This window comes from Molothrus aeneus, chromosome Z (genome assembly GCF_037042795.1).
Source record: "Molothrus aeneus isolate 106 chromosome Z, BPBGC_Maene_1.0, whole genome shotgun sequence".
Classification (NCBI taxonomy): Eukaryota; Metazoa; Chordata; class Aves; order Passeriformes; family Icteridae; genus Molothrus; species Molothrus aeneus.
In genome coordinates this window covers 24670875-24742963 of record NC_089680.1, presented here as the reverse complement: position 1 = coordinate 24742963, position 72089 = coordinate 24670875, and the positions used below count along the sequence as shown (strand labels likewise).

At 37.0% G+C, this 72089-nt stretch overlaps 1 protein-coding gene across 1 annotated transcript; it reads left to right on the top strand.

Moving 5' to 3' along the window:
- Positions 1–38709: 38709 nt before the first annotated feature.
- Positions 38710–48560, top strand: TYRP1 (tyrosinase related protein 1). The gene is made up of 7 exons (XM_066569346.1): positions 38710–39091; positions 41901–42223; positions 43509–43713; positions 44577–44744; positions 46130–46309; positions 47672–47818; positions 48355–48560. Exons 1-7 carry the CDS (start codon positions 38710–38712, stop codon positions 48558–48560), a joined length of 1611 nt encoding a protein of 536 aa, XP_066425443.1.
- The last annotated feature ends 23529 nt before the right edge of the window (positions 48561–72089 follow it).

Here is a 72089-nt window from a genome sequence, read left to right as displayed (position 1 = left end):
CTAGATAAGAGATCAATAAACCTGGAAAATCATCACAGTGCAAAAATGCAGGACAGTCTCTCATCTTCTAACATGTCTCTTGGGGGCTAATATTCCTCTTCCTTGCCAATCTGTATTCCAGTGTATGTAAATGGAATCTGGTTCATCCACATTGTGCTAAACTCTTTGGTATATATTCCCATAAAATTCTATTTTTCATTGCGTTTGTGGTGTGGATGTGAGACAAGAGCAGTTCTATGCATCAAAGCTAAAACTTTCTTTACAGTGTACTGAAGTGCAGCTCATTGCCAAGTAGATATACTGAACTATACTTCCTCCATTTCCTAATACATACATTTCAACAAAATGTGATATTGAAATAAATCTAAAATAAAGGCCTTGGTAAAACTACGTAAAAGCACCAAATCTGGTGTTAATTTCCCATTTATTCTACTCCCTTTCCCATATGATAGGAGTGCTCGAATACTAATTCAACAGCTAAACAGCTAAATCCAGACTAATTGTACACTTTTGCACAGTTGGACAGTCAAGTGGAAGGAAATAAATTAGCAAAATGAAGAACTGCTGTAGTTCTTAATTTACGTTGAGAAAATTCTATTAGAGAGATATGGCTAAAGAGAGTGTAAGAGTAAGATGTGCAAGAAAAGAGGGAGCATTTCTCATCTGGAGGCAATAGCAGTTCTGAGAAAATTCTTATTCCCTTGGGAGGAGTGTGACTGAAGCCCAGAAGGGCCTACATTGTTGCACCAAGTTTGCAGAAAAAGTATAGACAACTTCATTTCTAAGCTTTAACTGTGCTTTAAACAGCTTTTTCTGCCTCCATTACTTTTTGGGTGTGCTCAGGTTTTTTTTCTAACTGTTATTTTTCAGTACAAGCTGAAATGAATTCAGCTAAAATTATCTTGTGTAAGGTCTAAATCTTATTAGGAAGGCAGAAAGTGTATGAAACACAGTAGCACAGAGCCAAAAGAAGAATAGCTGTGACCTTGAGAAAAGAAGCAACTCCAATAAAAAAATAGAGATAACAAAGATCCACATCTAAGAGGATACAGGAGTCTCTAGGGAGCGAGGAAAGTGAATGCAGAAAAAGTAGAGCCTCCCAGAAGCCCTCCCCAACACCAGCTAGAAGAATTGGTCACAGGCAAAAATGGGTCATGAAAGAAAGCTCTTTAATATCTCACAGCTGTGCACAATTGCAACAAAATACAGAAGGTACTGACTCTGAAGAGAAGATACCTAGCTACAGTTTTTGTCTTTCCTTGTATAAGCAGAGGACAAGGAAAATATTGAGACACTTAGCAACGAAATAGTTGTGGGTTTCCTACTGTCTTTCTGAGGGATTTATGGTAGTGCAAACTAGGAAAGAAATATTAGTGAAATATTAGATGTAAAGTCTATACGTAAATAGATGCAATTTATATGTGAAAAGAATTATGTAAATAAATGGCTGTTTGGAAAATGACTAGGGGGAAAACCTACTAAAAAATCAACAAAATTTTTTTAAAAAGCCTTACAAAAACCACACCCTCAACTAGAGAAATACTGTGTGGGGAAAAGACACACTGTGTAGAAGCAGAGCACTGAAGAAGCTAGAGGACAAAACTTCCTGTATCTGTTATTGTAATTGATTGCCTCTAAGATTTCATAGGCAGCAAATAGCAGCTACAAAACAAAATATTTTAAGTAGAATTCAGGCTTTATTCATCAGTAAACCACAAAATTTTATCTTAATTTTTATCTGTAATTAAAGTCTAACAGTTGCAATGCAATTATAATTGCTACTGTGCGAGGAAGTTTTGCTCTGCCCTGCACTGGTGTGGCCTCACCTTGAATACTGTGTGCAGCTTTGTATCAGGGAATTGAGAGGGATAAAAATTAAGTGACTTGCATGGGTTTGGGGGTTTTTTAGAGAGGTCAATTTCATTATTTGCTGTGGACTTCAGCCCCACAAACAATCATCTCAGCACAAATGATGAGAGAGCAGGAATAAGTCTCCACGACAGAAATATGGTTTCAAAATGTTTAAACATGCCCTACTGCTGTGACAGTGAACATAGAAACACAGTAATATTCTCTCACATTCTCTGTAGGTATCTAAGGAAGACAATGTAATGCTAGCTTTCAAATGTATAAGATAAAAATACTTATTACTTATTATTACTTATTACTTATTATAAGATAAAAATACTAGATTACTATTACTTAAAGTCTTAAGTGTATAAGATAAAAATATTTAGATTACTATTACTTAAAGTACTTAAAATTACTTTATGCCCAGTTTAGCTGAAGTAGATTGTTTTTGAAGTACTGTATTTTAGATATAGAATGGTATAATGATAACAAATACAATAATATTTTTTCTTACTTTAGAAAGCAATATCTACTGGGAAAGTACCCTAAGGCCTTAAGAACATTCATAATCCATTTCATATGATACAAAATAGCCCTAATTTTATCAAAACTGTACAGAGATGTAAATGAAATACTTATACAAAAGGCTACATTTAATCTATAGCCTTTATTATCTAAAATCAGATCCTTAGATGACACCATTTTTCATTTTCAACACTGAACATGATTTTAACTCTGGAACTGTTATTCCTACACTAAACATCAGGCATTTGACCGCAGATATAGTCAGGGAAACTATCTGTTGGTTATATTGCAATGACATGATACACAAATTGATGCGTAGCAAAAAAGAAAGTGAATTTAGAAATAGCATCTTGGGAGATACTGAAGAGTCAGTGCAGTTACAAGCATTCGCTACCACAGTTGTCAGTGCGAGGCAAGAGTAATGCCTCTTCAGCTCTCTCATCGGGCTCACATGTTTTGCTTTAACATGCTTTGAGAATGCGTGAGGCTTGTTAGTCTCTGTTGTGGCTTAACCCTGTCTCACACCACAGAACCCTGTGCTTATCCCCACCTCTGGCTCCCATTATGGGATGGAGGAAGAACACAAAGAGTAAAAATGAAAAATTAATTCATGGATTGAGATAACACTTTAATAATTAAAAATAAGTAAAAAATAAACTTTAAAATGTAGAGAAAAGAGAAAGAATAAATAACGAAGAGAGAGGAAAATAAAACCTTCATCAGAGAATTTGCTGCAATCCATGAACCACCACAGAGATAAATTACTGTCTATTTTTCTCTTTCAGAAGGGCCTAGAGACACTTGCGTTGCTTTCACCTCTGCACACTGACTAGGTTCAACTTCTCCTTCTGAAGTTTCTTCTACATCTTGGGAGACCCCACAAAGGCACTTTCCACTTTTGATGCTTTTCCACAATACAACAGGATCCATCTTTAAAGGTATTGCTTTTCAGTTCCTGGTAATTTACTACACAGTATGGCCTCCTCAGTACCAGTTACCTCCTCTACCAATTCTCTAAAGTTTCAGTCCTCTGGAGAGTCCATGATCACTTCAAGGGTTTCTGTGCAGTCAGATTTTCAAATTTGAGCCTGTTGCATTATCAGTGCAATCCATTTACTCCATGCAGCATCACAGGCATGATGTGTCAAACAGACCCTCCTATTTTTACATCCAGCCCAGCACAGGCAAAGATAACAAAAGAAGTTGTGCTTCTATATCAGCTACTTCTGAAGAAGTTCCAACAGCTTCAAATACTGCCAATATTTCCTTTTCTTTTGGAGTGCAACAGTTTTCACATCCATTATATTCTCGGCTCCAAAGACTTAGATGTTAATCTTTGCCTCTCCAGGTGCTTTCTGACAGAAGATCCACCTAGGACATTATCCCTGGCTCAGGCATAAGGCATTTTTTTCACATCTTGTCATTTCTGGACTGGTCAAAGGGCTACAGCACAAACTATGTCCCATTTAATTTGCTCAAACTCTTGCTGCTCCTTAAAGCCCCACTCAAAATCATTCACCTTCCAGGCCATTCAATAGAGAGGGCTCAAAGAATAATTAGAAAAACAAGAATATAGCCCAGAATATGCATTCTTCAAAAGTCCACAACGTAAGAAAGCTTGTGCTTCTTCTTCAATAGTTGGTGGTGACAAAGCTGTTATTTTATTGATCACATCCTCTGGGATATCATAGCATCCACCTTGCTATTTTATCCCTAAAAACTGAATCTCTTGTGCACGCCCTTTGACCTTACTTTGCTTTATAGCAAAACCAGCTTTGATAAGAATTTAGATTACTTTTCTTCCTTCTCACACAATTCTGTTGTGCTGTCTCCCACACTGATGCCATCAATATGCTGCGAGTGCTCAGGAGCTTCACCTAGTTCCACTGTAGCCTGTACCAATCCATGACAAAGAGTAGGACTGTCTTTCCACCAGAGAGCCAGTCAGTTTCAGGTGTACTCCTCCACGTGGCATCAAGCTGTCACTTGCACTCTGCTGCCAAAGGGATAGAGTTACCTACCTCAATAGTTGCATAGCATTTGGCAGCCTTTGGCTCAGCTTCACACTCGAGCTCTAGTGTGTCAAGGTTGTCTGGTACAGCAGCACTCTGTGGTGCTGTGACTCAGTGGTTACTGTACTTCACTCTAAGTCTGCAACAGCTGGATTTTTGCAGTGGCCATCAGGGATTAAAGAAAAGATTGCTCTCCAGTCACCAGAATAGTTTTTGGAAGATAGCCAAGGAGTCTTAGCTGATGTGATATTGTTACCTGTGTCAGAGTTGCAATTAGAAACTGTTTTTCTTTGGACTACATCAAGCCCTCAACAGAAGGATATTCTGAGAGACCAAACAACCCAGACAGCTGTTCAGCCTATTCTCAAGGCAACTATACCATCCCAAAGCGCACCTTGGTTCTCTTAAGTAACTCTCTCCTGAGGTAGTCTCTGCCAAGGATATATGGAGACCAGTCACAATAGATGTTTTCACCACTCATTCCCAGTTAGGCATACCACAGTCTCCAATGCCCACCATTGCTGGGATACTCCATCACTCCAGAAATACAGAGGGTTCTTCCCTATTGTCCCTATTATCCTAATACAGTACACTGTAGAGCAGTTTTTCCCAGAGGTTTATACTAATGTGGGGCTGATATGTTAGGCCATGTCAGGTCACTGTGACAGATCCAGGTCTGTGTTAAATAGACAGACTTTGACAGAGGCTTTTCTGGATGCTGCAAATCCTTGATGCTGCTTTTCCAGTCAGAGTGAGGGGCAGGGTGTTTTATGCAGTTCAGTTCTGTGCTTTGCAGAGTCACGATGGAATCCAGGTCTGCAGCTGTGACAGCCCTACAAGCAAAGCCCTGCAGGCCTTGCAGGGGTTTTGCAGTTTAGTTGTGCTGGCTTGTGTTACGAAGGAAGAGGTCTCTGACTGTGGAGTTTCCTGCCCTCATGTCAGTATGGGCGGCAAGTTACTTGTATAATTGGACTCTGTTACACTGGGGTGCCCTCTTTCACCTGAGTGTTGCAGCTTCTCTCTAGTGATGTGTAAGGTCTCAGGCTGTGTAGATTCAGGCCCACCTGACAGATCTGGGAAGAGACCTTTAACTTAAATGCCTATCATTGAGCTCCCTTGTGAATCCCCTAAATGTTGTAGATCATGTTGTGTGTCTTTTAAGTTGAAGTGAGGATTTTTTTTGTTGACATGAAGTGTTTTCTTCATGAAGTGTTTCTGTTGGTCTGTGCAGCACTGTGAAAATGCCTGATTTCTTAAGGGCCTTTGCTTTTCTACTAGTTTTCTGGAGTTTGTTAATGACTGACCTGGGGATAGTAGGTGCCTGGAGTCCACTTCCTCTCCTCTTCCTTGCTGCTTCTAATCTTGCTGCTGAAGTTTTAACATCCTCCCACCACTTAAATTCCTTTGCTTGATTGCAAATAGACCATGCACAGTCAAGGGCATGAACTGATGAAAATTAATTCTTTGAGCAAATTAGTTATTAATTGATGGATGGATTGTTGCTGGTCATTCTCTTTGGGAGGTGTAGTGTACTCTTTTGTTTCAGATGCCCTGTACCATTTCAGTGCTGATTTTACAATATCAATTTTTGTTCTATTCTGAGACATTTTTTTGAGGAGCAGAGGAACATGAAATTAGAAATATTCAAACAGAAATAGTTTTAAAGGTTTTCTGTATTTATTTTGGAGAAGGATTTTAGATGTGATATTCAGTGGTGAATTGCACAGAATTATTTTAAGAATGCCTGTATATTTTTCTTTTCATTGGGTAATTTTTTTGTTTCATCTTTATTTTTTTCTATGTCTTACCTTTCAAAAGTCACCCAAACAGAAATTGTGAATTCAGGGCACATTGAAACTAAAGCAAAAAAATCCCTGGTTAAAAGGAAGGAAAGTATATACATGGGAGAAATTTTGGTAGGTGCCAGAAAGATGTTGGATGGAATAGATAAGTACAAAAATCATAAAATTAAAATCATGCAAAGCTTAAATCTTTCACTTGAAACAAAATTTTGCATACCCTTTATTTTATTTCTTTCTCCAGTATCTGTTGGTCGTTGCTTAGAAGTGGAGTTTCATTGAAAATAAAGCTTTTCTCTTTGGAATTAAAATGTATTCTTTGTGATGAGGAAAATGTGGTTAGAATTTGTCATCTCTTAAATGCTAGCTGTAAATGAAACATATGCAATTCCTTTAACCTCTGTAAGGTGTGAAACTCCAGAAAACTCCATTTAACAAGAAATGGACATTAACAGCTTTCTTTAGAGTTTGTTATTAAAAACTTTAAAACAAATTTGAAGTTAAATTAAGCATTTGTACATTTCATGTTCTGGCATACCTTAAACGATCACAACAAACCTGCACTAAGTATTAAATTTGTATTTTTTACACCCTTTATGTTGTAGCAATTTGCCAGTGCTTCTGTTCAATTTTAATCTAAATATTGAAAATAAATATTTTAACTCTAGGAAACAGTTGCAGCTCTATAGTGATATATAATCAAAGGTGTATTATTTTCTTATTGGTGATAAGGACTTAAGTCTTGTGTATTATAAAATAATATTATCTTAAACCACCCAATAAAAAATCTGCAGTAAAAGAACATCTTGACTCTTTTTTTTATGTTATAGCTGTCTTCATTGAAAGCCAGAGAATCAAAGATAATACTATAATATGAAATCAAATGTAATTCAGTGTAACACTGAATACAACATATATTTATTTAATTACTGTGATGTAGATGGGCTTGTTGATTTTAAAATACATTCTGGTTTCCCAGCAATAAGAAATTATACAGATATTAAAAATTCTACAGAGTAAACATCCATGGTACAAAAAATTCTTACTCATTTTAAAATAGTACTTTTTTATTTCTGTCATATCTTCTTGCTACAAGTCTTTAATAAAATTTATAGCCAGTAAATAATAAAACATTGTAATTTCCCCATGAACAATATAATATATCTTAGATGACTACCAACCCACAGAGTACTAAAATAATTCTAGATAACTTATTCTGTACTGCATTGCTTTCAAGATGGGTGATGTGTCACAGTGTTAAGATCTGATTTTTTGTTTTGTGTAGTTTTTAACTTTTATTACACATTTTTTTAAAGAGCAAATACATTTCTTTTTTAAACTGCTATTCTAGGCCCTTCAGTTATCTGTCAGACATATTTTTATTGGTATCAATTGCACTAATTTTCATACCCTATTTTGTTTACTTGCATGGCACATGAATATTTGTGACATTTAGGTTCCTAAGGAGAGTTTTATTTGTCATCTTATATTTGGCATCTTGCAATTCATGTTCATATTAAGTCCTCTTCATTACATTTATCTATCCATCTACTCTGCTATACTTGCCTTTTAGATTGTAGGTCTGGGACATAAATCCATGTGTGCATTTAAAATTTATTTCTTAATTAAGTGTAGTTGCCGAAACCTGTGACTTCATTTCTCACTTTTACCTTTCCAGTTAATCCCCTTATCCTGCTGGGGTGGGGAGGAGTGGGTGAGCACCTCTGTGGTGCTTAGCTGTCAGCCAGGATTAAACTGCACTTATTTTGGTGCCCAGTACAGGGCATGGAGGGTTTGAGATAATAACACATTTTACTAGAGTGAGTGAGAGGGGATTTATATCTGTAAATACTTGTTTGTAATGACATTGATTCATCTGTCCTTGATATTAGCCTGTCTGGTTTGTCATACTCTTTTTTTTTTTTTTTTTTTTTTTTTTTTAATATAAAAAGATTTTAATTTGCAGTTTCCTGTGCACTATGGAGCCTAGTGATGTTATGCCTGGAAGATTTATTGCTAAAACTCTGGTTTTGAGTTTACCTGGTATTTTGGCTCTATACTGAAGTCATTACTGCATTTCAATGATAATCTGATGAATACCATTTACAACACTCATTACAATAAATTCTCAGCATCCAGAAAATCCTTGGGTAGTGAAAATACTTTTATTGGCATTTCTTAGGAATATTGGTTTGGATTTTTAAAGGTTAACATGCTACTTTGGAATATGACCTACTTCCCCTGGCAGTGTGGGTATGGGTGGGAGGACATCTCAGAGAATATTGGCAGATATCTGGAAAGTTCCCCCCCACAGTTATTTGGATCTTCATTCCTGAAGAAGTGCAGAATCCTGACATAATATGTTTGAAAAGAGATGCCCTGGCTGTTTCAAAGAAGCACATTTTACTTCACTGTGCTGAGGCCTGACTAGCACCTACCAAACATTGATCAATACTGTTCAGCACCTTCAAGAGTGAATCTGAAGAATTTCAACAGACACTGTGGCTGAATAGAGACCCAGCCCTCCACTCTATCAGTTATACCTATAATTAAAAAGAAACAGCACAAGTGAGGTCAGCTTGTTTAAGAAGGGATGAGGAGGCTTCTTTGAAGAGAGAGCAGATTAAACAAGAAGACACAGTTCTGCAGCAGAGAAGTCACAAGAAGAGGAGGAGGAAGTAACTGAAATATTAAGTGAGGAATCATCCAATCCCTGTTCTTAGGTGAACTTTGAAACATGAGAAAATATTTAAGCTGTGAACTAGGCAAGCAAATTCTGAACTGACTATTCCAAAGCTGTGATATTGGGCTCAATAGTCGAGAATTAAAGGGTAAAAAAGCCTGGCAGCTGGAATCCCTCACTAGGGATAAAGACATTGACAAAGAGATTGGGAAAAGAGAATGAGTTCTCATCTATTTGTCAAGTGTGAAGGACAGGTATCCCTCCAAGGAAGATCCTGCAAATTCCTAAAGTAAATGAACTAATATTGGGGAAGGTATCCAGTACTTGAGGGAATTACTCGAGGTGGAGGTCTCTATTATACTCCCAATGACACCAGGTATCCAAAAGCCTGGACAAAGCCTGGGCCGTGTGGCAAAAGTTTATAAGAACTTTGGTGGTGTCATATGCCAACAGACTGCTAAGGATGAGCTGGATAGACACAAAAGGTATGGATAGATTGGTCAAACAACTCCAAGAATACGAGGAGAATCTCACCTCCTTACAATGACCTTGCACCTTGACTGTAGAGAAACTGATCCAAATGTTGTCTGAGCAGTTCAAAGAGAGGTGTTCGCCATTAACATTAGCCAAGGTCTCAACTATCGAGAGTCAGCTTTCTCTACTCAGGGGAGAGGCTACTGATGACACACACTGTGTGTAACCCCCTGATTCTTCCTGTGTGACTGAGGGATGACATGAAGAAGAAAGGTGGTCAACCTAGCTGGACATTAGAAGCTTGGATACAGGAACTGTAAGTTAAAAAACAGCTTGGAGGCATCCATCCAGGAAAATTGCTGCTCCAGTATCAGTTGAGCAGGAGGAAAAGGAGAACTGGATTTACTGGAAAATGCAAACACCATGTAAACACTTATCAAAGATGTGAAACTCCTCATGCAAAACCAATTGAAGAGCATGATGTCTCTAGGCTAGTCTGTGTTGCAAGCTTTTCATTCTCACATTCTGTATGATAAAACCACACAAGCAGGGACTTGTAGAGCCTCATCAAGAGGCTGAATTATTTGCTACAAATTTTAAAAGGTGATGCACCCCCACCAACAAAGCAAGCCATCCTCAGTTTCTCTCTGATGACAACGTAGAGCCTTTGAGACAATAAAAGACACAAACAACATAGGAATAAGGCTGAGAACCTGGAATATGGGTAAACCATGATGATCACAGAACAAAAAAGGAGGAAAAAGAGGCTACATTTCATGAAGAGCAGGCACTAAAGGGACAGTCTACTAAGTTTCTTATATTCTATTTATCAACAGATAGTCTTCGCTCTCCAGTGTATCTCTAAATCAGAGAGATACGAGTTTGATGGGTGGACTGTTCAGTGGATGACGGTTTGGTTGGATGGTGGCATACAGAGCTCAATGGCTCAATGTACAGATGTGGATCAGTGACAAGTGATGTCCCTCACAGGTGTGTACTGAAACCTGTATTATTTAATATCTTCATCAGTGACACATACAAAGGGATTGAATCCACCCAAAGCAAGATCACAGTGGACACCAAGTGAGTGGTGCCATTGAGAAGCCTCAAGGATAGGATGCCATGCAAAGGGACCTTGATAAACTCCAGAAGCAGGCCCATGGGAACTTTATGACGTTCCAAGCCAAGACAATTGCAAGGTGCTGACCTGGATCAGGGCCATCCCCAGTATCAGCACAGGCTGCAGGATGAATGGATTAAGAGCAATCCTGCCAAGGAGGACATGGGGTTGCTGGGGGAGGAGAGGCTGGACATGACCCAGCCATGGGCACTCACAGCCCAGAGAGCCAAACGTGTCCTGGGCTGCATCCAGAGCAGTGTGGGCAGCAGGGCCAGGGAGGGGATGCTGCCCCTCTGCTCTGCTCTGCTGAGACCCCACCTGCAGTGCTGCATCAGCTCTGGGGTCACAGCACAGGAATCACCTGTACTGAAGCCCTCTGAAGATGATCAGAGGGCTGGAGCCCCTCTCCTATGAAGACAGGCTGAGGGAGCTAGAGAGGTAGAGCCTAGAGGAGAGAAAGATCCTAGAAGATTGTGGATAACCCAGAAAGCAAGGGGATATCCTTTTCCTAAATTATTATATGAAACCTAGGAATTTTCAACTTTGGCAATTTTCAGTATTGTGTTAATTCCTACACCTTGACCATGAAAGCCTTTATTTATTTTCTTGGTTTTGGTCTACACTGCACACTTTCTTTTGCATTGTCTCAAATGCATTTTCCAAGATGATAGTGTCCTTTGCAAAGGATTTATTCAGCCTAGTTTTTTATTCAACACCTCTCCTTGTTGATCTGTTGATCTGTTTCTCCACTAAACGAAAGAGCTATTCAACATCTGGTATTTCTGTTTCCTGGGAAATTGCACTCGGTAATTAGATGCTATCAGGTTCAAGAAAGGTTGTCTGTTTTTCATTTATGGTAAATAAGTTGAACTCTTCAGTTTTTATCCTGTTAGGTACTTTACTATTTCCAAAATAACTTTTATCTCTTGTAGAACTGAATTGGAGTACAGCTTAACACATAAACTTGCTTTCCTAACAGGACTGATGGAAATGAGTTTTGTATGTGTTGCACCACACAGAGGCTGGTGAAAGAATTCAAGTAGAAAAACATTAATTATGACACAAAATTAACATGTGTGCATTTCAGTGTTAACATTAATTACATCTATTTTTTTCTCTGTTTAAATATAATGACCAAAAAAACATGTGTTCTGCTTCTGTATAAGTGTAAATAAAGGGGCATGCTAAATACAGTGACAAAATAAAGCAGACCCTGAAATATTTAGGCAATATACAATCTGGTTTTAGTTGTCCTTAGTCTGTCTTTACTTGTCTTTACTTGTCAAGTAAAGTTGTCATGAGGATGGAAAAGCACTCTGTGGCACACGCATAAGATGCTGGTTCGTTTCCAAAATTCTGCACGCTCGACAGAAAAAATATGGTTATATCCAAAGATAAAGTAGCTAATTCTTTAATAGAAGGCAGAGATAAATGTGAAAAAAAATATGAGATACAGATAGAAGAAGGGTTTCTCTATTTGTAAAAGGGTTAACAAGACTCCTCTTTTGTGACTATACAATCCTAAAGAATAAACCTTCTCTTCATATTCTCTATCACTTGGCTCAGGAGGTTGTCATCAGTTCTCTCCAGAAGCCTCCCAGCTTCCTTTCAGTCTGCTGTGCTGTCCATCCAACATGTGATATTCATCTGGTTCAATCCCCAGAGAGTACTGTGACTGTGAAACTGCTTCCAGCTGTCTGATGAAGGTCTCATCTATTTTAGTTCCTGACCAAGCAGTCTGTGGCAGACATCCCCAAGTATAATGTACTCTTCCATTCCTTTGTCCTCACCCAAAAGCTCTCATTTACTCATCATACATCCCCAGACAGTGCTCCTTGCACTCCAGCTGCTCTCTCACATAAAGGAAAATTGCCCATCCTTGTGTTTCTAGGAAGTTCTTTCTAAAATCCCTGTATGCATACATTATAGTACTCCAGTAATGGTCGTAATCCCATAACATTTCTGTGGTCCCAACAAAGTCATAGCCCTGCAACTCTACACAGATCTCTAACATCTCATGTTTATTCTCAATGTTTCAGCCGTGTACAGGACCTTCAAAAAGGCATCTCAGCATGCTGATTTACAGAGAGGCTTTGTGGGTTTCTCTGGTAATGATGCCATGAGTCACTTGTAAATATTCCATGTAAATATTTCTTGAGCTTGGCTTTGCTGACTATGTATTCCATTTTTTCACACAAGCCCAAGACCTTTGCTTGCTGAACTTGTTCATCACTCCCTCATATGGCTGCTGCTCCTTTCCATCCTTGTGTTTTGAACTCCTTCCTATCTAGGCAGACAATTTGACTATGCTCAGGAGCAGAGCAGCAGGATTCTGCCGGGGGTGACTCCTCCAGCAGAGGTCACCCTCTTTCTGTACTGCCTGAAACTTGCTGTCACCAGCATCCTGTCCCTGCAGCTGCTGGAGACCAGACGACACACCCTCAGTATAAGAGCTGCCAATAGTGAAGAGAGCAAAGAGAGAGAAACAATCATCAGGCACCAGGTTTTAGCACATATTCAGAATGTTCATCTTCATCCTCCCCTTTCCACAAGGGGCAGGAGGAGGGAGGAATGTTTGCTTTGCTTTAATTTCCATGTTTGGTCATCTTATGATGGAAGCAAAGAGACCCAGCATTCCTAATACCACACACAGAAGATTTTGTGCTTTAGGTCAGTGGAATCCAAATACCTTTATGTAATGAAAAGGAAGATCTTTAGAGATATATATAGGGAAAGGAAGAAGATGGGAAGATGGATAAATAATTTATGATGTTTGCGGCATTATTGTCTATTTCTCTTTCAAGAAGGCTGTAAAAGCCATGAGAGTCACTGCTGCTGTGTCCAGGGAGAATCCATAACTTCCTGAGACCATTGCCACTGTACAACTTAAAAGCCATTGGACTGAATAATCTATAAAAGGCTTTTGTGTGCAGTAGCCATTTTCTGAATGCTATGGTTTGCTATTAAGTAACCCATAGAGGGTCACTGCCTTGACCATGCAGCTTGCAGTCATGTTGGTGCTGCATGAACTGAAAAATCACCTATGTTCAGAGCTAAGATCAGTGCCTAGTCTTTGTTATTCTGTTCATAAAATGAAAAGAAGCTACCAACAGAGAAAACTTAATAGTCATATTTGAAGATTACTTCTTTTACATTCTTTCAATCTATCGATGCCAGAAAACAAAGTACCAATTCAAACTGTAAATCTCTTGTAAACTTGCAAAGCCATAAGGAGCTTAGTCTCTCTTGTAGACTTCTTTGCATACAATGTGTTTTTGCTTAGAATAGGAACCTTGTAAGTAATTAAAAAAAAAGAAAAAAGCAATACCCATACTAAAAATAATTTTTTAAATGACGACATAAAAGGCCATAAGAGTGACACTGAAAAAGAACAAACCCATCATTCCACTCCATAGCACTAACCCATACATAAGAACCTCTTAACAGGAAGCAAAACTTCAAGAAAAAATTTGTTGGAATAACATTTCACATGATTTACCAATACCTATTGGCAAGTTTGCCTGTACCCTTGCACTTAAGGATGCATAGGTACACATATAATCTAAGATTTTGCTTATTTTTAAATTTAGTTGTCAATAATTAACCTAAAAAGTCCAAATACTTTCAGGTTGTATTTTATTTTTCACAACCTGTTTTTACATATTAACAACCTTTCATTTGTTTGGCTTTTTTTTCATAAATTTCTATTAAAATAACAATAATTTAAATAAATTATGTTTATATCAAGGTCATAATTTATTCAAAATATAAGGTAAATTATTTTCATTATAAAAAATTATGTATAAAAATTTAAAATATTTTATGCATAAACAACATTCATAAAATTTTTAGCTTTGTGATGCCATAGTAGACCTAGTAAAGAAGGCTATTTGGCTCTCATTTTTAATTTTCTCAAATAGCTGTTTTTATTTTCTGTTACAGAATATCTTTATTGTATGAAATTGTATCTTTTATTCACTTAAAGTTGTATAAAAGCAGAACTTTATTTTCTTAAACTGATGACCTCCTTATGATTTGAGATAAGCACAGTACGCTCTTTATTCACATACTAACTCATTATTTAGTTTCACAGTGTGGTTCTGGATTACTTCGTGTCACTTGATCAGTCACTCAGCAAACTGGTCTGCTAATGTCATCATCAGAGACCTTTCACTGCTGTTTACCAGCTTCAGCTGATGTATCTCCTTTCGTGGTTCTTTCTTTCTTTCTTTCTTTCTTTCTTTCTTTCTTTCTTTCTTTCTTTCTTTCTTTCTTTCTTTCTTTCTTTCTTTCTTTCTTTCTTTCTTTCTTTCTTTCTTTCTTTCTTTCTTTCTTTCTTTCTTTCTTTCTTTCTTTCTTTCTTTCTTTCCCCTTTATCTCATTTTTCTCAGTTTTTTTTCTCTTTTTTCTCTTTTCTCTCTTTTTTTTCTCTTTTCCCTTTCCCTTTTTCTTCTATTCCCTTTTTCCTACAACCAAAAATTTCTCTAAGGTGGTGAAAATCATGTTTAAAGACAACAGGTTTTCAGTACCATGGCCTTTTACAAGACATTTTTTATTTGACATGTGTCAGTTAAGATTAGTCTCCTTTTTGTCTTTAAGCCATGTTTCATCACAGGAGCCTTTGGTCCTGCTATCCAGAGATGTGTGTCTATGATTACACCTACTTCAGAATACTTTTGTAATAGACTTTTTAAAGTGGAAATTAGTGTTATGTGGAGGTGGAAATCCTTCATACAAGACACTTCAACTTTGATTGAGGTTTTTGGCAGGATGTTTTCCCGACCAATCAGAAAGAGACAAAGGGAGACCTGAATGCAGAAATTGACTGCTTGATATGATAAGAGACTTTACAATTTTTCAACTTTTCAAAAGCAGCCAATAACTCTGGTACCTCACAGAATCTTACCCGTAACAATCTCAAAATGAGTTGTGAATTTGAACGGGTGTCTTCTATCATCAGTTGCAGGTTGAGTTGGAGGATTTATTTTACATGCTGAGAGCAAACCTCCAGTCACTGACTCAGTAACTGTGGAAAGTAAACCATTATCAGAAACATTTATATGAACGCTTAACTGAACACTTCTCTCTCCCCCATTTATAAAAGTTTCTGCAATTTGTCAGCAGGTTATGGCTGCAGCTTAGGTGGCAGGCAGCACAGGCAGTGAGTCTGTGTGTCTAAAGGCTTCTTTTACCCTTGGCCAGGGTCTCATATCCCTTTGGTCCATCAGGGGTCTCCTGGTGGAGTAAAATGGACATGGTACCTCAGAGAGGATGTATTGGAGGATTAATATTGATGTTGCCTAAACTTTTTTCCCTATTCAAACTTCATCTTCAAATTTTGGACATAGAACCATGATATCGCTTCATGTTCTAAATTAAAGAGCCTTTGTAGCTAATTTTGCATGGAGACACCTTCCAAATAAACAGTCTTGTGAAAAAAATTACAAATTAAAGTTGTTTAATTTTCAATTACAAGATGTTCTTGCTTTAACAGTATGGTTTTACAGGTTTTCCTGCTTCTTGTCGTCATAAAATCTGGCAATACTAAGGAAAATATGATTAAAAAGGAAGAGGCTTTGTGTTTTTTTTTAATATACTGCTTTCAGCTCATATTATACACTCCCTAAATTCCTTTTGTTTCTTCTGTGATTCACCAACAGGGTTTTTTGACACAAAGATGTACTCCCAGAACACTACACAGTGAAGATATCCTTAATGCCACCTTCATCAATGACATAATCTGGATTATAACAACTTCATTAAAATGCAATTTTTCCTAGCTTCATAATCAGCCATATATAACTGATCTGCTTCTATTGAAGAGCATTTCCTTGATCTTTAGATCATCCCTGTTGTCATGGAGTAGCTAATTTTCTTCCAGATATGTAGGTTTATCATCTTGGAAGATATACTCAAATAACAGGCTTGGAGGTGAAGAACAAAAGCTAGAATATCTAATAATTTGGTTAATTTTTAGGAAAGGTGTTTCACCTTCAACTCTTATCCTCAGACCTTATATTTTTAAATAAGACTGTGTGATACAAAGGTGCTCTCCCTTGTAGTAATGTTTCATACAATCTACATCATCACTGGGTGAAAATTGTCAAGCTATTAGATTATTAGACATATTTTTTTCAATCAAACACGTTTTTCAATCTGAGTAGACAGGCTAAGTAGAGTTTTTAGGAATATTTGTGTCACTTCGCTGACCTTCTGTCTGCTTAAACTCCAGTCGTAAATGCCTCTGCCAACATGTGAGGTACAGCATAACAGAAAGCTCGCCTCCTTTTCATTCACAATTTAAATGAGTTTTCATTTCAGCTCATTTCAGCTGGGTGTTGTTTCCAGGATAAAAATGGAAAACATTATCAGAAATACCTTCTCAGGCAATTAAAAAATAATTGTCAGAGTACTCTGCATTGGTTGACCTTATTCTCATCTACAAGAATGTTTGACCCATTTTGAGATTCTGCTTCTTTTTAAAGAAAATTCATATTAAAAATTAATGCCATTTTTCCATAGGAATAAAGCCAGCCTGGAAAATAATCAACAGAATCACAAACACCCCAGATCCAAGTCCTCAGGAAGTGGTGTAACTCGCTAGGTGAATAATTCAGATCAGAAAACCAGGTACTTTTACCCCAGGTAAATGAAGACTCCTAGTACCATCACATCGCACCTCTTAAAGGTGCTGTTAAAGGGTTTGGTCTCAGCTACATCTGATGTGCTTCTAGGTAAGCCTTCTGTCACTCAGATCCTGCTAGGTTCAGTGTCCTGACAGCAGCTGAAGGGAATGCATAATTCTTACCAGTATATGATTGTAATGAACCGGTGTTGTCATCCAAGCTGGTGTAAACATCAAGGTTTTGGCTTTTATGATCACACCACCTTTGAGAATCATGGACTGTCACAGAGAGATATAATAGCTCTGGCAAAGTGGGGTAAGAGAACTTTTTCAAAAGGCAGGCCAGCCTGGTTGGAAGAGTTTTACACTAGGGAAATGGAGGAATGAGATTCTAAACCACACCCAAGTAAAGAAGTAAACAGTAGAAAAGGGTGGAAAAGAGATGGTGAAGAACAATGGTAACAAGAAAGACCCAAAGAATGATGAAACAGGGTGGAAGGGAATACAGTTTTAAATACATGCTCACAAATATGTGCAACCTGGGAAAAAAACAGACATGACTAGAACTCCAGCCACAAAACAAGGATGTTCTTTGAAAATCCAAGGTATGGTAAAACAGCTAACGCAACTGCACTGAGCTATGTAGAGGTGCAAGTTCTTCAAGAGAAATAAGAGAATAAGGAAAGAAACTGCCTTACTATTAAGGAGCATCTTGAATGGCTGGCTCTTCTCTCTGACATCCACAAAAGGCAGTGAGAGCTCATATGGTCAGGTCAGTAAGGATGGCACTGTGGTAAGATGGTGTCCACTCAACCAGGGTGTGGAGGTTGACAAGCTTCTTCAAACTATGGCAGGAATCATCTGTGTCACAAATCTGCATGTCCCTGACATCTGCAGGCAGTGTAGTGCTGTGAGCTTCAAGCACTCAAGATTTGCAGATGATGTTGAGGTTCTGGAATTCACATTCATCATGATGTGGAGTGACATGCAGTCGAATCTGCTGCTCAGTAAACAAAGTCAAGGTGGTGGATGTGATAATCAGTAGCTGGTTTCTCTGTAGTAAGCATGATATAGCAGAACAGTTATGAAACATGATCTAAACTAATCTAATCTTCCAGAAAACCATGAAAACAATGCCAGAACAAATAGCGCAAAGGTATGTGTTAGTCTGTGAAAGAAGCTGACTTTTTTACTGTGAAAAATTGCCAAATTACCACATAATTAGAATGATGTGCTGAGATCATGGTTTTCAAGATGTCCTAGAATTAGGACATAGGATTTAGAAAAGTGAAATAATTAGAAAAATATACAAATAGAATAAAGTTTTATCTTGTAAGAAGGATTTCTTTCATGTACCAATTCAATCAGAATTCTGACATCCATAAGATACCAAAATAACAGGCCTCCTTTTTTGCTCTGCATGTGCACACAGTGTGTGTTGTATTTTTTAATAACAGTTATTTTAACGGCAAGGATTATTCTCTTGAGATCACATCAGAATCACATGATACGGATTTTCATTTTCTTTTAGTGCATTTAAACCTTTTTCTAAGTGAAATGAACTGTGTTGACTGCTATGTGTGAGATGTAAATTTTCCATCTTACTTTTTGCAATAGAAATAGGACATTTCATTTTGAGCCAGAGACTGTGGAAAGGGAAGAGGTATAACATGGAGGATGAAATTTAAAAAAAAAACTAAAAAAAAAAATAATTATATATATATACACCACATACAATGTTAATTCATTCATTGTCATTAAGTAAACAATTCAGTAACTGCATCAAAAAGTAAGCAAACTATTGATCCCTCATTTGACACAGCATGCTGCTTCCCAATAGAGAGAGTATTACCTGCTGTTACTAAATAAGGAAGACCACGTATAACTACAGTGATTTTGAAGGAAATATTAAAATACCAATTCAAAATACATACAAAAGAGTAAAAAAAACTTGTAAATGAAATTATTTATGTATACATATCAATACATTATACCCTATATTAAATGTTTAACTGTTTGTGGTAAAGTCTCAAAAGTGTTAAACATCTAAGGAATTGTAGAATGCTTTGGTTTGGAAGGGATCTTTAATGATCATACAGTCCAAAACCTCTGACATAGGCAAAACATCTTTCACTAAAACGTTGCCAAAAGCCCTATTTAATCTGACTTTGAACACCTCCAATGATGGGACATCCACTTTTGTGTAAGTTTGAGTAAGCTGTTTCAGTGTACCAACATCATCATAAAAATTCTCTTCCTTTTATCCAAACTAAATCCACTCTCCCCTTGTCTTGTCAGTACAGGTCCTAGTAAAAATTCTCTCTCAATATTTCCTATAAATCCCTCTTTAAATAATGAAATGTTAGAATGGGGGCCCTTAGACTTTTTTCACTGCAGAGATGTTCCAGCCCTCTTATAATTTTTGTGGTCCTCCTCTAGACTTTCTCTAAAAGGTCCACGTCATTATTGCATTGAGCTGGATGGAGCACTCCAAGTGGGGTCTCACAAGAGCAAAGCAGAGGCAGAGAATCAGCTCTCTCAATCTGCTGGCCATGCTGCTTTTGATGAAGCCCCAATACAGTTGTCCCTCTGAGCTGCAGACATTGCCATCTCATGTCCAATTTTTCATCCACCTGTACCTCCTCTGCAGAGCTGCTCTGAAGCAATGCATCCCTCTATACTGATACAGGGAATTGACTCATTCAGGAGCAGGACTTTGCACCTTGCCTTGTTGAACCTCATAAAGTCCTTGTGGGCCCACTTCCCAACCTGTCAAAGTCCCTCTGCATGCCATCTCTTCCCCTAAGCATATCAATGGCACCACTCAGCTTGGTGTGATCTGCATAATTCCACTATCTCTGTTGAGTCCCTTGGACTTGTGTATATTCACGTTCCTCACACAGCCTTGAACCTGATCTTCTCTTCCAATCTTCTTCCCCCCTGTCCCTGGACTAAAGTTAGTGGCCTTGAAAAAGAGGTGATTACCAATGAAAACAGAGGAAGAAAAGTTGTGGAGTACCTCAGTTTTCTTCATGTCATTTTCATTTGTTTTCCTGTGAACAGGAAGAATAATTTCATTTGTAAAGTCTAAATATTTACTCATGTTGACGCCCAAACAGAGCTTTAGGATAAAATTTAAACTGTTGGACACAATGTTATTCTCCGTATTCTCTCTCAGAGTACATTTACTGTCACTGGGTTGACACAGCTTCAGGTGCAGGGAAGGCTTGAGTAGGAAGCTGCTGCAACATAAGTACAAAATAGGATATGTTCATTGATAACACAACTACAGCAATTTCAGCAAATTCCTTCCTCTAAAATGCATTCAACTAAATGAGACTCGGGATTGCAAAAATATGGCTTTGATTTTTTAAGCATCCCTATTAACAAAAAAAGAAAATCCACACAGTATTTCACAATATGTATAAATTTTAGCTGCAATAATATTACAACTTTAAAAAACTTTTCCATATGATTTGAAATATATATATCAGTTATGTTTATTTCTCTTAAAAAAACACTCAGAGTCTTTTTGTTCTAACTTACCATGATTATAGACTATATATATTATTATATACTTATTATTATGTATACTACTGTATATATTAGGTAATATTTTTTGATACAAGAAACAGATAGTCATTTATTATGCAAGAATTGTTGATTTGAATAAACATTTTAGTTTAAGTCTCTTCTGATGTCTTTTTTCAGGCCACTATTAAACCCCTTATTTCTTTCTTTATCATAGTAAGCCCCAAAGAAATTAAATGCACTTTTTTGTTTTGGTATTCTTGACAAGAAATCCATTTGCTTGCATTTATGAGAGATGATGTCCTTGAGTGGAATGAGCACAGTTCATCATTTTGCTCCCCACTGAACTTATGATCTTGAAGTATTCTTGGGAACAAAGACAAATCCCACATGGTTAGATTAGAAGATAATGTATTGATAGTAATCCATTGTACGTATTCAGTCTTGATGAAGACTAATTACACCTCCACTGAAAAACAACATGTTTTTTTTGGGTTTTTTGTTTTTTTTTTTCTTTCTTGTTGTGTTATTATTAGAATTATTATATTATTCCAGGTATTTTTCCAGTATGATTACTATACTGAAAACATCAATGGAATTATTTTTGTTTTCATTTTTCTTACTTTTTTGAGCAGAGTGTGCTTGAAATCTCTTTATGTAGTTCATATATTTGACATCTTCTAAGGCTGGCATATGAGATCTTAATACATTATAAAAATAGCCCCAGGTACCTCCATTTCACAAGGAAGCAGAATCTGAGCATTTTTGGTTAATGGTTGCCTTAATATATTACTTTAATTTAATACTTACTTTAATCTTGTCTAAAACATACACAGCTCCCTTGTCATATATTTTATTATACATTGTGTCTTAAAATGCTGCTTTGGAATGACAGTGCAAAAAGAAGCTGCTAATTGAAAAAAAAGTTTGAGGTTTGAATGCTCAATATCTCTAAAAATCAGACCTTCAGGGTTGTTCAGGGAAACGAGTAGAACAACTTATGGAATGAAATTAAAGCAGACTCAGATAAAAAGCAATTGTGGTTTAGCCAGGCTCAGTTGTATCACTCAGGAAACAGTGCTCATCTTCCACCCTGGAGATGACCTCAGTGTGGATAATCATTACTGCAGAGACCTCTTTTTTGGAAAATAAGTCAGATATTATCACAGGCATAAAACAAGGATCTTTGTTACAAATGCCCTTTCATAAAAATAAAAAAATTACAATGTCTAACTTGCTTTTCAATGAAAAACTATTTCACATGTTTTCTTTCAGTATTCTGCAATAAACCTTTTCCATGAGATAAACTCATGACTGGTGTCAATGCCTGCCCATATCTGTCTTAATACCTGCAAGAATTCCAATCTCCTACTCCAGCCATCACATGACCCCAAAAAAACTCTTAATGTTTAATATCTGCAGTGAACATGTATAATGTCTGCCAGTGTTCAGGAGTTTTAGACCTGATGTGACATTTACACAAAATATTGTAATAAAAAAAGTAGTTGGCCAATCAGAAGTTTTAATTATCAGTTCTAATTTTAGGACTCTTTCAAATATTTCATGATAGAAAATGAGACAGAGCTTAAACAAGCTCCAATATATTTTCTCCAAATCAGATACAATCTAAAAGCCTTAAACCAAGATGATACCTATTTACCAGAAATTTTATCTAGCATTGGATTCTGCCTCTCTTTAGCTTAGCATGAATCACGTACACAAAAATCTCAAAATGTTAAAGAAATAAACCTCTTTTTTCCTGTCTTAGTTTACATCAGAGAATATTTTACTTACTTGCAAACTTTATTCTTCACACTTTGTTTTAACCTTTATATTCTTATTGTTTGCAATTTAATAGTTGAGTATTTCAATGTTTATAAATTCTGCTGGTTTGCCTAAATAAGGTCCCTGTTTTTCAGGCCTCATCTCTGGTAGATGGGAGTGTCTGGGAGAGGACATAACATGCAAAGTGGATGGGACAGACTGTGCTGATGACGTGCTAAAATGACACCCTTGTAATAAGTAACATCGATGAGTTTTTTGCTTACACTTGGATTTGAAAATAAATAGGGCTTCACTGTCTTCTTTCTTGGTTTCCTGATCATTTCCATCATAAACAGTTTGTGAAAGAGGGTTTGCAGACATTAATTTGTTACTGACATTTGGGCTCCTGCTACACAGGCCCTGGGCAACATGCCTGTTGGAGGAAAAAATCAGAACTTTATAGGGGGGACTGAATAGAAACAGTTATTTTTCTCTTCTTTCTCTTGTCTGGACCTACAGAGGACCAGTTTGGTCTCTCACTCAGATTTGCCTAAAGGATCTCAGACCACACCACTTCTAACCTCTCAGTGTTGACTTCATTGTGATGCTTTGATACAATACCTATTACCCCATTACATTCTTTCTGCTTATTTTTATATTCTTGTAAGACTATGGTACCTAACATCACTTTTTCTCATTTGCACATGTAGCTTGACATCAATCTCGATATGATTTATATTTTTATAGAATATATATATATATATTCAGATTACTTCTTGAGCTTATATTCTTCTTAATTTTAATCTTTGTACTTCTACAACATAGTTTAGGTGAAAATCAGATAGTTGTACAAATTTAATTCCCTTAAGATGCATAGTCATAATTCCTTCACTGAATTTTAAAAAATGTGGTAAAGAAAATCCTTTCTGGAAGCATTTGTTAAATTACAAATAATTTGACCCAAAACATTAACCTAATCTTACTGGACCTAGAACAAACAGAAATAACTTTCCTATCATTTTATTGCTGTGTAAAATATAAATTTGTACCATAAAATATAAAATTGTATCATTGCTGCGCAAAGGAACTCAGACATGCTGAAAGGAACAGTCTGAGGAATTCTTTAATGATTTAAGTCCAATGAATGACGCTGATTTTTTTCCTAGTCATTACTTTTGTATTATGCATAGAATATAAATTTTGTTTACGTCAAAAAAGTGTGGGAAAAAGACCACAGTAGTCTTCCTTTTCCTTTTAACTCAAACATTCCTAACTTTCAATATATTTCATGTGACTTTGAATAAAACTGATAAATCAAAGGATTCAAAGGATTTCCTTAAGACTAGAAGTATTTATACGGTCTTAAGGAAAGCAACTCTACCTTTATTAAAATTTCTTAAGTCAATACAGAAATTCATTATAAAAAATTATGTCTCTTCCCCAACCAGATATCCTCTTTCAGAGTGCCTGTTCCTAAATAAAAACTTGTCCCATTGCTTGCTGAGAGACAGACACAGAAAGGAGTAGTCCTTGGTGTACTAGCTGAGCAGTCGTAGTAGTGGGGACTCCTCCTACAAGCCTGACACTTGTCTGCTTTTTGAAAACTGTAGTACCGCTTTCTCCATGAGCAATACATGCAACTTGGGCCAAGAAGTGTTTGAGAAAAATCCTGCAGAGAAGGACTGGTGTTTGAGGGTTGACAAAATGCTCAACATGAGTTGGCAATGAGCACTCACAGCCCAGAAAGCCAAACATGTCCTGGGCTGCATCCAAAGCAGCGTGGGCAGCAGGGCCAGGCAGGGGATTCTGCCCCTCTGCTCTGCTCTGCTGAGAGCCCATCTGCAGGGCTGCATCCAGCTCTGGCGCCCCATCACCAGAAGGACAGGGAACCATCAGAGCAAATTGAGACGAGTCCATGAGGCTGATAAGGGGACTGAAGAACCTCCCCTACGAAGACAGGCTGAGAAATTTGGGGTTATTCTGCCTGGAGAAACGAAGGTTGCACAGCAACCTTCCACTATCTGACAGGAGCCTACGGGGATGCTGGAGGGGGACTCTTCATAAGGAACTGTAGTGATTGGACAAGTTGGAACGGCTTTAAACTGAAAGGGAATAATAAAGAAATTATTTTCAGTGAAGGTGGTGAGTGACAGAACAGCTTGTCCAGAGAAGTTGTGGATGACCCATTCCTGGCAGTATTCAAAGCCAGGCTGGATGGGGTCTTGAGTAACTTGGTTTAGTGAGAAGTGTCTCTGCCCAGGGCAAGGAGGGTTGAGTCTGGATGATCATTAAGGTCACTTCCAACCAAAAAAAAAAAGGCCAGTTATGCTCTAGAACCCCAGACAGAGAACCTTTCTGGGACCTAGAACTCATAGTTTTTACTATTCAGTAACAGTTGGGAAATGTTAGGAAAAACTCTATAATTATTAATCAATTTTAGAATTCATGAGTTGAAATACCAGAGTCTTTTCTAGCTGAAGACTGTTCCATGTGTCAAAAATAAGGCAGTGCAAAGCTCATGATCATTTCCTTCTATGTATTTGATGTTTCAAAGCCTGTCTATTTAATTTAAATTGTGGTATTTAATTTGAATCGCAGTGTTACTAGGCATTATCATTACAATTAATAAGTAAAAGTAATAAAATTAAATTGTTGTCATCTATTGATATTATTGTTTAAAAATATTTTTGGGGGCCTTTTAAAATATATTTCACAGAATCTCAGAAAGACTATTCTGAGAAGGGATTTTGCAGTTTTCTGATCCAACCCTCTGCTCAAGCAGAGTTACTTGGAGCTAATTTCCAAGACCATGTTCCCATGGCTTTTGAATATCTCCAAAGACTGATAGTCCACAATGCCTCTGGGCAATCTAATCTAGTGCTCTGTCACTCTCACTGTAGCAAAGTGATGTTTAGAAGGAACCTCTTGTGTTGATGCTTGTGCCCATTGCCTCTTGCTCTGAGACCAACCATGATGCCTCAGGTTTTATCTCTTACATTTTTCAGATTCTGTGCTGCTTTAGTGTGTGGGTCTGGGCTTCATATAAGGGGATAGTTAGCTCTCTTCACAGAATAGGTAGACAAAACATTTCCTTCTCTAGCTGGGAACCCAAGGACAGCCAATCCAGATTTCAGGTCCAAGAGTATCAACAAGGGTGGACTGAAGAGAGAAAAAGAAGAAGGATGGGACTTCATGGGCTAGAGCTGTAATTGGACAATTATCTCCAATATGCTAATGGACCAAAACTTATATGAGTGTGAGACCCCGTGACTGGTTGTCCATTCCTTGAGACCATTTTGGGTTCAGCTGGGATGTAACCCTGGCTGGGCTCTTGTGCTGCCTAAGGTGGATCCGTTGAGGCCTCCTAATACCTACTTTATTCTTTAACTCCATCTAGTCTCTGTTCTAGGTCAGCCTTCACAAGGCATCAAGCACACTGAAAACAGCCTGACTTTGTCTTTACTCACTCGCTCGTATTCCTAGGCTATGCACATATACTAATTGGATACAACTGAAGCCTTCGTTTCTTCAGGGTGAATTATCTCAGATCTCTTAACCTTTTGCTTTAGAAGAGATGCTTCAGTCCAACATCTTCAGGCTTCTCATTTGACTCTCTCCACTGTGTGTGGCCAATGTCATATTGAGGACCCCAAAACTGGACACAATACTCCATGTGTGGCCTCACCAGTGATGAACAAGGTGGGATCACCGTTCTCAGTCTGTGCTAATGTGTCCTAGAATACCATTTACCTTCCCTATGGCAAGGGGATGTTGCTGGCTTACATTCACCTTCGTGTCCATCAGGACAACCTGCTTTCCAGCTTGTTGTCACATTTACCACATTTATGATTAAACACAGTTTAATCATTGATTTGACAATGATGGCACAGACTGCCACACTGTGGTTATGAACCAAATCTTGGATGTACCACAATACTGATGGTTAATAAAGGAATCTTATATTTTAACTTTTGCAAAAATGCTGAGACTACATCTAGGTCTAAGTCTGCCAAAGTACATTGTAACTGTGGTATGGCTTAACTAAAAGAGACAAATTGATCGTCCTTAATAATTGCTTTCATTGGAGAGAAATTTATTACATCGAACATTATAGACAAAATTTGATAGAAGACAAACCCTTTAAATATCTTAAAGAATCACTTCGTATGATGATTGTAGGGTTTAACTGAAATTTTTAAAAAATATACACATGCAAATGGTTGTCAAATGTGCAGTGTAAATATCAGTAAGGTTTTTTGAGTAAACTTTTTAGTCAGAAACTCAACATTCAGCTCATGTCAGCCAAATTTTATCTTCTACACCTGAATTAGCTGTGCACAGCTGTCATTGCAGAAAATGGTGGAAAATAGGTGCTGTTAGAACACAGAATCATCCTCTGTGTTATAATATTTTTATTTTGGAATGAGACATGCTGCATTCTGAAAGTACCTGTTACTTTCTATAGACTGTAAAATGAACCAGCCATGACTAGTTCACATGCTTATTTCCACAGGCAGACATTGTAAATCCTGGCCCTGGTGCCCAATCTAAATTGGTGATCATGTTGAGCCTTAACTGTTATTTCTGTTCTCTTATGTATAGTGCATCATTTTCACTAAATTCAACACTTGAAAGTCAAAAAGACTTTGAAGAAATAGACAATCTTTGAAAAAACACACAAAATCAAAAGACTTGGATGCTTTCAAATGGAAAATTTCCTTTCTGACTTATCATACAGTGACTCAAAATTCAGGCATGCCAGTAACTCTCAATTTTCAGAGCCTTGTTGCAAAAATTGCTGATCACTGATACACAGCTACAATTGCCGAGCTTCCAGACTAATGTTGAAATGCAGCTATGAGAATTCATTGCAATTTGAAGCAATCAGAGCAATGAAGGAGAGCTTCTCTGAATGAGACTTGCACCACTTCAACAATCCTATTTCCAGTACATTTCACTGAAGAGGTCTTCACGTAGTGGAAGAGGATGCCATTCATAGATCTGACATATTTCACTTCCCTCAGCCCCACTCCCCAGAGACTCAATGTCATGGCTTTAGACAGGTGGATAACAGGCCCTGTTCTCTATCTTACTGATTAAATTGGTTTGACAATATTTCTAAATGCCTCTTCTTTCACTAAATACATTTTCCAAAAGATGATAAAAAATGTGGTTATTAATCCTTTTGCTCTCTCTCCAGTAACAGTAAAAACAGTACCTATTTAACTTATATTTGCTTATTTTCACCTTTTCTAACTATGTTTGTTTATAAAAGCAGATGTCAATATAAAGTATTTGGTGAAATATTGTGAAAAAGCCTCACTGAAGTCCATCGGATCATCCAGTCCTTTTATTTGCAGAACTAACCTCCTGGATTTGTTACATTATTCCTGCATGTGAGCAGTCTATGGTACAGGCTTTTCTGCCAAAAATCAATCACTTTAATTAGAGCATTCTGAGCCCACAAAAGTCCATGACAACTCCATCTCTTGCAAATGTCCATTGAGCACAACAACAAATCACATCACTTTTTACTTCAAAAAAGTTCTACCTTATTTTTTCCTCTGACTTGGAGGAAGTCTGAGTCTAATTCTGCTTGCATTAGCAAGAATTAATTGCAAATATATACAAAATTGTGTGTTATATTTAGTCTTAAAACAGTGTTTTTCTTGTCCCTATATGTCTTTATACTACTATCTTAGCAGTACTTTTTTCATTTGCCCATATAACTTGATATCAATCACCATTTCTATTTTTAAAGAATATATATAATCATACTACTCCTTCAGTTTATTTCTTTTTTCTTCATTTTTATCTTTCTACTATTACAACATGGTTTAGGTGAAAATCAGGTAGTTGTACATACTTCACTCCATTAAGATGCATAGTCATAATTCCTACACTTCATTATTCAAAATTAAGTAGATTTTAAAAAAACACTAATGAATTACATTCAGTATGACAATAAATTTGTATGACAGTACAATTTGTTCTGTAGGAGAAAAAAAAATCTAGCCTTCCTCAAACTCAACAAACAATTAATTTTCCTTCTGCAAATCAATTATATATTTAGTATATCTGCAGCAGATGGTATGTGACAGGATTTGCTTAAACTCTAATACAGGTTTTATTAAAACTCTCAGGTTTTACATCACTGAACAACTTTTCAAATACTTGAATATGAAGTCTGACAGATATTCTCAAATATTCAGATATTCTCAAATATTCTCATATATTTTTAAGATAAATACTACCTTCTCTACATTTGGGATAATGATATTTCCAGTGCTACACTCCCTTACGAATATTGTATTTCTCTATGACCAGGACATAATGAAATATATTCATCTGAATTAACTCAGGAGTGAGTGAATACTATGTATTCTGGGAACAACAGCTAATAATACAGCAGGCTGAGAACTAAACCTCCTTGTTCTTCATATGGACATGTTCTATATTGTTTCTAACTCCTCTAACAATCTACTCCTTCTAACAATCCACTGTTTCATAGGGCAATGGTTATGGAGAAATTTCTTTTTAACACAAGCACATGAAGACTTTAGATTGAAATGATATTCAAATGCTACGTGGCTTTTGCTAATTTCACATCAATAATTTTTCATCCTTTGCATTTATTTCTCTTCTCTATCAAATTGAAGCTAATTTTGCTCACTTGAAAGAGAGTTCCCTGCCTATTTCCCTGCCTATTTACCATATTTCATTAATTACTATGAATAACCATGCCACCTATTTTTATCTCCCACAGGATCAGACATAATTTTTCCTTTTTTGAATGCATTCTGCTTTTCCTTAGGCTGCCATTCAGACTTGGCACGATCACCTATACAGATGTATAATACTTTTTCACCTACATCCTACAAATTTTTCATATCTCTAATGTCTGAAATTGTACTAAAAGGACTATTAATAGCTATCCTGTTGTTCTGCTGAAATATACCCCTTTAACACAACAAGCATTTCCTGAGTGGGCTTTTCTTTCTGTTTCTGAAAATCTGTAGTTTCTTGTCTAATGTCAGGTTTCATTTTGCTCTGTGCTTTTTAGCATATTTGACACCATTATTTCCTAGACAAGGCTTTTAAATGCAGTAATAATAAAAATTAATTTATCATTTTATCAATGAGCCCAGAGCCACCCACACTCTGCCTTAAAAATATAATTTGAATTGTGATTGATGCACTTGCAGTCTTATAGGACGAAGAAGCATAGGTTAAACAAAAGAGGAACCAAAAGAGGAACCTTTATCTGGAAAATGAAGGAAACTGCCTCCAAAGAGCTACAATGCATTCAGAAAACCTTGGAAAATACAAAGAAACTGCAACATTTGAAAGAAATTTCATTCTTCCATTTTTCAAGTAGAAATTATTTGTTTACTACATAAATTTATCCAAGAGCTGTCTTACATTTCTTAAATTTGACAGTGTTTTTTTAGAGATTAGGTCCTTGTTTTCCTTAAATTCAAGTCTATCCTTAGATGAAAAAGAAATATTGTTTACATACCTTGAAAAGTGTGTAGAAGGCATGAAAGCAGCTCAACTCTTTGAAACAAGATATAGCTCTGGTGGTAAGAACTTTGTAAGATTCAACAACAAATTGTTATTGCTACTAAAAACAAGACCAAAAATTTTTTGAGGAATCATTTCTGCTTGAGATGCTAGTCGGCTGGAAGTGTGCTGATGGTAAAATACCATACAAAACAAAACATGGTGACAACAAGTCTGGTCAACATAATGTCAATCCCTCCTTTAAAAAAGATGGGCAATTTGATGGATTATCTATTCAAAAGACAATGTGATAGCATTAATAGAAGTCTGCATCAATAATCGTTAAAAGAGCACCTTTTCTTCCAAAGTCTATCAAAAGCATATCAACGAGTTCATCCAAAAAATGCAGAAAGACATAAGCAACCATGGCTAAATTTTCTGTCACTTTTGTCTGACAAAAATCAATACAAGAAATATTAACTGAAAAGATCCTCCTACTCTGAAAAAGCTGCACTTACAGTAATCACCTGTTTCATGAGCATTTCATTCATCAAATAGCTCAACATTTTCAATACTTATATATGTCTGTCATCATTAGACGCATTTCTCTTACATGTTTATTTGATCCTCTTGAGTTCTTTATTCATTAATTTCCTTGGTAAGTCCTCCTAGTCAATGGAAAGAATTACGAAGTCTTAAAGGATATCTACGACATGCCTGTAAATCTTTCTGCATATTGGAGCCATTAGTGCTCATGGCATTTAGAAGCAGCCTGTGATCCTTGCCTGAAATGCACACATGCAGTTTTGACTTCCACTGCTTCCACAATACTGGAATCAGATTTCATAGCTGATCTTTTTCATTTTGATATGAGATCCCCTAGGGCTTTGCATTAGTGTACCTACTCTCATTTTTAAATATTCATTCAATTAAGGATTTCTGAGCAGGAGGTGGTAGTTTTATCATCAAAAAATTTCATCATGTTGCCTTTTATTAACTACTCACAGAAGGGAAGGTTAGACAACATTTCTTTTTTGCTTGTTCAGGGAGATAATCCTCTGAAATATACCCAAAGCAGAACCCTAAATCCATCTAGACAACACTAAAAAATTAAGTGTGTTCACAAGCTGTAATTGTATTCCTTGCTCGTTAGATTTTAATGCATGGATTTCCTACTATGGTTGCAAAGGTTAATAGGGTTTGTGGGGTTTTTTGGAGAAACCAAGTTTTTTGTATGCTAATCAGCTAGCTGATAATATTCAGTAAGGGAAAATATAAATATCCTTTACACATTATCAGTTACCTCAAGGATTTTTATTTGATCTGTGACATTGAAGAGATCAAGTATTAATGAGATTTATCAGGCCTGATCAAAAATGAAATTCCCAAGAGTTATGTTCGACTCATGGGACTTAGTACTCCTTAACATCAATTTTTATACTTTTATCAACTTCATTTAAAGCTGGAATAAAACACTGTTCCATTTTCAGAATAAATGGCTCAGTAACTGTGTGATAAAACAGTCTGCATTATGAAGTGAATGGAGCTATCCTATTTGACTTAAAATACCGTGACACATTAAATGGCTTTAGTGCATTTGTTCAGAGTAATTCTGATAAAAGATTCCATCATTTTTTGCAAAAACGTGTTACTTCAACCTTCATATTAATAAATAATAAATACAAACTTTGGTTTCAAAATGTATCTGCAGATATTCCTTCCATAAGTAAAAGGTTAGCACTGTGTTTTGGCAAAGGATAGTCTTTAAAGGACAGAATGCCACAGTCATGATAATAACATCATAACTTACAGCAGCCTCCCTTGCTTTTCGTCATATCTTTTGACAGTTGTGAGACCTCACCTAAGGTAAGTATAAAAATTTAAAATAAGGCTTTGTTTCATTATATGTGGGTCATAAAAATAATAAAAATATCTTCTTTTTTCTCCCTAATCAGAAGCATTTCAGTCATGTCCTTTAGTCTTGGTATCTAATACACCAGCATTAATTTCTCCTGCTGCAAATGAAAACATTTTACAAGCTTTTACAAAAATGTCACAGATTTTCCATAGGAACAAAAAAATCTTCATCCATTTAACTCATAAATGTAATATAATTTTCATCAAATCTTTTAAGCCAACTTAGAAAGTTTGTGAGGGACTTCAACATTCTATGACTTAGAGCAAGTAATATGTGATTGCATATTAAAAATCTGTCATGATTTTTAGTGCAGTAAAGTCAAAAGAGAGAATATTGTTTATTTCAGTGGGCTCTGAGAAAAACATTGACACTGGAGACAGAAGCTATTAGTTCATTTTCTCTTGACAATAAATAGCTAAGAGGCTTTTTTTGCACTGAACTCTTTTCTATTTGCTTTGCAAAAATGTCAGTGATTACTCTTTAAAGATAATTTTAAAAACATCATATATTAGCTTGGTAGGATATCTCCCTACAAAGTATTTTCACCTATAAAACATGAGCTATTAATCTATATTACCCAGTGCACAATTTATTTGCTTCAGTCAAAACGATTTGTGTCTATCAATGGAATAATATGAATTTAAAGAAAAAATTAATCTTGTGCCAGTATTTTTTTCTTTTTTCAAGGCCTGGAAAAAAATGCCATGTGATAGTATGTATAATCCAGCAGGTCTTTTAATTCATAACACTAGAAGATAATTTTTCATGGAAACCACTTCAGCAAAGGGAAAAATAATGATTCCGTTTATTGAAACATAGAGGACTTGATTCTTACTAAATATAAGTTACTGTAACTTCTTGAACATCAACGGGCATATCCTGAACAGTATAATTTATTGGAGCTATGGCAGTTTATTCCAAACAACAATCTGACCTCTTATGTCTTCAATTTCAAGGTGTTCTATGAGGGATAAAATGTGTTAGACATACACTATCTTTGCCCTTGAAAATGATTTGATTTGAAAGGGCAGGAGAGGAGATAATATAAATGGACAGAATCATCTACCTTAATCTGGGGTTTGTTTTACTTCAGGTTTGTTTGTGTTTTATACTGCTAACTTTAAAATCAGTAGCAAAATTCCCATTTACTTTAGTAGCTTGCCCAAAGTACATCTACAATAAGAACAAAACATATATCACTTCTTGATTAGTATCTCCTTACAGCATGGTCAGAGGAGGATAAATTTCCCTAACATTTCATTGGCAGGTGGATAGATGAGAGCCTGGCATAGCATGACAGGTGCGCGGCACTGTTGGTGATGGACACCTTAATTTCTGTAAATTCTGCCTGCGCAGAGACACTCTCCACCTCCAGACCTCACTGACAGCCGTTCTAACACCATGTTAGACAATTTCCTATGCTGTAGTTCAGAGTTTTACATGGTGCAGCTGAAACTGCATTGTGGCAATCAAAGCGGTGTGCTCACTGTTTTTGCTCACAACACAAAGCTATCTCTAATACCATGGTTGCCCCTAGGATTAGAGCACACCTTAGTTCCTTCACCTTAGGCTGCTGAGAAAGTCGGATTTCATCAACAGTCACTCATAAGTAAAACTAATGATCCCACACTCAACAGCATGCTTTCTGCTTTCTGGAAGCTCTACCCAATTTTGTACCTTTGCCAGTCAACTGTTTCTCTGAAATACTGCTTTCAAACCTCACATATATTTTCAAGAGGCAAAAGTGATGTGTGCTATTTTGCAGCTATTTCAAACTCTTAGACAAGTGCTACTTATTTTCATTTTATGCCTATCTGCAACACTCTTTTAGGGCTCACTCATTTCTCTGTAGGCAGTCATTTGTCACCTCTATTACATCATTTTGAAACTGCAGATCTCTGTAGGCACTGGACTGTGTTTGGTGAAAGCAATAAAGACTCCAATTACCTATATGTTTCCCTGCTGAAGGTGAACTCTTGAACTACAAATACAGAGTAAATTTTCTGCACTTTACTTTGCAGAAGCAAGTACAGGCCAATTTCATTTCTCAGACATACTTCAGCTCATTGGTATCATTCCAGAATAAAAAAAACATGGAGGAATTGTTCAGAAATTGTTAGCATTAAAATGCACAATTCAAGTGCCTAAAACTTTAGATGAATAGAACATATTATTCTATTAATATGTTCTATTTATCTAAACATATTATGGAGTAGGTATGACTAAACATATTTCTTTTGCCTAAACTGTTTATAGCATTTGTAAAATTTACTGTAAAAATTTGATACTTTAAAGAAAAGCAGTATCAATATTTTATTTAATTTAAATTTGTTTTCTTTAATCAGGTTATCAAAACTTCTGATAAAAATCTTTTTCTCTTTATTTAGCTTTCCTATACATGGATTTATAGTTGGCCCAGCTTTCAAGAAAGGTAAACATATTCTCTCAAAATGAAAGTAAATTTAGAATTTACCTTATTGCAAGAAAAAACTAAGTACTTGATACAAATATGAGAGTATTTTTTTTATTTATTCTTACTATTTATTCTTACTTATTTTTATTTATTCTTACTAAGTAATAAATTACTCAGAGAGTAATTTAGTCCTTAGTAAGAATCATGTAGTCTGCTGGATGAAGATGAGAAAGTTATTGCCAATAAGAAAAGTGACTAACTAATATTCCTTTATTTAAAATTAATCCTTAGTTAAATCTTGCAGTACAGTACAGTACAGTATATGCCTGATTTTCTAGAAAAATGAATAATATTACTCCATGTCTGAGATATGTCTTAGATACAATGGGACTTCCCATATCTGACACAACATATGACACTAGGAAGAGACAAAAAACTTTAATGAATGTGTAAAAACCTTATGCTCACTCCAAACAAATGTAAAAAAGAAATAGTTTTATTTCTATTCATTGGAATAGTATTTTTGATTTCATAAGGTTGCACTAAGTGCAGTTTCATATTCACTACTGGTTCCGTTTTCAATTGCCTAACAAAAAGGGAGATAACATAGACTAGGACAATAGTAGAATTATCTGGGAAGTACTGCTTGTAACAGTCAGCATTATTTTTGTAGTATTCTTGTCACAAATAAGCCTGCTGATGGTTAACCTACACAAATGAGCCAAGCTGCCTCCACCTGACTGTAATTCTGTCAATGAGACCGCGTTGATTTTCATTATCTGAGGCTGGTCCACTGTCTCCCTACTACAGCAAATTGGTTATTTAACAGAGCACTGAGGTTTAGATGTCCGTAGCTGCACTCATTAATTCTAGCTCAAAGTAATTTGCTAAGACCTATGGGTTGTGGGAAAAATGAAATTATGTGCTCCTTCTGATTATATACTTCTACAGTTTGCATGATAAATATCAGTAAGAAAATCTTGTCTCAGTTTCACTGCAAGTCTTAATCTCAGTAAAAGATTTTAAGCAATAAGTTTGACATTGGTTGTTTTTCTGAATGGAAGCAGAAAATTAAAGGCTGCAGATCAATTAACATCGCTGTTGTTTGGTGCTCATTCATTTACAATTTATTTGTAAATGAATACTTTTTTGCACTCACATGCTCTGTTAATGAAACTCCAGCACCATTTCCATTGTAAAGTCTGCAGCTCTCTACTGATGCCTTGAGATAGTAGTTTTAAGTGATTATTGCTTATAGTATGCAAGAAAAACATTAAATTAGTAGGCTCTTATTTTATTTTTTCTGCTTTCTCTTCATGAAAATAGAAACAACTAGGTAAGTTATGCTCTCTTTTACAATCATCCTGCATAGTGCTGTTAGAATGTACCAGTTAAAATAGAAGAAATAGACCAAAACTCAAAATGTAGTTTACTTATTCAAATGTGTAGAACTGAATAAGCCTATGACAACTGAAGAACTACAAAGAGAGAGTCTACATAAATAGGCAATTATCTTCTGCTGTATATGCTCCATGAGTGCCATTGATAATGATCTGTTTCCTGGCACTGACCTTTAATGCTTCTTAAAGGTACTGTTTCATAGGAAGAAAAATGCATGTAGAAGTTTCATTACAATCACATGTCTTTCCATGTGTTAAAGAATGGAGCTTCTGAATGCACACTGTGTTCTTCTTATACTTTAAACAAATAGATGCCTGTATTCCAGCTCTTAGTAAAGACCACTGGGTAGCTCCAGAGAACTGTTGTTTGACTGTAGAGCTGATGGCATAGGGTGAGGCAGAATCAGTACCTCAGGTTTCATCAAGCACAAATAGAACTGGCTGGATTTTTGTAACCTTTTCCAGTAGATTAGGGTACTACCACAGCTAAACCTTGTGTGTCTGCATAGAGAGCTGTTCTCAGCATCAAGAACGGATGTTTAAAAAAAAGCACCAAGAACTAATGTTTTAAAAAAAAAAAGAGAATGGTGCAAGGTATATGGAAACATATAGCATAATAAATAACTCTCTTTTTGGGTCTTTTAGTCCACACAGGCAATTATTGAGCTAGGTGTTCACACATCGACTTCTTCCTGATTACCTTGCTTTTGTGGACAAGCTCTTTCTGAACTGAGCCACAGAAACACAGATGTGCATTTGGATAATCTCCAAGATCAGATCATTCCAGGCACAGTAGGGGAGCAGGAGTCTTTAGACGCAATATATCTCAAATGGCAAGAACATCAAAATAAAGATTATAAAAAGGACTGCATTCCACCAAACAGTTCAGCAAGATTTCCAACGGGATACCCAGGGGAACATCAGGGGGCAAATAAGGTATATGATCCTCAGCAGTGCGTCTCTGTCGTAAAACATTCATAGGTGTTTTCTGTGCAAGAAGTTTACAAAATATCTAAATCATGTACACCATTATAAGGGGAAGTTTTATGATGCCAGAAAACCCCAGTCAGTACACCTGTTTGCTCTATTTCACTGGGGCTTTGTCTAAGGAGCAGCATTTATCCCTTTAAAGCTTATTATGAATTTGCTGTATTTGCTAAATATTCATGGTGAAAACCTGTATGCTTCTTCTTTGAACTTTAAGTTCTTTTCAGATAAAATCTCAAGAGGTTTTTTACCAGCTCTGGTTTACCTTCTGATGTGAAAATAGTGAATTTGTGTCACATGTATCCCAAAAGACATGTTCAAAGAGAAAAGGTTTAAGCTTGGAAAGAAGCAGGATAAGCTAGTAAAGAAGAGAATATAGGTTAAAATGGAGAATGAAGTGGAAGTCAGAATAAAAAAGAGGTTCATTTGAGGACTAGGAAATATTACTGTCTGCAAATGGAGAATGAATTACAGAGACAGAGAAGTGTACTAAAAATCTAGGTCCTACCCTGAAGCAAGCATGTTGAGTTATACAAGGCACAGAGGGGAAGGTTCACTGCTCTGGTGCATGGCTGGTTGGCCAGAATAAAAAAACAAAAAACTTGTTTCTTTTTTCTGCCAGAATTGGGTGCATTCTCACATTATGACTTGCACATAGGGAAGCAGAAAGAGCAGGTAATCCATTTCCTGCTTGATGCCAGTTACAGTGTGATTGAACCTTTTCCCAGAAAACTTGTTCAGGTTTTGTCTTGATGCCAGTTAAGATGTTTCTTGACATATCTTCACCCTACTTGACATATCCCCACCTCACTGACATCCATCCTTATTGAAAGCTAAGAAAGAGATTAATCACTTGAATAAGGTCATTTTTGCACAGCAGAAATCATCCTTGCAGGGATTAAAGAAGCATTTTTTATTTAAGAGATTTGTCAATTTCTTTGTTTGATTTCCCTTCATAGCACCTGCTCAGAACTTAGTATTTAATGAAATTTGAATATGATAATTTTCTTTTTATTTTAGTATTAAATAAATTATTAAACTAAAACTTTAAGTTTAAAAATTGGAGTATTTAATTTTATAAATAACATTGCTTAGTCACTTACTTCTGCCTGATCTTGAAAATGCCATCTTAAGAACTTTTTCTAAGTGTCTATTAAATGTGATTTTCCCCACTGTTCTTTGTCTGCTTTCAAATGAGCCTTTCTTTGCAAGTAATTAAAAAAAAAAACAACAAACAAAAACCAACTTCACATTTGTTCTGTTTTGAATTCAAGTATTTGTCTCTGACCTTTGCTAAAGCTTGTAAAATCACAAGGAGATAAGCATGAAAGAAATCATGTGCTGTTCAAGTACTTAAAGTCCAGAGAAATGCACTGAAGTAGAAAGGGGATTAAGAGAGGAAGGAGGCTGAGGCCAAGCCATTCTGTGTTGGTACAAGAAGGATTAGCAGGCAGACTGAACCAGGAGAGAAATTAGCCGTGCTCATTTCAGGTTAGACAGTCATAGGACGTGCAGAGATAGAACAAGATCTCAGCAGTGGAGAGGTACCACGAAGAGAAAACAGGTACAATGCATGAGGAAGTATAGCTTCACTTTATGTTGGAGCTGGCACTGGAGAACAGCAAGAAAACTGAGGGAGAACAAGATATACTAGTTAAATGCAGAAAAGGCATGAACTTGGGGAGGGAAGGAGGGGCGGGAAAAAAAAGTTTCAGAAAACTGTTGCCTGAGGTTTTAGAACTTTGTGGTAGTGAAGCAAATGTGTCTGGCAAGTGTAAAATGAATGAACGTTTTGGAAGCATTTAGAAGGTAATGAGCAAATATAGATCTACTTATTTGCTATCTTTCATGCAGATAATGAGAAGAACATTAGTGCCTGTGGTCAGAGTTGTTTGCCTTTTCAGATAAGAGTGTAGAGTTAGAAGGAATTTTCTGGGGTGAAACAGGTAGCCCAGAAATTTGTATCACTTGTTTTTATTGTGCTTTCTCTCTCACTTTCTCTCTCTCTCCATAAAGGGAGCTGGGTGCTCCATCACAGGAGGGGAAATCAGCGTGTGTGGACAGCCAGCTCTGGGAGCAAGCCGGCTCTGCCTGACCCACTGTCATGCGGATCCCCACGCTGCTCCACCTTTCCCTTCTACTGCTTCTGACCATGTTGGGCCAAGCTGGAGCTCAGTTCCCTCGGCAGTGCGCAACTGTTGAGTCCCTGAGGAGCGGCATGTGCTGCCCAGACTACTTCCCTGTGTTTGGGCCCGGCACTGACCGGTGTGGCGTGTCCACAGGACGGGGCCGGTGCGTGCCGGTGACGGTCGACTCGCGGCCCCACGGCCCGCAGTACATCCACGACGGGCGGGATGACCGCGAGCAGTGGCCCATCCGCTTCTTCAACCAAACCTGCCGCTGCAACGGGAACTTCTCCGGGTACAACTGCGGGTCCTGCCGGCCTGGCTGGACTGGACCTACCTGCAGCCAACAGATCAGCATAGGTAAGAGCATCAGGAATATGACACAGAAATCGCTCTTTGTCAGTGCTTGCTTCTAAATATACCTAGTGGATTTGTTCTCTTTAAGGTACAAAATGTCCATTATATTTATTTAGCATTTTAGTATGTTGCTAAAGGGGTTAAGGCAGGTGCTAGAGGAGCTGTTCAGCATATGTATAAATTACTTATACTTACTATCCATTAAAAGGAAGAAAAGAAACTTCCAGTCAATGATCAAAGCCCATTAAAGAATAGAGCATCTATATTGGGAAAAAAAGTTACTATTTGGATTTAAGAGTAAAACAATGTAAATAGGCATGCACATGTGTTTGTGAGTGTGTTTGAGGATAATATGTACCTCAATAGGTTTAATACCTTGTGACTATTTTAGCTGCTCTTTTCATTCAAAGTCCCTTAATACAATTCTAAACTATATACCAGTCTGGTATATTTTACTGTCCTGCTGCTGTCAATATCTTTAAAAACATTAGTCATGACTGTGGACAGCTCAAATGAATCAGTCCAGGGTGTGGTAAGGCCTTCTTCAGTACTCCAGTTTCAGTTAAGTATAGCATATCACTAAACAGTTCTTTAAGTTTTTTAAAAAATTGTTATGAAATCATCGCAGGACTGGAAAAATATTGAATATTATAGGGAAATTTAAAAGACAAACAGGCCTGGGGACAGATCCTTGTTCTTATCTGAAAACCATCTGAATGGGCAAGACTTCAATCTTTATTTTTAAATTTTTACACTTTTAACTTCAAAGATGTTACTGAAATCCTGTAAAATCCATAATTCCCCCCAAAATGAGCAATAGGTTCTGTTGATATGTTAAACAAAAACTCTCTAGCACAAATATGCAGTGTTTATTTCTGCAGAAACAGAAATCAGCACTGACTTTTTTACCAGATAAGGGAACATTCCATGGATATAAGAGCATGTCCCAGAAAGGGTTAACAAAGGACCACTTACCAAAATTTTAACAACAATTCCTTAATAATGACTTATTGATGGCTATGGGAAAAATCTTTGAATTTTTTTTTTCTATTCTTTGAGCTTCAAGAACTAAGCTAGAAAGCAGGAAGTATTACTTGTGAATTGGGCATGCTAAACCACATTGCACTCTCTGATATTCTGGCCTATTCTATTTTGCAATGATAACAACTCTGAAGAATAATCAAGAGATAAATGTTACACACAAAGTTAATGTAAAACTAGAGACAGGAAAATAGCAGTTTTAGGTAATTTTCTAGAATGTACAACAGCACATTTTACTTTTCTCATATTAAATCCTTTACAATGCATTAAAACACCAAATAAATCAGATACATCATGCATGATAACATGAGTGTAAAAAGTGTAATTTAGTTTCCTATTATGCTCTAAGTTTCCACATTGAGGTCACCTCTTTTGCCCATTCACAGATCCATTGGACCCATCTGCTCAGATTTTAGAAATAAGTACTGGATTACTGTTGGTACATCCATACTAAATTGCTGTAAAATGCAGTTTGGTGTCTTCATATCTTCTCAGTTTATGACTAACTCTAATAATAGTCACAATTTTTTGCTGTGGTTCAAGCATATACTTTAAGAATGAAAATGTTAAGATGTCTATGTAAATCAAAATTAGATGGACAATTAGAGTTCTCCACTTGAAACACTACAAAAACACCACAAATCAACCAACCAACCAACCAACCAACCAAAAAAACAACAAAACTAAAAACACATCACTTCAGTGATGAGGTTCAGTTCATGTCAGTTCTGCAAAACAAAAAAACATGTTTCAGGATACGCTGTCCTTGGATGAAATTCATGTTTCAGGAAAGACTTTATTTAAATTTCTAAGAAGCTAAAATATCCCTCGCTGAAAATTCTTTTTCAGTGAAACATAATTCACTTTTATTCTTCATATAGATTCATGTTGAATATCTGTTGCTTCTTGTATCAACATAATTGATCATTAATTTGGACAATGAGTTATGGATTTTTACAGTATTTTTTATAATGATAATAAGTAAGTATTGAAAAACAATTGTGAGGACTTCTATCTTTATCTTAGTCTAAACTTAGTCAGAGATTTTCCCAGACCGGCCAAAAGAAGGACTGAGGTGATCTGAACTCAGCTCTTCATGCTAAAACACTGCTATTTCAACAAGTCAGTTTTCCTCCTTCTTTCACTCTCTATGTGTGGACAATGGCATTTTTTCATTATTTTGAGATACACTGCTAAAAAGGACTAATATGTGGCAATTGTTAATAATGTCAGGTTAAAGAGATAAAATAAGAGAGAATCTCAGATTAAAGTAATACTGTACTGTGTGAAATTCAGAATAATTCACTGGTGAATCTGCCATTTTTCCTACAAAGGTTCAAGAATGAAAAAAAAAATTCTTCATTAAATTCCCAAACAGAGGGTTTCTGATTATTATAAATTGGTTTATAGTGTTTATTTCGTAAAGTACTACCACAGGAAACTTAAATATATCGGATGAAATTCTGAAAGGTTTGTATGACAAAGAATAGTCTTAGTCTTTTGTCTAGCAGGATGGAAAGATAATCTGTAACAGTACTCTTAAAAGTATTAAAATTTCAAGGACTGGAGCTCTCTTTTAATTTATTTCAGATTTTCTCAAAATAAATAACATTATCTATTTATGCTCAGTGAATTTCCCCAATAAAAAAGGGTGAATACTTGATGAAAATGGGATTTACCCAGAATTATTAGGAACACAATAAACAAGTTCTCTGAGATCAGGCTTCAGTGTCTATTACTTTAGTAACTTGCTTCTTCTGTATTATCACAGTCAGAAGGAATCTTTTGGATCTAAGTGCAGAAGAAAGGAATCGCTTTGTGAATGCCTTACACCAAGCCAAGGTGACAGTCCATCCTGACATCGTTATTGCCACACGAAGACGTGAAGAAATCTTTGGGCCAGACGGCAACACACCTCAGTTCGAGAATATCTCCATTTATAACTACTTTGTGTGGTCCCATTATTATTCTGTCAGGAAGACTTTCCTTGGTGCGGGGCAACAGAGTTTTGGAGGAGTTGATTTCTCTCATGAGGGACCAGCTTTTGTCACGTGGCATAGATACCATCTATTGCAGCTTGAAAGAGACATGCAGGTAAAAAGTTCCTGTAAATGTTTACTGGTGTTCATGCTATGTTCTGTACAGTTAAAGAACTTCACTCCATATTAAAATAGGCAAAAATGACAGCAGGTTTCCCTACATGTTGAAGTGATTCTGCTTCAATTTCAGTAACCCATTTGGTATACAACATTTAATAGAGTGTATTTAGGCTTCAGACTGTCACTTTTATAGAGATGTTTAAATATAATATTTTAATCACAGCAATAGAAAACGTAAAATTTCCATAAAAATCTCATGGAAAAAAAGATGTATTCTAAATAGAAGACATTTTATTGGACCAACAAAGTTATTTTCAGTGGTTTTTAATCTCATGGCCATTATTCTTGAATAACATTAACCAAAGCAGCAGAAATTCTGAAGAAAGTGATAACAGAGATGGCTTAGGGATTCAGAATCACATTTAGTTTGTGTAACTGGTTAGAGAAATTAGTGCTTTGTTATACCCTGTTCCATAAATCAATGATTCTCTTTTTTATCCCTCTCTTATGTGGACCTATTCACAAAATGGGTATAGTATTTTATGAACCACCATCCTTCCTAAAAAAACCAAGAATTAAGTTTTCAAAGTCAGGACTGAATAGTGTCTGAAATCACTTCAGTGTTTCCACTAGCTTTAATTGCTCTACATCAGGCTGAGGCACAAACTCCCTTCCAAGACACACATTTGTCATCAGTGGCATTTCTAAGTGAAAGCCCTGAGAAGTTCTATCTGTCTGTGATTTAATATATATTCCTATTTATGTCAGCAGACTTGATCATTAGTCAAAGTAATTTTGCCTCATTAACTCCAGCACTGTCGAACTCTAACCCATACTAGAGCCAAACAATGCCAACTGGAAAAGCTGGTAACCCTATTCTTTATATTTCCTTCAGTTCCACAGTTGACCTAGTTATTATGTGAACTACAAAGACTGTTTTTGCTGACAGGCCATTAAAAATATTTGGAAAATGGGGTTTCAGTGTTAATTTATGTTTCTTACTGTTCACAATATTTTGTGGGAGAGGTACTGTCTTATTAGTGGGGGAAATCTATGATTCAGTTCAGTAGTACAGCTATCTGCTCTGCTAAACAAAGGTATCAATGTGAAAAACTACCAAAAGCTTCTACATGAATTTTACATAGAGTTCTTCTCTTCTATAAGGCAGGATTCTGACTTTTTACCAAGATGTATTTAGCTGTTTTTTAACATTCTTCTAGCAGTAAATATTATAGCTGTCTGTGTCAAACACATAGTAATACCGTATTTATGTGGATTAGAACATGCTACAGGACCCCACTTTTGGACTGCCCTACTGGAACTTTGCAACAGGACAAAACACATGTGATATCTGCTCAGATGACTTGATGGGAGCTAGAAGCAATTTTGATGTCTCTCTCATAAGCCAGAATTCAATCTTCTCTCAGTGGCGAGTGCTATGTGAAAATGTAGAAGATTATGAAACCTTGGGAACCATCTGTAACAGTAAGTATGAGTGATGAAGGATATCTGGAGAGAAAATTCTCTTAATAATAAATAAATATAATGCTTTACATTGCAGTTCTTTTTTCCAGCCAAAAGATCTTAAAGTGGCTTTTGAATATTCTTGATCCATGTTTCATCAGTCTGTTGAGATAATACATACTATCAGAAGCTTGTAGAAGAAGAAAGATTAAATGCTTTGTCTTCCCTTCTTATGCAGTACCAATTCATCTCTTACCCCATAAATAATTACATCTGGCAGTGTTATTTCTTAAAAAAGCTTAACATTTCTTCTGACTACTCCACTTATCTCCTTCATGCCATTCTGCTCCTAAAATGAAACATCCAACAAATCCCCATAATAACTACGTGCACCATATTTTGAATGTGAGTAATACCACATTCTAACATATCTACCCAAATTAAAATAATTTTTAAAATACCAGTAAGTTTCTTCGTATAAGCATCATCATGGAAATATGGGGCAAAAAATAAGGATCCCCCAATATTGGGTAAGTAATTTACATAATCTTTTTCCCAGCTACTCTATCAGGACATCTTCAATAATCTTGGCCTAGGTCTCACCAGGAAATCACATGAAAGTCTGGAGAAATTTTTTATAAATCACTTAGAGAACAACAAACTTCAGTAAGAAGCTTCTAGATGACTTTTTAAATCCTGGAACAGAGAATCCAGAACATAGGGCCCCATGAGGATTCTTTGCAAAACATAAGGAACTGACCAGTTCATTCAGTGTAAATGTAATTTTGAGGGAATTTTTTTCTCCATGATTCAATCATGAGAGTGATTCATTCTGTGGCCTACTGTTCAACCAACCTTGTTTTCTCTCATCTTTCCATTTCCAGGTACTGAGGGTGGTCCCATCCGAAGGAATCCTGCTGGAAATGTAGCACGACCTATGGTGCAGCGTCTCCCAGAGCCTGAGGATGTTGCTCAGTGTTTGGAAGTTGGTGTATTTGATACTCCCCCTTTTTATTCCAATTCAACAGACAGTTTCCGTAACACAGTAGAAGGTAAACATGGCAAATAAAAAGACCTGGAACAACTCCAAATAAGTCAGGGAGCAGACTTGACACTTTTTCCTGCTGGAAGTATGAGTTTTGAGACAGGCTGCTGGACAAGAACACATTGTTCTTAGCTTTAAGTATTAGCTCACTATTAAGCAGAAATAAGTTCTATGTAAATTACTTTATAGCTATAGCTTATGTCTCTTAAAATGCATAAAAGTCTCAAGAGTCTGCTGCTGGTATACTAAGTAAAAACTAACTTCAGGTCCTTGGCACATAATTACTAAGTTACCTTTGTTGAAAACACAGTCCTTTCCTGTGGATTGATGCTGCTGCATCTCTAAATGAAGGAAACAAGGGCCTCTAGCAGTTATTCTTGGATCTGAATTGAAACAAAGAAAATAAATGAAAATAAATTGAAAGCTGTGGTAGTACTTAGTGCAATAGTATTGAAATAGTAATTGAGCTCTGGGTACAGGATTTACTGCTAGACATGCTAGCCCTACTCTCTGGGACATAAAACTCTTGTTCTTCTATAAGCTCTGCATATTTAAAACTAAACTCTCCAACACCAGAACACACACATACACACACACACCCCCAACAGAAAAAAGAGCCTAAACACTTGATTTATACTGTTCAGACAGCATCCTAACAACTTCTTCTATACCTTAATAATCCAGAGCTTTTAACAGGAAAAATTACAAAGTGACAGTTCAAATTGATGCCTATCAAAACCTAGGTGTCCAAACATGGCTTTAAAAAATTAACTGTATGTATCCCTCCCTGGAACAATTGTCCGAAGCTTGAACACAGGAGGAGTTTTCATGATGCTTCAGATCCTAACATTTGACTTGAGGGTTATGAGGTTTTGGGCACAAGCAAAGCTACACTCTATCTTCACTGAAAAAATAAGCAATATCAGAGCATGTGAAGATGTCCAGTATGTGTTCCCAGTATGCATGGAAGTGATGCACGGAAACCTAACAGCTAGCTCATTAGAGTAAATGTCAAGATACATCTGCTTTAGTAAGCAGTTAGAAAACTCATGCAACTATTTTACTATGGTGAAAGATATTTAGGGCCCAAATATACACCTCTATTTTCATGCTATGATGCTGTTTTAGCGATTTTTGTGGTAGAACCCAGCAGCTTTGCAGTCCACATTCCAAGCATTCTTTCATAAAGGCTATTTTAATCTGAAAATTATGCATTCCAGGAACATTTCCCAAATGTCAGTAGGTAGAGAATTAGCTACCCATTTGTTTCAAACAAAGCAACATAACAACATGAAAGCATTTCAGAGGGAAAAAAAGTATTAATCCGAAACTGCAGCTTCCAAACAAAATCTTCACCATAATTTTTGTTTTCTTCTTTGTTTGCATATTTAGGGTACAGTGATCCTTCAGGAAAATATGACCCAGCAGTCCGAAGTCTTCATAACTTGGCTCATCTATTTTTGAATGGGACAGGAGGGCAAACTCATTTATCACCAAATGACCCCATTTTTGTCCTCCTGCACACATTTACAGATGCTCTTTTTGATGAGTGGCTGAGACGGCATTCTGCAGGTAAGATGTTCTCATGGACAGAGGCAGGATGGCTGGTTGTCAGGCTTTGTAGCCACAAAAACTCAATGCCTTCTTTTGGGACACTTGGCAAGATGCCCCTAAATTTAGGAGAGAGGATTGGAATTTAAAGAGTTAGTATTGTTAACAAAGTAGTAACAAGCAAGCTCTCCTCCTCACCCCATTGACATCCAATTGCAGACCACTCTCTGTGAAGGGACCTGGTCAGACACAGCAGCCACAATTCAAGAAAACAGTATGTGGGAATACACTGTAACCCCGGAATGATATTCCACTGTTGTGTGGAGTAAATAACTATTTTCTTCTTGTCAAAAGAAGAACAGGTGCCATACACATTCATTTTTGCCACCTTTGTTATATACTACCAGCATTCAATAACCATCTCCATACACTTCTAAAGGAAATAGTTACCATTTCTGCCCTTGCTTTTTTAATTCCAAAAAGAACAGAAAAAGGTAATACAGGACAAAGTGAAAAAGAGGGAGAAAGGAACAACAGAAGGAAGGATTTGAAAGGAATGAAAGAAAAATAAATAAAGAAGGGAGGAGACTTACATCAGTGGGCTAGGGAAAAATTCAATCTAACCCTTATGTCTATGCATCATGCAGCAACTGTATTCCTCTACACAATGCAGCAACTTTATTCTCCTAGGATAATCTATACTCTTCTTCCTTCTTCTACAGAAGGTAGCTGTTGCTGCACAACTGAGCCTTCTTTGTGTAGCTTCCACAACCTACTCACTGAATTTTCTCACATCAGCTCTCAGAGAGCAATTGTATCCCCTTGTGGTTCTTACATGATGTATTGCAAGGTTTGGCATCATCTTACCACAAAGTATTTACTTCCTGTTATGTTTTGAGTTTTGTTGGTTTTGTTGTTGCTGGTTTGATTTGTTTTGGTTTGGGGATTTTCTGTTTTGTTTTGATTTTTATTTCAGCTGACTTCCTTCTGATTTAGTATAATGTTTCAAAAAAGATCCACTGGAATTTATATCAACTGCCCTCCTGTTCATCACTGCTACAATCAGGCAAAGCAAGAATGTAGAAAAAAGTCTTTGACATATTTCTCCTTTTCCAAGTGAGAAGAAACAAAAAGCCCAACACAGGCAAAATTTTTAAAAATTTACCGGTGATTTCTGTTCAAAACCAGAGATAACACTAGTGGCCTTGGTTTTGGACAGCATAGAGACTCTTATTTTATATCTGCTACACCAAGAAACAAATCCTTCTGGAACAAGTGAAAAAGAATTCTAGGGTACTCAAAACCCTGAGTTGGAAAAAAAATGAAGTAGTGCAATTTATTTTGAATTTATTTACAGAAGTGTGATTTGACTTTCAAATATAGATATCTCAACATACCCACTGGAGAATGCCCCTATTGGACATAACCGACAGTACAACATGGTGCCTTTCTGGCCTCCAGTAACCAATAATGAAATGTTTGTTACTGCACCAGAAAACCTGGGATACAGCTATGAAGTCGAGTGGCCAGGTAAACTGTGCAGCCTAGATACTTCCTCTCCTTTTCTTCCTTCATATCTTTGTCTCTTGAAATTTATTCAAATTTCACCAACAATATTTGCTGTCTTTGTAAAGTCCTTTGTCTCCTTTCCTACCTTACTTTCCAGATGTTTGTTTGGGATTTGGTATAGCTACTGGTCAGAGACTGTTCCACCATGAAGTTGCCAGTACCCCCCCTAATTTTAGGAGAAGTTCTCATTTGGATGTTAACCTTGCAGAATGTCCTCATTCCTATGTCAAATAGATTCATTAACTCACTAGAGAGAATGCAAATCCTCACAAACAAGGTGGCAGAAGAAAGGTCCAGAACCGATTATAGACTGAGGCAAGATAGACTAAATCTTCTCATATTTTTGAACAAGAATTATCAAACAAAATTGGAATTACTTCTACTCTCCAACTCAGTGAATAATGACAAATGCTGAGTTCCAGTCTGAACTTCAGGTATTCATCCATATTATTTGACTTTGCTTTTAATATCTTTGCCTTTTGTTTTCCTTCTTTTAGGTCGGGCTCTCCGTGTCACAGAGATGATAACTATTGCAATAGTGACTGCACTGGTTCTTGTTGCAATTATCTTTGCTGCTGCTGCATGTATCGTACGTGTCAAGAAAAATAAAGATGACTTGCATCAGCCTCTTCTGACTGACCAGTATCAGCACTACTCAGATGATTATGATGGCATACCAACACCAAGCCAGTCTGTTGTTTGAAGAGATGGCACTTTTTTGCATCTGACTGAAACTGGGGATCTTTTTGCTTTATTTCATAAATGGTGGTCATCCACCTGCTTTAAAATAAAGAGCATAAACTGTCAGCTGTCTCAGTATGTTTCCTTCAGGTTTCACTTCCACTTTGATCACACCTAGGCGTCAATAAGACCTCTTTGCAATGCTAATTCTATGTTGATTATAATAGAAGCTTTCAAGGGTCACTTGCAAGCCTTTCCCATGCATATGTCTGTAAAATCTGCCAAACATTAGTTTACTTGCCAATAGCCAATGTCATCCGACTTCATCTAACTTTTATACCCAGACTTCTTTTATGAAGTACTTTTGTGAAAAGGTCAAGTCTAGAACATGACAGAAGGATAAGACAAAATACAAGTAAGCACCTTGGCCAGATGAGTAGAATGTATTTCAAAATAGTCATCATGCCAGACAGAACGTGACAATGGAATTCTGAGGACAAGGGTATATTTGAAATCCAACTTTATTCACAAAATATAGTTATGAACCAATTACTGCTTTTAAGTGGATCTGTGAAAAGATATTCATCGTCAAAGCCACTCCAGTATTTGGAAACTTCAAACAGGTGTTCAAACACAGCTGCCTGCAAGAGCATCCAGTTGAAAGGACAGATGGCAAAAGCCTTTGCTTAATTTTTATTTCTATTTTTGACACTCGCTCCCTTCCTCTCTCCCACTATCCCCACTGCAGAGCATTCTCCCCAGCAATGAAAGACCTTGCTTCAGTTGTCTCATGCTGGAACTTAAACCCACTCTTGTACTTTGAAAGAAAGCCCTAGGCATTAAGCTGTAGAAAAGACTTGGGAAAATAGCCTTAAGCAGCGGTTGTTGAATTAATTCAACATAAAACAACAGGAGAGCAACAAACTGACACCTGCCTTTACAGCCTGAGGTTGGGCTTGAGGAATCTGGCTTCAAGCCTCACCTCCTCTCTCTCATCCTAACTAGGTACCAATAAGTCATAAGATTGTCTTCCTGTGATGTGTTATTGAATCTAATTTAGCAGTCACTAACTGACAACAGGGGTGTTCCTGGTTTCAGGCTATTGAATGCACTCAACTTTAACTGAATGTTACATCAAGATGTCCTTTGTCTCTCTTCTGTCTAAGCCCAGCTTCACAGAAATGGCAAGTGACTTGGACTAAGCTCCTTCAGTCTGAGGCAGCCCTTCTGGACATAAGTTACTAGGTAGAAGTAAGGGTCACATGCCATGCTGACCTCAGGGGTTTCAGTGAGTACCAGGTGTGCTCAAGGCACATACATTCAGTTGCAAGGAGATACACTGAGAATGATGCAAATGAGAAGACAAGTACTCTTGGCTAGGCAAGTAGAAGATGGGTTATCAACTCAACCCACTTTACCAAGCATGAGTTATGGAGAGCAACAAAAATTTACACATATAACTGATACTGAGAAAGAAAAAATCCACCTCTAGTACCTATGGAACAGTTAATTAGAAACAGGAATTTTTTGTTGTACTCTTGTAATCTAACTTATAGTCTAGCCATTAAGTATTTCACATATGCAAACAACAGCTTATGTTTAAACGTAAATGTCTTTTCCTGTCATTTTTTCTTTTACTGAGTAGCAACTTAAGAAGTCATCTACTTTACTGATTTCAGTGGATTAAAGTACGGTGATCCAACATAGTTTGGACTTGGGTCAAGAGACCTCTTTTTTTTTCTTAGCTGTTACTGACCTGATGAATGTTCTTAGCTTGCACATTTTTACCTCTGTGACTCATTTGACTCATTTATTATCTGAGAAAAAATAGTTTCCTTTCTGAAGTGCTTTTACTTCAATGGATAAAAAAGCCATACAGAAGCTTGACAGGAGAAGGAAAACATCAAGGCAAAATCAGATTTTGAGAAGAGGATGCTAGCCATTAAATCTGTTCAGTCCTTAAAGTAAAAGCAAACACTCATGCTTTGAGGAGGGCACAAGTCTTGAGGGTCAGAGATTAAAACAACTGCCTGATAGTTACAGCTGCAACATCTAAGTCAAAGAAGCAAAGTCAATTTTCATGGCAGAGATAAAACAAAAGGGACAGTACGCCCAGGAATTAGAGAAGGAAGAAAAGGGGAGAACTGTGTGCTTGACCCATTCTTGCTAATAGTCTCATAAGTTCTTCCTTTGGTCACTATTTGCAGTAACTTGAACTATGTCTGGGTGTAGAGAAGTTCCTGCCATTCATTGAAGCTGCCTGGTTTTTTGTTCCTGAACAAATATGATGGGGAAAAAATAGCTTGGATTTGAAATCTGAGATGGCCAGCATATGAAAAAATTAAGAAAAAATACATAAAAAACCAGTAAATAGATTGTGTCATAATTGTAGACTTTAGCTTTTCATATGACGACAAAACAAGTAGGAAAGGTCACAAGAAGAGAGGAATGGAAAATGTGGGGAAAAAATAACTGAGAAGTCCTAGGTGCAGTAATTATGAAACACATGATGTCACTGTCCCCCACGCCTTTTCCTCTCTGTTCTTCTCCTGAAAGTTTATACATAAAAGAGTTTTATAAAGCAACTGTAAAGTGTACCTGGAAATGGTATACCTGGAAATGATGAGAACACAGAGCTAAGTTCAGCTGAACTTATGACCATGCCAAAAGGAACCGTGACATAAATAGAAAAAGTTGGCACCATTAAGGAAAAAGTGATAGGGTCTCAGATTTGGATACAAGTGCAGTTCTTCAAAGATTTGTCAGGTAGGAACTCTCACACAAGTCAGAATTGTGAAATTTATATAAAATTTGGAGATTACTGAATAAGAACTGATAATGACACTAAGGGGAAAAAAACCCAGAGATGTAATTGCTGATAGATCCTCTTTCCACAAATAATTATTGGTCTAATTATATACCATATTATTATTCTTTTGACTTATATTGCAGTGACTGTATCACAAAACAAAAGCACAAAAATCAGTCAGATACATAACAATTTAGACCTCTTAGACATCCCCTACAACAGGGGATATTATGAATTTTACGTTAATTTGCCTTCTTAGCTCCTAAGTTTGGTTTTCAAAATTTATTTCTCTTACAGAAAACCAAATTAGTAGATTAGTAGGGAACTCAAATAGTGAAACAGTAATTCGGATTCTCTGGTTTTTTGTAAGATGAACCATGCTTCTTGAACATAAAGAGTTAAAAGCTTATGGAATGACAGATAGAAACTGCCTAACAAGACAGGAACTAAACAATACATCTGCATCAAGACAGAAGGCAATTTTCATCCAAGAACCCAAAACTAATTTACAAAATTGTAAATTCATCTGTACGGTGTCTGAATAATTTTATCAGGTCACCTAGCATAGTGTGCAATTGGGAGTAGCAGTATTTTGTGAGGGATGGAAAGTAAAAACGTTCTGTGCAATTGCAATTTATTAATTAAATTCAATAGCAGACAGTCTTCAAAACAAATGATGGAAATACAATTTGGATCAAACATGACAGATTTATCAAAGTTAGACCATACTAGCCAGCTTAATACCTTTCTTTGGTAAGATAAAAATTTTATTTAGGAAATATATTTACTTTGAGAGCTTCATAAAATGCCATGTGCTAAAGCCTGAAAAATTAGGAATTGAAAGAGGAAGTGTGTGGACTGGGAAGAGAATTAGTGAGAGGAGAGGTAGAAATGTATTACTGAAAGAGGTACCAGGGCTACAGGGCTAGTTCCTTTAGCAGAATTATGAACATTGAATCATCCTCCTTTAGGTCTTTCAAGAGAAATTTGATGCACAAAAATGCACTACATGGATGGTCATCCACCTTAGGACAGTACTGGAAAAGTACATAGGCACAATGATAACCTGCAAAATACTTTGTGAACTTTAAATTTGAAGAAAGATGAGAGGGAGCAAAACAGCACAGCAATGATATCTCCTCTCTTTCCCTAGATTCCAGTAAGAAGAATTTCTATTCCCACATCCAAACTATTCCAGGAGGGAATGCAATTATTGCAAACAAGCTTGCAACAGCAAACCCAGTGCCACCAAAGTGATACTTGAGTGAAAACAGCAAAGGGTCTTGGCCCTAAGAAAGAGCATTGTTCATTCAATAAATACACTGTATATCCTGAAAGTTTAAAAGATTCTGTGAGCTTCCCACAATAAAGGCAGCATCTGGGGCAAAAAATTTCCTTACACATTGGTATTTCTACAGGAAAGAAAAGACTTTGAAAGGCAGATTAAGGAATTTAGTGAAAGCTGCTAGGTGATTAGGCTGCCCAATTAACTTCTTCTTAATGGTGGGTAGTAAAATCATAACTTTTGTAAAAATTTGCTTTGGGCACAAAGCTGAACTACTTTTGTAACTTAGAGAAACATTTCCAGAACTCTCACCTCCTCTATGTGAGGGAGGGTTAAGCAACCCTTATTAATAATAGCTTTATTTACAGATAATTAGGGTGAATCCCAAAACAAGATTTATTGCCAAAGTTTATTCTGATTGAACTTTAATATTTTTAGTGTTCAAAACATGTCTACCAGCTAAATATTTGACTATCAAAAGAATAATCTGGCAAGGGAGCCTGAGTAAAACTGAGATGTTTAGATTCAAAATGTTAATTTGAAACAAAATGTATGGATCTCCTCTATAGAAACTAAATTTTAACTCAATATCTCATTTAACCTCCAGTTCAGAATGAAAGTGGCCTTAGCAAATGCTTTGTCCAGGTAAAGTGAAAGAGAAATCACTTTCATAATATTTGCTTCTTGGTGCTCACTGGAGAGAATTAAATGAGCACAATTTCAACAAAAATAAACCTTGAATTGATTTCTGTGTAGATTATTAAACATAGAACACATTGTGCATTGTTTTGTGTCATCCTCCCAAACCCACCCTTAATACTCAGATTATGCTTAGGTAAGGCATTTCCAATTACAATTATGTGCGTCTCTGTTCCCTCTTCACCCCTCAACTGCTGGGGGCAAAGGACAGGATCTAAACAGTAATTTACAGTACGTTAAATTTTCATGCACATAGAAAATGACTCCAAGACCTTTGGCAATCAGCCAAGAATGGATTCAGATTTTATAATTCATAACAGCTCTTCGAGAAATAAGACTGGTATCTCGCTAAATCCATGCCCCTGGTTCAGTACAAGAGTGACCCATGGTTCTTGCTTGAAGCTAAAACATCTGCAAAGGAAGACATAAGCAATGCTGTAGAATCTACCAACCTTAATTTGAGGCTGACCTGGGGATAGGATTACTGCCTAAGAGAATTTTTAAGTTGACCATTCAACCTGTCTGTTTACCACTGATGTTAAGTTTTATATTGCTTCAGTTCAGAAAGTTTCAGAGAAAACTACTGATATAGATAAAAGGCCTTATGTTGAAGAGAATTTCTCCAAATAAAAAAAACCTTGAGGGAGAAGAGAGAAGATTGATAAAGTGTTAGTATCGAAACTGAAAGTTGTCTTGTAGCTGAAATGGACTCAGGGCATTAAGCCTGTAGTTTGCAGGAACACAATATTTCTCTCTAGAACAGATAATATACTACAAAAAAACCACAAAAACTCTAAACCAGAAAACCCTTCAAACCATAGCATGGCATCCAAGCCTCTAAGTAGAATTTTATGTTATTGTAAAACCTTATACAAATAAACATATAGGACTACTTCTCAGTATGAGCAGCATAGTAAATACAAATAATTAAGTAAAATTAAATAGCACTGGCTGATTGAACAATTATGTCTATAATCAAAACTATTTTTTAATTTAAATGGGGGAAAACATCACCCTTGCTAACATTTACAAAGAAATTGCATTTAATATGACCACAAAGCATATGTGTTGTATAAAATAAGGTGAATTTTACTTACCTTTTCTAGTAGTGGAGATTTGGGGTCAGAGAAAAGAGGACTTCATACTTCAGCTTCCCACACACAGAAAATGCGTATTCTGTTCAAAATTATCCCAAAACTATTTCTGACACAGAGGAAAATAGTCATAAATGCTAATTGTGGCTCTTATCCTTCAGGTGTTAGTGAAGTGACAGGAAAAATAAGACTATTCCCCTGGCTATGGAAGATACATAAGGCAAAATGACAGACAACGAAGGATAATGACATGGAAAGCAGAGTTCAAACACTGTTCTTCGTAATCAACCAATAGTGGATATCTGCAAAGAATTCTGTGAATCTTAACATCTCAGGGTCATGTCCTGTATTATCCTCAGGGGTGGTATTTTCTATGATTCTATAATTTTACATCCCATGGAGAAGGAGCCTTTTAGCTTTGACATTTGCTTGAGCCATGTAAGGCTACAGGGGCTTCCTAGGCCTGACTGTTTGGTGACCAGTAGTTCACCTGCTTTTACTGGTTTGTTTTTTTATTTTAAAGTTTTACTGCTTTTACTGAAAAGATGCCTCTTGTTCTGCCTCATTTCTCAGCCTTTATCCAGGTGCAGCTCAGCAGCACTGAAGCTAATGGGTCAGGCAACAGGAACCGCAAGGGTTTGCTTTTCAAACCTGTCCCCAGCCTGCACATCAGAAATCTGCACAAAATTACTGGTCATGAAAGTAATGGAGAGATGGACAGGTAAGGAGAACTCCCTAAACAAGGGAGAGAAGAAGACAGTAATTACTTCTGGGGGGAAATTTCCTTCAGGCAGAAATTTATCTGTACATGATGTCTGTTCACAATCTGTATCTTCAAAGGACTTGGGATAGATGGCACCTGCCTTACTGAAAGCAGGCCCTCTGAATGTGGATGAACTTCACCTATTTGGGAGGAAACTTTGTCTTCTGAAAAAAACATTTTCATCTAAAGTTTTGACTTGAAAATTTCCATCCAAAGTACAATATTAAATGTTTTGCCAACCAATGAAAAAATGTGGGAAAAAAAACCAAAAAAAACAAACCAAACCCAAAAAACCCAAAAAGAATAAAAAAAAAAAAAAAAAAAGAAAAAAAAGGAAAAAAGAAAAAAAAATACTATTAAGAAAATTTAGCTTGAGGGATGGGAAGCCACAAAGAGAAATGAGAAAGCTAAATGAGTATTGCTTGTTTTAATCAAGTTTTTGGATTATGTTTAAAAAAGGACAAATGAGTACTCTGTTGAGGAAATATTTGCCTGTATTTAAACAGCTATGGGTTTTTTCCCTCTTGCATATACCTTTCTGTTGAAGTAGCTCTTGCAATATCATTCTAGCACAGCCTTGTTTTCAGGATAGCAAATAATCCTGTTTAGTGTTTCATATCCATGTGTTTTATGCAAAAAATAATGTGCTTTGCCTTCCATTAAGTTTCTCAAAAGGTACAAATCTAAACTGAAAAACAGCCTCTTCTTATCACCCCTTTTTGCAGGCAGTAACCTCTCCTACAACCCCAGGAGAAGGCAGACAGGCAGCATGGCACTGGATGTTCAGGGGTCCTCCCCAAGTGCTGCGTGTAGCAGCCTGTGCAGCTATTTTGTCCAAGGCTGTTTTCAGGGACACAGCCTGGCACTCTCCAGGCCCTCTGAATCCTTTTGTACAGCCATTAAGAAGCAGATCACCTTCAACCCCTGTGCTCAGGCACTTCTGGGCACAGTTTCTGGTTTCTCAATCACCATATGTTGCTTTTCCAGATGACAAAGAAAATGGAGCCCTGTGATTCTGAAATAACATTGTGTTGGTGTTTCAGGTATGCAGAGTCTGAAGAGAAGAGGGAAATTTTTATCATGTACAACCAGATGTTGGTGACATTGGAAGTTCACTTGTAGGCACCTGTGGGATGCACTGGTGATAGTCCCTGAGAGATGAGCATGTGATAGACAGTGTGTGTACACATGGCTCCTCCAGCATCTGGGGGAGTGAGACACCAGATACTGCTGTGAGATCATGACTGCAGCTTAGCTTTCTTCATAGGAACCAGGGTCTGGTAAGACATCTATGACACCATAAAACTAGTCAATGAGGTACCACAATGAGGTACCACTGAATTAAGTGCAATTTCAGGATTTGCACTTAATTGAGAAAAGTCTATAGATCAAAGACTGTATTTTAAAAAATAAAACAGAATTTCAGAGTAAATTTGGGGCCTCAAAAGGCAAATACTTTCTTGACTGTTTGATTGACATCATCAAGTATTCAGTGAATAGATACTTCCCTAAAGATTTAGCTTATTTTAATTGTTTTTTCATTGTATAATAATGTCTAAGAAAAAAGACTTTCCATATGTCTAAACAAACAGCACATAAAGCCAGCCTGTATAACCTTCACATTTCTCTGCCCCAGGCCATTTATTGGCATCAACCATGTGCCTGGACCTCCTTTCAGGAAGTGCAGAGGGCAACTTCCATACAAAGGAGAAAAATAATTTAAATTCCTAAGTAGAATTTGGGCGGACACATTCTTCACCTATGGCTAAGCATGGTGTCCTTCCATCTAAAATCAGTGCTTGCAGACACCATCTTCCTAGATACAGGTTATCAGAGAAACAAATGTAAGACAAACAAAGGAGAAGATCGGCTATATGGAAGACTGCTGTCAGGAGATCCTTCAATAACTGCATTTAGGACTATCTCAAAGACAACAAAAGTAGGCTTGAAATATCTCACTTGATTTAAGACCCTTAGCCACCTGGAAAAATTTGAATCATCTGTTGCAATCTGTTGTGGTATCATCTGGCTGCAATTATCCTGAAGCCTGAACTCAAACCTGATTTTTAGGCTTAGTCACCTCCTGAAGCTGCAATTCACCACTTCTCCTCAGGCAGGTAAAGTTTAGTTAGGATCAGAAAATATCAGGTTAGGTGATTCAGGCTACAGTCTCTGCTGTCATCAGAGGCTCTTAATTTAACTAAAGCAAGCTATGGATAAACCATTTCTATTCAGTAGAAGGGTGTCAACTGGAGTTGGAAAGTTGGGCTTTGTAGGGGCTGCCCTGGAATGTAATGCTCACAGTGCCTTTTGTTAATGACATAATTTTAGGTCTAGGCCATGTAAGCACCATCAGCTAAGGCAAAGCAGATGATATCGCAGTGCCTGTGCATGTAATTGCAGATTACTGCTTATGGCCTAAATCCAGCTGGATTTAAATCTAGCTATATCTGCTCAGAGGTATGGGGGTGGACACTGGTAGGGGACTCCAGGAAATGAGGATTACTGGCTTGAGCTGTACTGGAGACTTAATGCAGACTTCAGTAATTGTGCACAGTATTATAACTGGTTTGGAAGTCTTCATCCATGTTTTACCTCATTTTATAGAAAATCAATGGGTTAATTTAGTGATAGCATTGGGATTAACACTTGTTCCAGTAGAGAAGACAGGCAGCAAGAATTACTTTTCTGAAGAGAAAAGTTTTCAAGACTAGGTGTGTGCTTTGTAGAGACCTATGTGCTAGGGTATAGGATATGGGAGGAACTGATTTGCTAACATGGATTGACTGTCCAAAGAGAAAATATTAAATCAAATTGATACAAAAATAAATAAATCAAATTATAAAAGCCTATGGCTAAACAAATGGCATGGTTTACTATGAGATTAGGTTTCAAAACATCAAGACCTGATTTGCTGTTTTGGCAGTCAGAATCAGGTTTACCAGCTGAAAACCCCCCACATGCTAAATTTACATTTTGTTTCTTTGGCTTCAGAGCAAATAACACTGCTGGACCCATATACTAAATGGCAGATAGAATGGCTGAGAGTGGTGTAGGGCTGACCATTGGGACTAGGGATCAGCCAAGGATCAAGTTTCAGATGAACCTTGCAAAACTGGTTACTGGAAGTTACTGGGGGTTATGGGAACAGATCCACAGACTATCCTGCTTGAACTTGCTGGCTGGATGGAGCAGAGCCACTGGGAGGGATGGAGCTGATGAGGCTGGAGGTGTGCTGCAAACTTACTTCTATTTGGAATAAATCCCCACTTCCTGCAAAACCAAAGAGCACCACTGACAGAGAATGATATTTGGCTTCACCTTAATCAACAGTGGTGATGGCCATTAGTTTGTTTCTACTTATAAGGGAAAACTGAGAGTATTCAGATGAATATTGTATGTAACCAAGTTTGGAATAGGCTAGTTTTGGTATGTTTTACCAATCTAGGCAGCAAATAAATCAGCCTAGAAATTTTAGAGTTTTTTACCTCTTGCTACCTATCCATAAGTGTTAGTGAAGTTATTGTTAGAAGCTCACAATAGAGAGAAAATTCATGTTGCTGTATTTATTCCATGTTAAATATTTTCCTGGTAGAACTGGGAGGGATGGAAAGCAATTCAAAACACTTAAAATAATGAGCTATTTCCTCTCCTTATATCACTTAAAATAATTGTCTTGGGGAGGGTGAAGAGTCATTTCTGGCAATAATTTACTATGTTCTCTTCATATTATTCCTTTCAATGATATCAAGGTTGTCTGTAATAAATAACTCTTCTAGAGTTGACAGCTTTGATAACACTGTTCACTTCCCATAATAAATAAGAACATCCTTCAGTGCCACTTTCATTGACATTTATCTTGTGACACTACAGGTTTTTTAATTAGCGCAAGGCCAAACACAGACCTTACTGTGCTTTTGACAGGTCCTGAGCCAGACTGTACAGCTGCTATTGTAGTGAGTAAATATCTGCCCCTTTTACCTAAAAAGCAAAGACTGGCTGACATCAAGTGGTGTGCAAACGAAAAAAGAGGGGAGAGATTGCATGAGAAACGCCTTTAAGAGGTCAAAAGTGAATCTTTCAACAGCAAGATAAAAAGTAGGACAGCAATCATGACCTGCTTTGCATGCACTTCCTGACCTCCCATGCTTTTCCACTGTCTGCCTGGGGACCATGAGAAGCTGTGTGCTTCGAATAATGAGTGTGGTATCTTTCTAGGAGAGCCCAGAAGATTCATGTCAGATCTGGGTCTGAGTTACTGTCATTTCCCTTGGAGACATTACTTGCAAAACTCATAACTGGCTGAAGAGCTATTAATAAGCTACAAACAAAAGGACTGCTCTCCAGAAGACAGAACTATTCTGCTTTTGTCTAGAATAAATAAGGTTTGCCTTTTCAGCAAGCCAAATAAGGTTTGCCTAAGATGCAAGCCATTAATAGCAGTTAATACACACTATGAAATATGTAAATCCAAGCAATTATTTTGCTTAAATACTAAAAAAAATCTACTTCAAGGCCAGATTGGATGGGGCATTGAGCAACCTGTTCTAGAGGAAAGTGTCCCTGCCTGTGGCAGGGGAATTGGAACTAGAGGTTCTTCCAGGTTACTTTCAATCCTTACCATTCTAGGAGTCTATGAATTGAAAATAAAAGGTTAAAATTCAGAGGAATTAACAAATAAAAGAATAAAAGAAATAAAAGAATAAAAGAAATAAAAGAATACAGTATCTTGCCTCAAAAATTAAACAGCTTCATTCACTTACTTACAATTTTAACATAAAAATTAAGGTCCATTATACTTGAATTAAAAACAACTTACATTCAACAAAAATTTTTTGAGACTGGACAGTAATTACATCTTTAGAAACTGTACAAATTGACCGGTGATGTCAAAAGATTTTGACCCTTCCTTCTACCACCTATCTCTCAACCCTTCCACAGCAGATGGACACAGGAACCTTTGTGTTGGAAACTGAACCTATAAATCTGTTTCTTCCTGCAGTTCAAGAAAATAGAAATTCTTCCTAGTAAAATTAAACATGAAACAGAACACACTCTCAAAGTTTTCAGCTATTATCTGGGAGCCATGGCCTCACAAGAGCAAACAAATGTTGTGAGGATGGAAGATCCAGCACAGGTTCAGAGATCCACTGAGCTCCACTGCATGGAGGCCTGCCTCCAGAGGAAGGGTTCAGCAGCAGAAGGCAGTAGTGTGCAAATGATCAGCAGCTTCCTGGGGTTGTGGGGAGAACTGACAAGAAGCAAGGGGACAACGCCTAATTTATGGAGTGCACAATTTTTTACATGGAACTTTGTGTCACGGGAAGAAACAATAAAATAATTTAATCAAGCTTAATGGGTGGGTGTCTGTGTCAAGCTACACAGTGTCTTCACTGTGCTAGTAGTTTTAGTGCGTGGGCCTAAATAGTTCATTCATACACAAAGAACTGGAAAGCACCCTCTCTAGAGACTGAGTTAATGGATCCTGGGAATAACACACCTTAGCTCCTGTGTTAAGTCCTGGTGATATAGTTTTGTCTTTTATGACTGTGACTCTTTTCCTTGAGTTATTTTTGCCTCTAATACATTACCAGCTTCTGCTGTTAGGAATATAGCTAACCTGATTTATTTTTTTTAATTGATGTCTAGAAATATGCAGAATGCTGATGATAAATATATAATTAACAACAATCCTATCTTCCATGCCTTTGCATGATAGACATGTAGAATACCTTACATCTGTGCTGCTGGAGCAACAAAAATAGCAATGAGCAGTTTGTTCCCTGACATTTTGCTGAAAATGAAAATAACACTCATAACACTCAGTTTCATAAGACAGAAAAATTTCAGGATCCTGAGTGGATCCTGAAATGCCTTCATGGCTCCAGATATTATTAATGCATTACAACTGGCTTTCAAAGGCAGAAAGTTTAAACTGGCCATCCAGGCTGAAGAAAAAGAAAATTGAATGGCTTTACAAGTCATGTGTTCCTTATGAATCAATCTAATAAAGAGAATCTTACACCACTCTTTGTTTATTGGTTAGATTGGCACAATTGTATGTGTTATTACTGTAGCTCTCCTTCACATTAATGCTGTCACTTCACAGGCTTTCCTCATTTAATTTCTATTATTTAATTTTACTTAATTGCTGCTGTCTCACAAACCAACAGACTTAATTTCATTTCAATATAATATGAAAAGATGCTTCCACTGTAAATGCTCAAGGGTAAGGCAGGGTGTAGTATCGACAGCTTACAGAGTAAACTGAACCTAATTGGCCTCTTCTAGGGCCTAATGCTATATAGATGTTTTGACATTTCTCACACCTCCAAAATGGCTGTGTTCCCAGGAATAGTTACTGAGCAAAAGAGTTCCTTTCAGCAATTCTTCAAGCCCTGAATAGAGTCACATTTTCTGCAGTACAATTCTATGCCTAGCAGCAGTGATAGCCATTTCTTAAAATACAGCCTTCCGTTCACCTCAGTGTATCCTGGACAAATATCTGAAAATTAATATGCAAATTTACAAGGGTAAAAAAGGCTAGTTCTAATGAAAATTAGTTGTTTAAACTTCTCAGCAACCTACTATATCCCAGAGGTATAATTTCAGCCATTTAATCTTAATTCTCTGCAGGGGTAAATGACAAATCCCGAAGAAGGCACAAAATGTTTTTTATTTCTATAAATATATTAGACACTCTAAACTGTGAAACAATGAGAGCACCAGATGTCTGTCTATTTCCATTAGCAAGACTGAAACCTGGAACAATATTGGCATTACTCAAGGAGGAAGGTTGATACAAGGGGGTATCTGAGGTGGCACAGGGGAATGAGTCATGGCACTGACATTTGGCCTATTGAGCACAGTTCCCCTGCAGCAACCTTGGGCAACTGTATGTAGCCTGACATGTAGTAAAATAGTAGATTTTCATGACAGCTACTTAAATAAGAGAAGTTTTAAGGATTTGGGGGTTTTTCTCTCTTTTTTTAGGAATGTGGAAATTCAGAGAAACACATTCTTTTTTTTTTTTTTATCATGGGATGAAAATGGGGGAGATGCTAGCAAAAAATGCAACTAACAAACTATAAATCCATTTTTGTTTTTTTTGGATATATACAATAATTATTCTTATAAAGAGTTGCTTCTCTTCTAGCAACCCTTGGACTTCCAAGTAAAATATGTGTAATACACCCCAAAAACTTATGGCTGTTGTTGAAAATATTACCTTACCTATGATCAGTTATCTTCCTCCACCCTGACCTTCTAGAGCCCTCCCTCAATGACTTCTATACCCCCATGCAATATGCTCCTTCAATGATCAGAGGGTCTTTGCTGTATCCCCTCACAACCAAGTGCAACAAGAAGGCAGATGCACCCATTATTTCTGTCACTAACTGGTAGAACAGAGCCTGACACTTGCCTTTGACAAGTCTAACTGTGTAATCAGATGCCAGAACTCAAAGTAGAAAACTACTATTTTGTTTATTTTTACTAAGCCCTCCAACCAAAAAAAAAAACAACAACAGACAATAAGAGAGTACCCCTCCAGTCATCCCTGCCTCCCCTCAAAAAACCCACACCAAATAAAACACAAAGCAAAACCCTAGAAGTCAGGTGTAGATTAAAGAGACTGGAAGAGAAAGAGTGGAACGGAAACAGGCAGACAGAGGAGGACTGGAAAAGGTGTTATGCAATAAAAAGTGAAGGAGATTCTGAAGAATTCAGCAGGTAGAGAGTGAACTAGAAAGGATCTAGGTTCAAGCAGAGAGACATGGAAAAGAAATGGCTTCTTGGTCCTACATAATGTTTCTTAATAGCTTGGAGTTATAACGGGGAATTTAACAGCCGACTAAATTGTATATGAAAGAGAAGAAATTATTTTTTTAAATTTTTTGGCAACCTATTCGGTAGAACTTGTTCAGTGGAAGGTGTGCCTCCCCAAGATAGGAGGACTGAACTAGGTATTCTTTAAGGTCTTTTCCAAACCAAACCATTTTATGAGTCTGACATCATTGAATTTCAACTGGCACTTCAGTGACAGAATGGAAATTAGACAGTCATTCATAAGCTCAGGACTAGCAGGGAAAGAAAAGTAAGACTGAAACAACAAAGTTTAAAAAAAGGGAGGAACTGAAAGACATGGGTGAGAGAAATTATGTTGAGTCAGGAAGTACTTGAATGTGAGAAAGAAGGCAACTGAATGTGTAAAAGTAAGATGTGGTTGAAACTAAAGCCTTTGATCACATAATTAAATGCAATATTGAAAATACAGAATAAGACTGAGTTGTGCTTCAAAGAGTTGAACTTCTACTTGCAACACTTCCAAACTTCTGAGTACTTAATTTCTGGGTCTACTATTGGAGTGGATGCATACAGTTTGCAGGAAAAGATAATTTTGCCAACAAGAAAAGAGGTAGCAGACCTAAATCTTAACTGAATACTCCTGCTGCCTTGTGTCTGCCCTTTAATTTCAGTTGTTATAGAAGAAAATATACATTTTCTCCAAAGACTTGAACCAAGGTTTAAAGCCACTGAGTACCTGTGTTATAAACCACATGGTTAAGAATGTTTTCATCATATGCCATAAGGGTTTAGCATTTTGTCATGTGTGTTAGTCTTTGAAATGGTAAGAAAAAATTGCAGGATTCATTTGCAAAAATATGTTTATCCCATTACTTACTTTCCCAAGTCTTTTTCCAGAGAAATACCACTTATATGCATAGTAGGAAGAAATTAAGTTGCACTAACAACCATGATAATTTAGATACCTAGTAATTTAAAAAGCAAAGTTCAATCAAAGGAACTGTTTTTCACAGTAAAAAAATGTAGAATCATGGACTTGTTTAGGTTGTAAAAGACCTTCAGGATCATCAAGTCCAACAACTCACAGCAAAGACAGAAAGATGCTCAATGATTGAGCTAGGTGCAAGTAATCTCTTCAACCAAAATAATAAAATATTGTAGAATAGCTGCTTTCCCCCACCAGTGCTATCCAGTGTGTGGTTTCTGAGACCACCCTCTTGTACTGTTAGCCAATTCAACTGTTCCTTTTCTTTACAAGTTGCTAAGGAAATTCTAGAGAAACAAGATATTTTACTATTTGAGTTTATCTTGCTAAAAGGACTAAAAGTTGTACTTATAAAAACTAAATACAAACCTGGTTCTGCATGGAAGAATAATTTCGCTACTTGGGTGGCATACTTTTGATGTTTTCATGAGGATAGATGAGCTTTGTGAAGAAAGACCCTGGCATTGCGGGTCACAAAGGTGGTTGTGCTTTCCATCACAAAGAAAATCTTTCCCTGTGGACAGAGATAAACATACTGTATTTTGGAAGCAAAGTACCAGAAATTGAAGTAGTGAGAACTTCTGATAATAACAAAATACTTCACAATTCTACATCCAGAGAAACAAAAATAAGGTTTGAAAGTTTTTAACTGAGATACCAAGTAAAATTCATTCTACAGATAGGAACATGGTACATAAAGGCTTGAAGTGATTTTTCTGAGAGCCTCAGAATATCTGGAAAGAGAACTACAGTCTTCTGAACACTTATTCAGTATTGACTGTGTTATGTTGATGCATCTGTTTTCCACCAAGGTTTCCTCCCCTCTTCAGGATGAGAAATTATCCCTATGTAACATTTCTACATCAATACATAACAGACTAAAAATCATCTCCACAAACTTTCTCTAATTAATATGTAAAATATCTTTCACCTGATCTTTCCACTATACATGCTATTTTCTCACTCAGGCTGAGACTTTTAACAGAATAGAACCAGTGGTTGTGTTTAGGTCCAACTCTGTCAGCAGTAAACATGAAAATGGCTGCAGAAAAGTGGTGACATTTGGAAATAATGTCACAATAAAATAACATTGAATTTCATAGCAAAACCCATCCCCATATTCAAGCTTTATGTTATGATGCATATGTGATATCAGAAGGGCAGACAGTCAAAGGATTTATAAATATGACTAGGCAACGCTCACATTTCTTCCTGTAATGTGTCAGAACTGCAAAGGATGAGCATGATTCACAGTAGTTTGTTATTCTTCTCCTTCCTAATGTGTCAGATCTGACTGATTCTAGAAGTTTATTTTGGGGTTTTTTTTATGTAAATGTGATGTAGCCCAATGCTTGGGCATGCTGGGAGGGTTTTGGCACAAAAACATTGGGTGGTTGAAAACTTTTTGACCCGAGAGGAAAAGCTTTTAACTTTAGATTGTTGCATTGAGTAACATTCTCTTGTTCACTTTATCTAAAAAAATGACAGACGTTATTAATTTCACAACAGCTAAAGGACCCTGTTCTGTTGGTGCATTGGGATTATAGCTCAATGAAACAATTTTTCAGTCAGTGGCTTGAAATACTTGGCTTGTTTCTTAGGCTTCCTTTACCAATGGGTCTGTATAAACTACTGTCAGTAGATTTCAAGCTATTGTGCAGCAAGGATCTTTCATCAGGAAAATATTATGAACTTCACCATTGGGAAAAAATATTAAACCTGTGAACTTAGAAGTTGTTGAGGTGGCTGCATGCTCTTGGCTGTTGAACAGAATTCTACACAGTCTCCAGTGTTGCTTACAGCCTTATAAAAATCAATACCACTGTAAGTCTGAGATGAATGTGTACCACAGCCTTTAAGGTCCTTGCACTAAACTTGACCTAGAGGTGCAGTACATTGTTTCATGTATTTTTAAAGTAAAGTCTGGATTGTATAAGTGGTATCTACAGTCTCTTCCCAGGAGCAGTAATGGCTAAGGAAATCATGTATGTACACAGGTAAAGCAACAGAAAAAGAATAATAATGCTTTGAATACACTTTTGTGTTCTCTGTATGCAATGATTAGTGCCTCTGGAGTCAGTGCATAAGCAGTTGCTCTAACACATTGAAAAACTGAACATGTCTTTGGTTCTGATTAATCTGGGTTCTTGTACAAGCCTGTGAAAAAGCAAATGCAGCAGTCCCATCGCCTCCCTCTAACAAAAATCAAGAAAATAAAAATCAGTGTTTCTGAATGTTTTTCCTGCATTCCTTTTTCTGGTCTCGTCTCCCATATCATGCAAGGAATTCCAGAATGGCATTAATAGCTTTTAGATGTCACTGAGAGAGTGTGCCAAAACTGAGAAGTAAAATGCCCTGCTACTTCTCACCACCATGTTCATGTTCCACTGTACGCTGTTCAGATTTTGGACACAGGACAATGCATAACAGTGGTATTCCTCTTGAGGCTGCTGGGGTGGTAACAGTCTATCAGTGCAAGGGTCCTTTGACAGTTATTTCAGACTTTCACAGTTCTTTTTTCTTACAGCTGTATGCAGTCTTAAATTTGGGGAAAACCTGCTTTGGGGTGAATCCCACTGTGTACAGTGCCCCAGATGAAAGTTCTGACTTTGGTTATTATGACCGAAACTTCTTTAATTCTGTAAACATGCACCAGGCTTCATTTTGTTAGTGGATTTGAGGAATAGTCACCTTGATGATGATTATCATTACCTCCTGTTAGGCCTCCTGACCATCCTCACTTGCTTTAGTTCTAGAGTATCTTCATTCCTCCTAAGGGAACTAATTAGGAAGCTCAGCTTTACTCTCCCCAGGTAGGAGTCACGCAATGTGACACTGAAGCATGGCCAATAACATCCCTCTCAAAACACCTCACCCTCCTCTGGGTGTTGGTTTGAATAAACAAAAAATGATTGCTTCCCAGAAGTGTCTGACAAAGACTACTGACACTGTGAGGCAACTGGCTGGCTGAAAGCAGGAAAGTCAGGACTCCTGTCTACCACACCCAATGTTGTCATGTACTTGGAACTCTTCGTAATGCTCCTGCAGCCTTTGAAGACAAGTCAAAGGTCCCATTTCTGTAGCCCAAACTCCACAGGTAAGTTATTATGAGAAGTACATTACCACAATATGAGAAATCACTCCCACAAAACTGGCTGTCCTCCAGGAAATTATTTTCTTTTAAAATCTTTAAATATTCACAATGTGATATAACATATCTCTAGGGTAAATATCAACCAAATTCTTGCTGTACTATTGGAATCTGGCAGATTAGGGAAATATAAAACTTCTATAGGCCTAAGGCACCTGCTGTCTGCCTTTTGACATATTCTTCCAGCATTATTTTTATAAAGGAGAGCCAGAAATTACAGTATCTGAGCAATTCAGCTCAGTACAGTGGAGCATTTTATGTTGGCCAAAAGTTGAGATCTGTCTGATTGTCCAATCAGTCAACTGAAATCCTTGAGTAGTTTCTGGACTGGGCTAATATTTTCCACATCACTGAGTCAAATTCATCTTAGATGAATTTTAGCTGAGAGAGGGCCTGACTATAGGTGCCTAGCTTTGCACCTGGTTTTGGGAAAATTCCAAAATTTCAGAATCCTATTACAACATTTTTGGTCCTTTAGGACATCCTAAGGACTGTATTCAACATAAATGGGAAAAAATGTATTATAAAGAGATACATTATTATTAAAATAAATTATATAAATAATTTGAGCTGCTCTGCCTCATTCCTTAAATGTAACATCACTGTAAATAAATTTTCATTCGTTTTGTTGGTTTTTTTCCATTTTGAATTCGAGCACTCTTCAATAAGCATCATCTATTAAGGAAAGCAACAAAAAAGAATTAACTGAAAACAAGCCTCTAAGCACCTTCCTTCTCAAGCTGCCCAATGTTGTCCTACTTCATGACTTTTGTCCTCTGATTTCCCATGTGATAAGCTTAAGCAATCTTACAAGAAATAAATCTTATGAAGATCTACCATTAAAATAAAGCACTCACCTTACAGGCTTGAAAATAGTTGCCTGATTAGACTACATGTCTGAAGCTCATAAAATCAAGTTGACAATGTGCTCTTTGGAAACACAGGTGTGTTGCATGACGGCACTATAGGGTTTTATAACAGTATTTTCACTTTCCTGGGCAAAGACAATACTGTGTTCCAGACCTCATATGTTGAGGCATCAACATCCCCCCCCCCCCCAAAAAAAAACAGTTTACTTTCAAAATTTTTAACCTAACATCCACTCTCCAATTTCATATGTAAAATCATGGTTTGACCTAAAGCAAGTCTAAGGCTGTGCTCTGTAGAGTAACATGAGGAAGTTTTTATTCCTTTGGTCTTAAAACCTGTGGGAGATGCAGATGATATCATGTGACAATAGAAAGCCTACCTAACAAGAGACTGAACAGTATGGCCTCTTAGGCATACAAGCATTCACATTTTGTTGGACTGAAATACCAAGACTTTTGGCTACAGAAGGAATTGAATGATTGATAAGAGTATTAACAAGGCATTAAAATTAGTGACTATCTCCATCTGAACTTAAAACAAAAAGAAATAAAGAAAGAAAAAAACAAGCTAGCAAACACTGATATAAATGATCTTACTGAGAGATTCAAAGTGAGATATTCAAAAAGCTCTAAATCTCACCCAAAGAGTGGACAGCACAGGGCTGAAGAATACAGAGAAATGGAGGAGGACTACAGAGATACTATTCAACACTATAGGGAGTAAATTCGTGTGACCAAAGCTCAGCTAAAGTCTAAACTGAGCAGCACTTTGAAGGACAACAAAAGGCCCTCTTTTTAAAATACGTTGAGTTGAAAAGAAGAACCAGAGATAATATTGGTCCATTACTTGGTTAGGTCAGTCACCTCAAAACCAGGCTGCAGACAAAGCAGAGGTGTTTATTACCTTTTTGCCTGTGTCTTTAACATCAGTGAGTCCTAAACTCTCTTTTGAAAGGCTGTGATTAGGGAAATTATAAACTTTCAGCTAACTCTGAGCTTGAGACTTGATGCTCCAAATGGATGCATATAAATTTATGTGGTCCAATGGGACCTATCCCAGTGTATCAAAAAACCTGGCTAATGTCATTGCAGAAATGCTCCCCAGTATTTTTTTTAACAGTGTTTGGAGTATGGAGAGGTCCCAGTGAACTGGAATCATAGCAGATATTCTTCCTATTTTAAAGAAGTGTAGGAAGGAAGATTCTGGTAATTACAGGCTTCTAAGTCTCACTTCAGTGACTGGAAAAATTATGAATAAATATATTCTGAGAGTTAGTGAAAAATAGCTGAGACACAATACAGTCATTAGTCATAAACAGCACTGGTTCATGTGGGGAAAGTCCTGCTTCACTAAATTAATTTCCTTTTATGACAAAGTCACCCATCTAGTTGTCCAAGGAAAGGCAGTAATGTGGGTTCTTAGATTTTAACAAAGCTTTTGATACTGTCTCTCACGGCATCCTTCTGGATGAAATGTCCAGCACACAGCTACTCAAGTTCATTATACACTGGGTAAGCAATTGGCTGACTCAAAGAATTACAGTAAATGGGGTCATATCAGGAAGGCAGCCAATCACCAGTGGCGTTCCCCAGGGCTCCATTTTAGGCCAGTGCTTGTTGGTGTTTTTATAAATTATCTGGATGTGGGAATTAAGTGCATAATGCAGAAGTTTGCCAGTTATACTAAAGGAGGGGGAACTGTTAGCTCCCTCAAGGGTAGAGAGAATTTACAGAAAGATGTGGATAAATTAGAGAGATGGCAGTCACCAACTGCATGAAATTTAACAAGTGTCAGATTCTCAACCTGGGGCAAAGTAATCCTGGTTTATATATAATTGGTGGATGAGAGACTGAAGAGAAACACCAAAGAAAGACATCTATCTGACAGTTTAGGCAGATGGCAAGTTGGATACGAGTCAACAATGTGCCCTGGCAGTCAAAAGAGACAGATGTGTCCTGTGGTGCATCAAGCGCAGCACCATCATCAAGGAAGGCGATTGTTCTGCTGTACAGGGCACTGGTGCAGCCCATCTCAAGACCTGTGTGCAGCTGTGGGTGCGTGCCTGGGTACAAGGCTATCAAACTATTAGAGTGTGTCCAGAGGAGGGTGACCAAGGTGCTGAAAGACCTCGAGGGTAAGGCATTTAAGAGCAGCTGACATCACTTTGTTCACCTTGGAAAAGGGAAGGTTAAGGGTTGCCCTTGTCAGGGACTACAGCTTCCTCACAGTGGGCAGTGGAAGAGGTTACTCTGTTACTTTGGTGACCAGCAACAGGGCATGAGGAAATGGAATGAAGATTCATCACGGGAAATTCATACTGGACATTAGGAAAGTGTTCTTTATCAAGAGAGTGGATGGTCACTGGAAAAGGTTTCCCAGGGAACCAGTCACAGCACCAAGTCTGTCGGAGTCCAAGGAGTGTCTGGATGATGCTCTTAATCATATGGTTAAGGTTTAGGTAGTTCTGCAAGGAGCAGAGCATTGGATTTAATGATCTTTATAAATTAGGACACTTTATTCTAAAATGGAGACAGAGGATCTGTCCCACGAGATGAAAAAGGAATTTACATAATGTTTACTGGTTTTGTTTACTTAAAGAGGAACCTGTTTCTTTAAAACACATTAGTTTAGCAAAACTGGTAACCTTGAAGATTTAACAAGGTGACTGCAACATAGGCGTATCTTTTAATCTCTGTAATCCAAAAGTATACCCAGTGACTTGCTAACTGCTATACTAATGCAAGGCCAGTGGGAGGTAAGAATCAGGCCATCAGATAATAAAGCATAAATTAATGAATGCATAGAGTGCATTATGTAGTTTACTTTCTGAATGTTGTTTGTAAGTCCTTATTAGAAAGGACTTATTTTCTTTACTTTTAGATTATTTAGAGTAGGATTTGGGGAAATTTTTTATCACTGAAAAACCTTTTATCAAACTAGCATAAATTCTTTGTATTATTTCTCTTCCATTTTTATTTTTAAAACCTTGATAATTCAGGTTATCTGAAATATTTAAAGAAAAATTAATATTTCAGAATTTTTCTTAGGTTTCTTCAAACAGAAAGTCTGAATACAGTTGAATCATGACCTTTTTTACAGGATACTGCTTGTAGAACAAAGGACTTCTACAGCTCAATGTTGTAACAACAGTCATGAAAACTTAAAATTTTTCTTAACAAGGTGTTCATAGCTCAGAGACAAAGAATTTCAGTGTGATCCCTACTAACTTACATAATGGCATAAATCAATATTAACATGAGATTATATAGAAGCAAGTCTGTAAATATCAATATATGAAAATAGAAATTCAGGAAATACTTGGGGATGGAGGTAGTAAGAAGGAAAATTCTTTTTGTAAGCAGCTGGTTTTGGCTTTCTTTTCGGATAAGAGTATTAATGGTGTTTTGTCATATGAACTAAACATATATGACAAACATGAGAGCAATAAATATCTTTTCATATGTGTCTCACACAGTATTTCCAGATGGTTATAGTGATAAAATAAGGGTCCTGGTCTAAAATCAATGTACTTTTAAGATATCAGATACATCTGTAGATTTTTTACTTGACTGAACTAAACCCTTGCAAAGGTCCCTGAAAATAAATCTTAGATTTTAAAGTATCGATGAAATTATTTCACCAAAAGCATCCAGTTTGCTGTAAAACCATTTTTTTCCCTCAAGTTCACTACAGCACACTTTGTGATTCTAGTTGCTATAGAGGACCTGACACTAGAGTGGCTGGCCTCGCTTTCTCAACCCCCTTGACATGTGTCAGCAGCAGCTCCACAGATGTGGCTATTCATACTTTAGAGCCTAAAATGTTTTTCAGTGCCATGGGACGAGGAGCATCATGGGACAAGGAGCAACAGGACACATCCAGCACTGCTATCTGCACAGCCAACATGTGCCTTGCTATCAGTTAGAGCAACTGATTCAGCTTTGCTTTGCTTCTTAAAGAGGAGGGGGATGAAAAAATAATAGAAATATTAAGAAAAATGCACTTGCCTGCAATAAAATCTGTTTGATAAGTGGGAATACCATTCACACTGTACTTATGCTCCTGTCCCTTGTGAGAAGGGGTGACTCT

Excerpts from the sequence above, each read along its gene's own strand:
- TYRP1 (XM_066569346.1), top strand. The coding sequence starts at position 38,710 with ATGCGGATCCCCACGCTGCTCCACCTTTCCCTTCTACTGCTTCTGACC. Across the intron at positions 43,714-44,576 it reads CTTGGGAACCATCTGTAACA|GTACTGAGGGTGGTCCCATC; the intron begins GTAAGTATGAGT and ends TTCCATTTCCAG. Across the intron at positions 46,310-47,671 it reads GCTGAGACGGCATTCTGCAG|ATATCTCAACATACCCACTG; the intron begins GTAAGATGTTCT and ends TTTCAAATATAG.